We start from the raw sequence: 72,089 nt of genomic DNA, 5'->3' as shown, positions 1-72,089 counted from the left end.
TTTAATTTTGTGCCATGTGTCCTATCTAATCTAAATTTTTAAATTTTTGTGCCAAATTTATTAATTTAGTGTAGAAAACGATGAATCCAATATAATAAACCATAAAAAATATAATCATATAACTAAAAAAAAATTCAAATTTATAAGTCATATATATATATATATATATCTATATATATAATAATAGGTGAAGTTGAGAGAAACTCAAATTAGAATTCCAAATTAGAGTTCCAATTTTGTGCCATGTATCATAAATTATTTATTCTTAAAGAGTTTTATTTCTTAATTTTAGAATCAAATGTAGGACTACATCATAAATATTCATCCAAGTGAGTTATTAAGTACAAAAACCAAAAAGTCTAGAATAAATGAATCTAAAAAAAAAAGGGTGCTTCACAATAATTTAAAAATATATATATATATATATATATGGACAATTTACATTTTATATCTAATAATATCCTTACAAATTTTTTTAAAGAGTTAACAAAATATAAAAATGACTATTAATAGTGTAGGGACACGATTTTTAACGACCCAAGGATGACGTTGGGCTCGTATGTAAAGGGCCCGAACAATACGATTTGTAGAGAGTGGGTTTGAAAAGCCTGGACATTGGTCGTTGGGCAACGGTTTAGTCAGGATTTTCATGAAAGCCCATACGAAGGTGGATTTGGCCTGTATAGCTAAGCCTTACACGGATGTGGTTTGAAAGGTCTGACTCCTCGGAATTAATCCGAGGAGCAGTATCTTCTCACCATTCTTCCTCCTTTTTCTCCTTCCTTTTCCGAGGGCCTCCCTTCTTTTTAGCTCTCTTTTCCCTTTTATACTAGTATTCAATTCCCCTTCTTCATCTACGTGTCAGTTTCTCCTTGTTTGGGGCAATTACTCGTCCTATCAATCTTCACGTCAGAGTGGTTGGGAAAAACTGGATAGCATGGTATAGGGTTTGGGCTTGTTAGGTGCTGGGCTCCACGTTATGGTGTTGGCAGCTTTATCGCTTGTACTGCTCTTGTACTGAGTTTGTCATTTTCTTTAGGCGTTTTGTGAGGCGTTGAGCGTGAGGTTGTCCTCGGCTACATTCTTGGGCCATTAAGGGGTTCTCATCATACCTCCTCGGCAGTAGGGCTCCTCGGCTTGGGCTTTGGGCCCTTAATGTGAAGTGGGCCGGGATTTCAAATTTCAGGCCTCACAAATAGTATTTAAATTATATATATAGGAATTATATTATGTATCTTATTGTATATATATTTTTAAGTGTTTTCATGCATATGCATGAGATTACAAGATACTATCCAATAATTAGACCCTGATCCATGTGGATCTAGCCTCATGGTTCCAGATCTATGATTGCGTGTCGATTTGACAGAATGCAAAGTTTGGATAAGGAAATCCAAATTCCAAAATAAAGTAGACATGGATAATTCAAGAAGAAGAAAAACTACACCTTACTGAGAAAAAGAAAGTTTCAAAAAAAAAAATAATGAGAAAAAGAAAGAAATTAAAATAAAAGTTACACCCTGCTGTAGGTTGAGAAAAAAAAAAAAAATTAAAGTAAATGGTACACCCCTTGTTGAAGGTTGAGCAACTGGATGTACTTCTCTAAATCTAACCCCAAATGTGAGTAAACTCAAACTAAAGCGATCTGACACAAACCCTAACCTCTATATATATATATATATATATATATGAAGTTTTCTGCGTGTGAACAAAATAACGCATTTACCATAAAGAGTGTACCACCAATAAAAAATTCACACCTAGGTGTGTATTTAGATATTGCTTATTTTGCTAAAAACTGAAAATACGGTAGCAAAATAATTTTTAAATGTATGAATGGTGTCGTGGGACCCATTTTTAATGAATGTTTGTGTGAACAAAGAGGTTTGTGGGTCCCGTGAAGAATGCACGGGACCCACTTTCTTCACGGGACCCACTGAAAAGCACTATCCACCACTTATTTTGCTGGTCAAGAGGTAGTAGGACCCACTGACAGACGTGATGGAGCGCTTGTCAATAATAATGAAAAAGACCAGAAAACGCAGAAGCAAAAACACAGCCGCTATCCAAATGCTGTTGTAGTAGCTTTGTTTTTTTTTTTTTTTTTTCCTTCTCAACTAACGGGAGAGGTCCTTCTCAAAAAAATAAAATAAAGGCTAAAAGGTAAAACTGTCCCTCTAAATTTCACCAAAATTCAATCTTCTAACTTTCCATCCGGTCAATTTAGTCTTATAAGTTTAAAAAATGTAAAACTGAAATTATTCTGTTAGTTTCATATTTTTTTTATATTTTTTTGTTAATTTCTCCGTTTAAAAAATCCATAAGAAATTATATCAACTTAGTTCTCTTTTTCTCCTCTTTGTCTCTAGGTTGTACCCAAGGAGCTCCTTTCCAAGCTTCATTCATGGCCAACCACCAAGGTTAGCTGCTTTTTGCTCGTCACCGGTCACTGTTTGATTGTCGTTCCTTGGTGGTGGTTGTCTTTCTCTTAACTCGGTTTGACTTCAAACCTTCATTGGAGTTCCAATCCATAGCTGGGATATTATGTTTTGGTTAATTTAAAAGTTTTTTGGATTTGGTGAACAACCTAGTTAAGCTCTCTCTATGATCTGGTATAGGTTGTTGGATTATTTCTCTCCAATCTAATATGGGTCTCCTTGGATTCTTTCTCTATTTGATCTGATTTGAGTTTTTAAGTTCAGTTTTTAGTTAAATCTTTTCTTATTTCTAATTTTGTTTGTAAAAACCAAATGAATCACAAAAAAGAAAAACCCAGAAACATTGTTTCATTATTGAATAAATAATCATTATTATGGGTAGCGAATTCGTAAATTGTATGAGATATTGATGGTTGACGTTAGATCCTACTGTTCGAGTTTGTTGTGCTTTGATTTGAATTTGTGTATTTTTGGATGCCATTTTTGGTTGTGATGAATGTAAAGAAATTTTTTGTTGTTTGTGTGCTGGGTTTGTTGTGTGTTATGGGATTTCTTAATTTTTTTTTAATTCAAATTAGTTTTCTGCATTTTTTAATATAAAAAATTGAAGAAAAAAATGCACTTAATGGTAGAGCATTCACAGAAGTTAGTGGAAGGCTTGAAATGAACATTTTTGAAACTTAGAGGAATAAATTGACCAAAACCAAAGTTAGAGGACTGAAATGAATTTTGGTGAAACTTAAAGTGTCACTTTTGTATTTTAGTCTAAAATAAAATAAATTAACTAGAGGCAAATGTTACCAATGATAATGCCTCATGGTTAGAGCATTCACATCCGAATTTTACATCCTATTTTATTTTACCATTCCAAAAATCTACTTTATCAATTATACAATATCATTTTACAATACACCTAGCATACCAATTTTTATTTTACAATACAACGCATTAAAATAATATAAATTATACGATAAAATATATTTCATTCTCTCTCTAATTTTTGTCTCCCTTCCTCGCTCTCAACCAATGGTCAAGTACCACAGAGAAAACCCAATACACCCATCTACAGACCAACCACCCTTTCAACCACACCATTTCCACACAGCAACCTAGTCACCACCACACAATAACCACCATGACACCAATCCCACCACAAACCCAGCAAATATCCAGCCACAAACCAACCAAAAACCAGCCACAAACCCACTAAAAAATAACCAAACAAACCTGGCACCACCTAGCCACCACCATGCCCACTACCTTTTGCCCGCCACCGCCATTGCCACCACCACGAACCCATATCAGAAAACCACTTCCACAGCAACCCCTACCTCCACCATCATCAATCACCCACTACCCACCCCTTCACCACCTAAGCAACCCCTACCAAACCAACCCAAACCAACCAATCCGAATCCAAAATCCAAAGTCCAACCATGTGGAATCCACTGCTTGATCAAACCCCATGACCCACCCGATCTCCAATGTTCGATCAAAACCCACGAACCACGCCGATCTCCACCGTGATATCGATCAAAACCCACAAACCACACCGATCTTCACTGCTCGACGATCTTGACCCACTCGATCAACCACCACGTCGAACCATGCCCCACTCTGCCAGGACCACGTTGCTAAACCACCATCTTGACCCACACTACCATGAGAGATGAGAGAGAGGCCGTGTGAAACTTCAGTGATGGAGAGAGAGATGAGAGACCATGCGTGTCGTGTGAATGAGAGAGCAAACCTGAGATATTTAGAATAAAATATTATATTTTGTTTTAGAATTGAGATATAGTGCGATTCTACATTTAGAATCGCATTGTAGTACAATTCCAAATATTCTGGCAATAGTAGCTTTTTGCAAGTTTGAATGCAGAGGTTATTTTGGGCTTCTATGCTAAATTAAACCAACATATGGCATATAGCATTCCCAATGTGAATGCTCTTACAGTTTTAAAAATAAGGCACCCCTATCCCTCTCTACCAACAATGAACTCTTCTCCTCTCTCTCTCTCTTTATTAGTACCAAAAAAGCACAAACTATTTTATTAATGCATCAAACCATATAATAAGTAAATAATAAAACCACACACACAAATATATATACACACACACACACACACATTAGCCTCTGAGTATGCGCTCACGTGCTTGGAGGCTCTTCTATTTTTTTGGATAAAATTTAATAATTTGCATCTATTATAATTTGAGATTACAACATTTTTAATTCAAAAAAAATCTAGAGGTGTGATAAGTATTATGAGTTTGTGGTGTGATAAGTACTATGCATTTCATCACACCTCTAGATTTTTTTTGTGATTAAAAAATATAGTAATCCCAAATTATAATGGATGCAAATTATTAACTTTCACTCAAAAAAATAGAAGAGCCTCTGAGCACGCGCTTAATAACAATTATCAATTTTTGTTTAATCCTAAAAGTTAGCCACTTACTACACACCCATAACAAAAGATAAAAAGAGCTTAAATTTAAAATTTAGCAGCTACCTTCATAACATTTTTGATGAAGTAAATTAATAGTTATAAAAAAATGTAAATTGAATTTCACATAGAATTATACAAATGATAAATATAGTTTCTGTTACAAAAGAAATTTTTTTACAACAATTTCTTAGATAACTATCACTTCATGTGAGGTTTGAATCATAACAACAATTTCATTCATTATTATTCAAAGTTGTTACATTTTTCAATCACAAAAAAACCTAAGATGTGATGAAATTTATGCATTTATTAGTGAAATAATTTTTTGGTATAAATATCATCAAACTCCTAAATATTTTTGTAATTGAAAAATATAATAACTTCCAATCATGATGAATGAAAACTATACAAATGATAAATATAGTTTCTGTTACAAAAGAAATTTATTTTTATAATAATTTCTTAGACAACAACCGTTTCATGTGAGGTTTGAATCATAGCAACAATTTCATTTATTATTATTCAAAGTTGCTACATTTTTCAATCACAAAATAAACCTAAGGTGTGATAAAATTTATGCATCTATGAGTGAAATAATTTTTTGGTATAAATATCATCATACTCTTAAATATTTTTATAATTGAAAATTTTATTAACTTTCAATAATTATGAATGAAAACTATTAACTTTTATAAAACAAAAATAGAATAGCCTCTAAGCTGGGCTCACAGGCTAGTATGATAAAAGTGAAAATTTTTCATTGGAATTGGTGTGTTAGTAAACGTCAGATCAAAAAGAGAAACATAATTCAACAAAAAAAAATTTTGAAAAGTAAATAAATAAATAAAAATTTTGACCTTTGATATGAAGGGCCACCATGATCTTGTCTATAAATGAGATTCACCTACACCTAAAGGCACAAACACAAAAGAGAAAATGTTATTGTTAAAGTGCCATCCACCATATGTGGTTACCGGGTGTGTTAGTAAATGTCAGATCAAAAAGAGAAACATAATTCAACAAAAAAAAATTTGAAAAGTAAATAAATAAATAAAATTTCTGACCTTTGATATGAAGGGCCACCATGATCTTGTCTATAAATGAGATTCACCTACACCTAAAGGCACAAACACAAAAGAGAAAATGTTATTGTTAAAGTGCCATCCACTATATATGGTTACCGGGTAGTCATCATATTTGATGTTAAACAGTGGCAAGACCTTCACCCCTTAGGTTACAAATTAAAATGGCAACATGGATTTTTCTAACTGCTTCTATCTTTTTAGAAGTTGTTATTCGAATGAACATGGTCTTTTTTTCTTTTGCTTTTTTGATAGGATCTGAACGTGGATTTGTGGCAAGTTTTTATTTTATTTATTTATTTTTATTTCAATGGTGGGAATGTTACAATACGTGGAGGAGAGGGAGGAAATGGAAGAAACTGTTTGTTTCTTTGTTTTTTGTTTTTGTTTTTGTTTTTTTATTTTTATTTTTAAAGTTATCTAAAATTTAGGATTTTTTAAAATGATTTATGATGAACTCTAGGAAATCAGTAAGCTGAAAATCTCGGGTGTTAATGATCTCTAAGGCTGTTCATATGTCCTGAAAAAGCAAACACAAAATCAGAGGAGATCGGTGGAGACCGGTCAAGAATCCTCTGATGACAAAGTCAGTATTTTTTAGAATTCCAAGTATAATGGAAGTGTCTAAATGCCCTACCCTCCTGTAGAAGGGCCCTTATATAGTGCTTGTCTGAGGCAGTTATTTGTATAGTAACTTCTCCTACCGTTGTGGAGTTCAGAAGACTCGGAGGTAACTTCCATAACTGCTATGGAAGTCACATTATTTGGGGTCCATTTTCCACAACTGTTTATTGGGGGAACAGTTTGTAGCCTGATAGGAATACAGGGGTCGCTTCAAGTTTGTATCCAAGGAACATGTTCAGGACGCAAGATGCTCGTCCAACCAACTTCACGGATGGACAAGCTTATCCTTGGACGAACATGCCCTATGCAACTTAACTCTTCCTTTGGACGAGCCATATGGACGAATTAGAAGTCGGTCTATTTTATAACACCATCAGTTGCCCCCTCATCCACATGGATCGTCCAAGGGAATGTGTAACTTCGCATCATTTCCCTGGACGTATGTATTTAATGTCTACAGTTAGATGTGCCACGTGTTATAATTTTATCGGTGACTAGTCTTGTTGATTTATTTTTTCGAGGGGTAAGCCACATGTCATCTCCTGGTTGGTTGTGTCGTTTCAAGTGCCCAGGTCAATTGTCTATAAATAGTGGAATTTCCCCTCTACCCTTCACATTTCTAAAATTTTCATTCCGGACTCTCCTCGTCTAGAGCCTCGACTAGAAGTCCCTTCGCGTCCGTAGCTTTCTTCTGTCTTAGAGCCAGGTATTCTTTCCTTTCTCGACTTTAGGTTTTCCTTCATTTTTGTCAGAAAAAATGTCTATTTCTTCATCTAGTAATAGCATAGAGAAAGCTATAAACGAGTACCGTGACTCAACTGGCTATAGTAGTTCTACCAATAGCACTAGCCATAGCAGCAGTGGGGGGAGTTCCACGGACGAGGGGTATACTTCTGATGTCCCCGGGTTTCCTTTAGAAGTCATACAGGAACAACTTAGGAAGGCCTCGAGGTCCCAGGCTAGTACCTCATCCAATGTCCCTCCGTCTAGTCCTTTGGACGAGGAGAAAATCACCATCTATAGCTGTGTGATAGATATCCCTTCTAAAACGGATGAATAAAGGCTCAACATCAATAGGACGTGGTACCAAATCCCGGACGAGCTTAACCCTAGGTTGCCTGTTCGAGGAGAATGGTGCTACAACCCCCACTTAGGAATAGGCGTCTATGAGGCTTATTTTTTGGGGGGCTTAAGGTTGCCTTTGAACGCCTTCGCTAGAGAATTGTTAGTTAGATTAAGTTTAGGAGTATGTCAATTCAACCCCAATGCATGGAGACTAATTGTCTCCATGCAAATTTTGTGGAGGGAAGTATTTGGAAGGGACCGTCCTCTTACTGTGGACAAGTTTCTCTACTATTACAAACCCTCGGAAATACATTAGTCCCTTGGCTTCCACCAATTCACAGCTAGGGGCACAAATTGTAGATTGATTAAGTCTCTGGCCTCGTCTGATAGAAACTGGAAGAAGGAATTTTTCTTCGTCTCCGGTTTCTGGGTCGGGACACCTTCGGTCGTTACACCGGGGATCTAGGGAACCTTCGTCCTGAGGGTAAGTCCCTCCCCTTTTTCTTTTCTTTGTTCTCTTTTATTCACGTCTAACCTCTTCTTACTTGTTTATTTATAGTTGTTGAACGACCATCTTTGAGTAAGTTTTATCGAGACCGTGTCCACAGGGCTCGTCTACACGTGGATAGGAGCTTCCACTCCTTGGTCACACTTAGACAACTTGCCAAGTGGGGATTAGGCCCTAATCCGTCCGACAAAGCACTCGCTCACGAAATCACAGTAAGAAGAAGTAAGTTTTTAACTTTAGACAAACATTACATTTTTTATGTTTTGCTTTAGTTCTAAAAAATTTCTTTTCTTTTTATTTATTTATTTATATATTATTTTTAGGAATGGCAACAATGAAAGGAAACAAAGGAAAAGAGGTTATTGGTGAGGAGGGTCGTCTTGAGGCCCAACCCCAGGCTCATCCGTCGACTAAGGATAAAAGAAAATCCCTGTCAAAGAATATTGATTTGGGAAGCCTTCCTAGCCGACAAGATAAAAGAGTTAAGCGTGGGTTGTCCCAAGTAGTCAAGCCTAAGCTTCCTCAGTCCCAGCCTCCCGTCCATATAGTTGATGTTGACTCGTCTACTCCAGTTGAGACTACCCCGTCCAAGACTTCTCCGCCTAGGATGACTGTGCTTGTTTCGTCCCAGTCTCCTCCCAGGGTCCCACAAACATTATTGAAAATGAGGACCTAGCTTGGGAACGCTTTGGGGAAGCTGTAAAGGACGAGGACATAAATGTTTGTTATGACATGTCCCTAAAGGGTTTTGAGCACTTAGGTGTTCATGATCTTTTTAAGGTATGTAACTGTACTTTTGTCTCGTCTTTATTACTTCATAATTTTTTCCTCGTCTAACCAGCATTTTTTGGGTCCATCTTTTTATAGGCCATATCAAAATTCATCGCAGCGTCCAGGCAAGCCACTGAATTGGACAAGATGAGGATCTTGTTGGAGACGAGAATTCAAGACATGAAGGACGGATGCAAGAAATGGGCTGAGGTGGCTGCCAAAGCTAAGGAGGAAGCAACGGAGCAACAAAACTTGATTGGGGAGTTGAGAACTGATATAGTGGAGAAAGATACTCGTCTTGATCATTTATAGAAAAAGAATGACGAGTTGAGTACCTTTCTCTCCAAGGCGAAATAAGATGCAGTTGTTGAGTTCAAGGCGTCCAAACAATATATTGATCTTCTGGACGCCAATTACGCAGCAGGTTTTGAAGATTTTAGGATGGACGCTATGGAAAACTTCCCTGAAGTGGACTTTAGCTCCATTAAGCTTAACCTTGCTGTTGCTACCAGTTCTCTTCTTCAGGCCAGCTCCGAGGATGTTAATGTGGAGGACGATGCTACTACCCAGCTGTCCCAAGACGACCCAACATTAATGCCCCCCCTGCTTAAATCTCTTGACTATCCTTGTATTTTTCCTTTTCTTTTGATTTTTATTTAGTCCTTGGTTTTGGGACCTTTTAATGTAGCTTGAGTACACTGAGCTCGTCCATAGTTTTAGGATGAGTTATTAACAATTTGTTTTACTTTCGTAAGGGTGTTTGGACGTTGGTTGTCTGCCCTTGAACAATTGAATGAATGTTATTTTCTTTTTTCATGGTATGGACGAGAATTTTATTTCCATATACAACAGATTTCAAGCTTAGCTTGCCCATTCTTCATATATATATATATATATATATATATATTTTACCATTCTTTGAATTTCACCAAGTGTAATTCGTCTATGTGAAATGGTAATCATCAGCATTACTTGTCCTTAGACTTAGCTGGTTTTCACGCTTTATGAAGGCCCAACTTTTCTCTCGTCCATAGATTGGATTATTTTAGTAGGCATCTTGATCAACAGGTTAAGCGTTTGCTTATGTATTTCCTCGTCCATGGATTGGACTAAAGCATTATGGGCTTTACTTCGTCCATTGTTAGGACGTTTTCATGCTTCACCTAAGAGTTTAAGGCTTCTGCTCGTTCATAATTTGGACAAATATGCCTTTGTTACCCTTAGGAGAGTTTACAGACGTTACATCTCTGCGTCCAGAGAATTTACTCGTCTTGGGCTCTTAGCCTTCTTGTGAATTAATTTGAATGAAAATAGCATGGAAACTAGGAATTCACACAACATTATGTACATGGCATAAATATTGTTCACAGACGAGGCATATGCTTAGAAGCAAATGCCTTCCAGGGAGTTTAATAAATACAAACAAATCCATAATTTCGTTCATAACCACAGCATAATAATAAAGTAGTATTAAAAATATGTAGATAAACAGGCTCTAAGCTCGTCCATAGTAACACTTGTTCAGGCTAGCATTTTACTGATAATACCTCCTCAGGTGCTCAACATTCCAAGGATGCTCCAATTTCCTCCAGTCTAGGGCCTCCAAGTAGTAGGATCCTTACCTTTTACAGTTGATAACTTTGTAGGGTCCTTCCCAATTAGGTCCCAGTTTCCCATGAGTTGGGTTCTTGGTTGCCAAAGAAACCCTTTTTAGGATGAGGTCTCCTATGTTGAACCACCTTGGCTTCACCATTGCATCATACTGCCTAGCCATGAGGTTTTTGTACCTCGCTATTCTATGTTCTACGTCCGTCCTTACCTCGTCTATTAGATCGAGGTTTAAACGGAGTTGCTTCTCGTTATCCTTATCTTGATATGTCGTCACCTTGTGGTTGGCCATGTGCACTTCTGCAGGTATGATTGCCTCGCTTTCATAGGCTAGCTTGAAAGGAGTTTCCCCTGTAGGGGTTCTCACCATCGTCCTGTACGCCTATAGAACACTTGGTAGCTTATCTGGCGATACTCCTTTCACCCATTCAAGCCGAGTATTAATGATTTTCAACAAGGATCGATTTGCAACTTCGACCTGACCGTTTGCTTGGGGTTGGGCGGGTGAGGAATAATGATTTTGAATTCCAAAGTGTTCACAGAAGTCCTTGAAAAGTGCATTGTCAAATTGTCATCCATTGTCAGACACTAATACTCTGGGCACCCCAAACCTGCACATAATATTCTTCCAGATGAAACTCTTGACATTCTATTGCGTGATACTTGCTAAGGGTTCTGCTTCCACCCACTTGGTGAAGTAATTAATGCCCACTACCAAAAACTTCATTTGCCTCGTCCTAAGTGAAAAGGGGCCCAAAATGTCTAGTCCCCATTATGCGAAGGGCCATGGGGCCATAATCGGTGTGAGATACTCTGACGGTTGTCTTGGGACCTTGCTAAATCGTTGACATTGGTTATATACCTTGACATAAGCTTTTGCATCTGCTTGGATAGTTGGCCAGTAGTACCTTGCACAAACGACCTTATGGATGAGTGATCTAGCCCCCGAATGGTTTCCACAAGCTCTTTCATGAACCTCTCTCAACACATAGTTTGCCTCGTCTAGAGCCAAACACCTGAGATAAGGTTGAAAGAAGCCTCTCTTATATAGTACTTCATCCAAAAAGACATAACTGGCTGCCTTAACCCTAAGCTTTCTGGTCTCGTCCTTCTCTTTTGGAAGCTTTTCGTCCTTCAGATATGATATTATTGGAGTTATCCAATTTTCTTCATTCTCTATTTGTTGCACTTCTAGAAGATCTATACTTAGGACATACTGAACTTCATCAAACTCATCCATGGCTTCATTCGCCGAGGCTTCCTTCACTAAGGTATCCGCTTCCATGTTCTCCTCCCTCGGGATTTGAACAAAGTTAGCTTTTTTGAATTTCTTCACAAGCCACAATACCTTTTCAAGGTATTTTTTCATTCGTCTTCCTTAGTCTCACACGTTCGTTTATCTGGCCCATGACCAACTGAGAATCCCCTAGGACGAGTATTGATTTTGCTTCTACTGATCTAGCCAGTTCCAACCCTTTATGAAGGGCTTCATACTCAACTTCATTATTGGTTGCTTGATATTGCAAACGGATCTTATGCTTTAATTTATCTCCTTTTGAGGATTGTAGAACCACTCCTATTCCCCCCTGCATGTTGCGTGGACGAGCCGTCCATGTGGACAACCCACTTCTTACTATCTTCCATTCCTTCTAAGTCATCATAGCTTGGTGTGAACTCCGCAATGAAATCTGCAAGGGCTTGAGCCTTTATCGCATTCTTTGGTTGGTACCTGATGTCAAACTCATTGAATTCAACAGCCCATTGGATCAGTCGTCCTATGGTTTCCAACTTGTTCATGGCTTTCTTGAGTGGATGGTCCGTCATGACATTGATTACATGAGTTTGGAAGTAGTGCCTTAGCTTTCTGGAAGTCGTTATTAGCGCGATGGCTAGCTTTTCTATTAGCAGATATTGTCCTTCCGCTCCCCTCAGTGCTCTGCTTGTATAGTACATGGGTTTTTGCACTCTTCCTTCCTCCCTTATCAATGTTGAACTAACGGCATGTGGGGTCACTGCTAAGTACAAATACAACTCCTCTCCCATCACGGACGAACTTAGTAACGGAGCCGCAATGAGGTACGTCTTCAAGTCTTGGAAGGCTTTTTGGCATTCGTCCGTCCACTCAAACGCTTTCTTAAGAACCTTAAAAAATGGTAAGCATTTGTCAGTAGCTTTAGAGACAAACTTGTTGAGGGCAACAACTCGTCTGGTAAGGGATTGGACTTCTTTGATGTTTTGTGGAGGCTTCATATCTAGAATTGCTTTAATCTTTTTAGGATTTGCCTCAATTCCCCTATGGGAAACCACGAATCTGCGGAATTTTCCTGACGATATTCTAAAAGCGCATTTGCTAAGGTTCAACTTCATACTGTATCGTCTGAGTGTGTCGAAAGTCTCTTGTAGGTCATCCAAATGCTTTCCCTCGTCCAGGATTTTTACCAACATGTCATCCATATAAACTTCTACATTTCATCCAATCTGAGGACGGAACATGTGGTTGAGCAGTCGTTGGTATGTTGCCTTAACATTCTTCAAGCTAAAGGGCATCACTTCATAACAGAACAAGCCTTGACTAGTAACAAAGGATGTCTTCTCCTGGTCTGCCTTGTCCATCCTTATTTGGTTGTATCCTGAGAAAGCATCCATAAAACTAAGTAATTTATGATCTGCAGTGGAATCCACCAGTTGATCAATACGCGACAATGGATAGTTATTCTTGGGGCAAGCCTTGTTTAGATCAGTGAAGTCTACACACATTCTCCACTTGCCATTTGCCTTCTTGACCATTACCACATTGGCTAGCCAATTTGGATAATACACCTCTTGAATGAACTTCGTTGTGATCAGCTTTTGGACCTTGTCCTTAATAGCATTGTCTCTCTTAGGGGCGAATACTCTTTTCTTCTGTCGCACAAGCTTAGAGGAGGGACATACATTCAAACGGTGGGTAATGACACTAGGATCTATACCTAGCATATCCTCATGACTCCAAGTAAACACATCAATGCTCTTTTTCAAAAAACGGACGAGGTCCTTCTTAGTCTTCTTTTCTAGATTTGCTCTAACCCTGGTGCACTTCTCAGGGTTATTTTCATCTAAGGAAATATCTTCCAACACTTCGGTGGGTTCTGCCACAACTCTCTTGTCTTCAATATTCATCGTCTAAACCTGTTTGTCCATGGCCAACATGGCTAGGTAACATTCTTTTGCTGCTAGCTGGTCTCCTTGTACTTGCTCTATTCCATACTCTGTTGGAAACTTGACTGTCAAGTGATAGGTAGATGTAACCACCTTCCAACTATTTAAAGTTGGTCTTCCAATTATGGCATTATAGGAGGACGAACAAACTACCACAAGGAAATTCACATGTTTGGTTACCTGTTGCAGATATGTCCCTACCACCACAGGTAATGTAACTGTGCTTACAGACTGCACCTTCTTTCCACTAAAACCTACCAAGGGCGAGTTCACTGGACGAAGTAGGTCTCGTCCTAGCCTCAGCTGCTGAAAAGCTGGATAATACAAAATATCTACTGAACTTCCGTTGTCCACTAACACCCTTCTTGTTGCATAGTTGGTAATAAGCAAAGTGATGACAATGGCATCATCATGGGGGTGGTGAACTCTTTCAGCATCTTCATCTGTAAATGTGATGGCTTGTTCGTTCGTGTTCCTCGTCCTTGGTGATCGTCCAGATAGTTGAACGTTCTGCACTACCTTGAGATATGTTTTCCTTGACTTGGACGACTGGCCTATTGAATTTCCTCTTATGATAACTCTTATTTCTCCAAGCGGTGGTTGTGATGACTCTTCCACCTTCCCTTTCAACTTCTCGTCCTTGTGGTCTCGTCCAAGGAAATTTCTTAACTTTCCTTGCCTTATGAGATTCTCCATCTGCTGCTTTAGATCAAAACACTCGTCTGTATCATGCCCATGGTCTCTATGGAAGCAACAATACTTATTCCTATTGCGTTTATCGGGGTCTCCCTTTATTTTCACTGGCCATTTCAAGGAAGGATCATCCTTGATTTGTAGAAGGACTTGCTCGAGCGGCATTCAGTGGCGTGTATTGTTGACTCCGTGCTGAAGGGCCAGCCTTCTTGTCTCGGTGTTTCTTATCTTCCGTTCGTCCCTTCTTAGGACGAGAACCTTGTTCAGAATGGCGCGAGAGGTTTGCTTCCATTTTCTTAGCTCTCTTCCTCTTCTTGGCTATGATTGCATCTTCCACGTTCATAAAATTTTGGGCTGAATGGACGAGTTCCACCATGGTCTGGGGCTCTTGCTCATAAAGTTTGTGGGTGAATTAGTCAGAATTAATCCCATTATGGAAGGCCGCTAGTAGTAACTTGTCATCCATTTCATCCACTGTCAGGGCTTCCCTGTTGAAACGCGTAATGAAGGACCGCGAACTTTCATTTTCTCCTTGTTTTATGGTTAGCAAGCTAGACGAGGAACGCTTGTGCCTTTGTCCTCCAATAAAATTATTAACGAATAACTTGCTTAACTCTTCGAAGGAACTCACTGTATTCGGAGGTATCTTGCTAAACCATACTCGTGCGGGCCCTTTAAGGGTGGTGAGGAAGGCTTTACACATTATCTCATCTGGAAACCCCCTGAAGGTGCATAGTGGTCTTGAAGGTGGCAATGTGATTAAATGGGTCACGCGTCCCATCATATGAATCTAAAAAAGGATCTTGAACTTTGGTGGCAAGGGATCACTGTTGATGGAGGCCGTGAAAGGGGAGTCAGTTCTGTGGACTAGATTTTCTACGGGGTTCACCCTTCTCATATTCTCCCTCATCTCATCCATAGCCTTTCTCATTTGGTCCATCTCTCTTTCCAGCTGTGGTACCCTACATGAAGTGGTACCCTTTGATTGGCTTTCAGGTTCAACATTCCTTCTATCTTCTTGACTTTGGGCTTCTCCTTCAGTATTCCCTTCGTGACGCTGCCTCCTTAAATTAAGTTCCCTGGTCAACTCCTGGTTTTGACGGGTTAACTCCGCCATGGCGGCGGCCATGGACTGCACGTGTTGAACAGAAGATGGTTGCATGGTAGGCGCCGATTGTCGGTCGCGATGGGGGTTACTGGAGGTGTCCCTACTCTCTTGAGGGCCTGGACTAGTAGCCCTTGATCTTGTCCGAACCATTTCAACCCTTTGTCGGAGAAAGAAATTACAGAACTCAAAGATGAAGTTCTAGTGCAAAAAATTACTTTCCCACAGACGGTGCCAACTGATGAACTTTAGGAAATTAGTAGGCTGAAAATCTCGGGCGTTAACGATCTCTAAGGTTGTTCGTATGTCCTGAAAAAGCAAACACAAAATCAAAGGAGACCGGTGGAGAATCGTCCGATGGCAAAGTCAGTATTTTTTAGAATTTCAAGTATAATGGAAGTGTTTGAATGCTCTACCCTCTTATAGAAGAGCCCTTATATAGTGCTTGTTTGAGGTAGTTATTTGTATAATAACTTCTCCTATCGTTGTGGAGTTCAGAAGACTTGGAGGTAACTTCTATAACCGACATGGATGTTACATTATTTGGGGTCCGTTTTCCACAACCGTTTATTGGGGGAACGGTTTGTAGCTTGACAGGAATACAGTGGTCACTTCAAGTTTGTATCCAAGGAACATGTTCAGGATGCAAGATGCTCGTCCAACCAACTTCACGGATGGACGAGCTTATCCTTGGATGAACATGCCCTATGCAACATAACTCTTCCTTTGGACGAGCCATATGGATGAATTAGAAGTCGGTCTATTTTATAACACCATCAATTTATTTTACACTTCTAGCCCTCTTATTTGAACTTTCTAAATAGTTAGATTTGAGGATTCTTTTAGCATTTAAAAGTAGGAATCCAAATCGGAGAAACTCCTTAATTTTAATTTTTTATATAAATGAATAAAGTAATTTGAAAACCATCAGGAGAATGATCCTATTTTATAGACAACGTTTTAATGGGAGTTAAAGATGTATCTATTTATCAAAAAAAAAAAAAACATGTATATATATCTATTTAATTAGTTTAGTTTTTTTTTTTTTTTGGATATTTAGTTTTTTTTTGGAAAAAAATTAATACTAATGTTTTTGGATAAACGTAGGGCTTTTTTTTTTCATTTTTTTTTTAAGGAAAAAAACAACAGAAACGTAGGTAGCTAATTTTTCTATTAAAAAAAAAAAACAATAAACGTATAGTTGCTTAGAAGAAGTGGATTAGTGGAAGAGTGTTCCTATTTTGTAGGCAATGTTTTAGTGCAAGTTAGCTATGTATTTTTATAGGACTATCCTTTAGTTTTGTCTCAACTTAAACTAAGGGGTGTAGGGATATTTTGGAATAAAAAAAATTCAATCCAAATAGGGTAAGCCCCTTAAATATTTGTATAGATATATATAAATACACACACTAGCCTCTGAGCATGCGCGTACTTCTATTTTTTTGGGAAAAAGTTAATAATTTGCATTCATTATAATTTGAAATTACTACATTTTCTAATCACAAAATACCTAAAGATGCGATGAGTATTATGAGTTTGTGGGTGAAATAATTTTTTCATCACACTTCTAGTGAGATTGATGTATTTTCCAATCACAAAAATCCCTAGAAGTGTAATGACTTGTATATAAACACATTTGGAAATACATAAATCTAATCACATCTCTAGATATTTTCATGATTGAAAAATGCATTAGTCATAAATTATGATAAATGAAAAATAGTCCTTTAGAGGAAAGTAAAATTAAAAAGAAAAGTCTAGGCACGTGCAAAAAGGCTAGTTTGTTCTAACTTGATTGTCAATTGTTTATATCATTAGAAAATTAGTTTTAAAAACATAACCCGATTTGAATGCTCCTCAAACTAATGCTTTTGTCCAATAAAATAAATGAGCTACAATGTACATAATAGCCCTTTTGCACATATTTAGAGGCTTTTCTATTTTTTAAATGTCAATACTTTCTTTATCTTAATTTTTTTTTCATTAATATAAAAATTTTAATTATAATGATAAGATACAAAAAGAACAAACTTTTGTCAATGGATTCATGTCTTCCTACCTTTACTTGATTTATAAAGAAAAATTTACCACAAATTAGTGTATAATTAATCCCAACATCTTAAAAAAAAATCATGTAAACATCTAGAATTGACCATTAAAATATTCATAATTTTTTGATCACTTTAAAGCCTACAAAGCATTTACTATTCAAGTAACAATACTTCATATTATTGTCATGATTAATACGATACCAAATTGAGACTCAACTTCAACTAAAATATTTATCAAAGAAAAAAAAAACTTCAACTAAAATATTCTTAAAATTTTATTTTAATTTTTTTTTTACATTCTTGGAGGAGAGAATAAAAATCATTATGGAGAAATTTGCAATTTTTATATAATCTAAATTCAAATGAGAAAAGAATGGAGGAAAAAGAAAATGCCATGAAAGGTAAATGATTTGTATATCTTGCAAAGTTATGATATTTTTAAAAGTTTTGAATGCATGTGTGTGGAGACTTTTTTATTTTTGTAAAATTTGTCATTAATGATTTCAACATCAATAAGTTTTTTTTTTTTTTAGGAGATGAGAGCATGCCTTTTAAAATACCACTCGTACTATACATGAATTTGAAATCCACTTTGACTTGTAAGATCTTAGACAAATTCCCATTCATGGTTTTTTGGAGCCATAATATGTTAATGAAATTGTATAAGAAATTCTAAAATCTAAAAAGTAAAGGAAAAAAGAAAATAAAAGAATTTCAAAGAATGAGTTAGACATGGTCATGAACATCGATTCTCAACATGTCGATCCTCACTTAACAGAGTGGAAGATATTGCTCCAATACCATGTGAAAATCTTCTAAAAAATAGAGAAAACCAACTGACAAAATTAACATGCTATAATTTGCTAATAGAATTATATAAGAAATTCTAAAATCTAAAAAGAAAATGAAAAAATTAAATTAAAAGATTTGGGCATAATAAAGTTCTAGGCATGCAAAAGAAATGCTATCATGGTCCTGGAATATTTTGGCAAACAGAACCCAGTAAACAAAAAACTAAAAATTTAAAAAGAACGTGAAAGAGAAATAGGGATGCCTAGCATATAATTAAGATACTGCATCAAATCTTTGCCAATAAATTCCCACCTACACAGCACCAAATTTAAATAAATAAATAAATTACAACCCATAAAAACCAAAATTGGGGATCACAACACATAAAATCTCAAATGTCAATAATAAAATATAGAGAGAAAGATTAGAGTACCTACCTTTAGAATTTTATTTTGAGCGGTGGCATTCTTTTTTTTTTTCCTCTGAATTAGCATTAAAGATGGGGGATGTGAGGATAAGGATGGACAGATATAAGATAAAATTGTAACTCTAAGATTGCTAAGTGCTAACTGGTTGGTGATAATGAGAAGTTTAAACTTTAAATTTGTACTTGGGTGGGTTTGTACCTGAGAGTGGTTTTTTTATTTTTATTTTTTTTTAAATACAATGTAACCAAATGTGGGGATGATTTTTTTTTTTAAAGGATAAAAAAATAACAACAACTTGGGGTTGCTTATTTTTTATTTTTTTTTTTATTTTTAAAGTAAATGTATAGTTATTTTGAAGAAGTGGGTTAGTAGAAGAGTGTTCCTATTTTGTAGGCAGTGTTTTAGTGCAATTTTTTTTTTTTTTTGAGTAAAACTTTTTTAGTGCAAGTTAGACATGTATTTTTACCAAACTATCGTTTAGTTTTGTCTTTACTTAAACCTAAGGGTGTACCTTTCAAAAAAAAAAAAAAAAACCTAGGGGTGTAGGGGTATTTTGGAACAAAAAAAAAATCCGGTCAAAATCGAAGAAGCTCCTTAAATAATAGTATAGATATAACGGATTTGTGAATATGTTAGCTCGCACCGAACCCAAACCGCAATATCAAAAAATTTAACAACTCGACCTAACCTATCAACCTTTAAAAACCAACCCAATTCATTAGGGTTGGGTTGAATTTGATTAGTTTTAGCGAATGTGATGAAGTCTCTGAAAGTTAAATAAGAGCTTTGAGGTTCAATATCTACCTACACCAAAAATTGACTGATGTTTTGATTTGATAAAAAAAAAAAATATTATTAATAGTAGCCGTCATACGTTGAAACTTTCAAATAATAAATTATGGATATTACTTGACCTAATACGTATTTTAAAAAAGATATGAAAATAATTCTCTCTTTTTCTTTTTCTTTTTTGGCAAAAACCGAAAACACCGGTGAGGAATACAAGCTTTTACAATTATATTAAAGACAATGACAGTAAAATAGTGGTTTTTTTAATAATGATAGAAATAATAATGATTTTTAAACAGATGGAAATGAGAAAAAAGAAGTATGATGGTTTGTCTGATGTGTTTAACATGGAGTACATAGTGTGATAAATACAACTTTCTACCATTTTTTATAGGACATTTTGGTAGTTGTAGAGAATGACTATTACTCCCACAAAAAAACAATATTCAATATGACTACATATTTTAAAAATATAACCATTGAATTTTACATTCTTTATGTTTTTAACACGCATGTTAAATTTTGTGTCAATTGGACGTTATTTACCATTCGATCTATAAACTTATTTTTATGCATAATTGAAAACTACAAAAAAAATTAAAATTTAAACATTTGATTTATGACATAGCTATTGATCTTTCATCTTTAGTAAACCTGAAGGATATAAGAATAAAATGTAATCTAATGGTTGACTTGTCAAAATTTATATATATTAAAAAGATATTAAGTGAAGTTATAGTCATTTGCTAGAATTAAATTAGTAGCCAAACGTTTTCATTTTTTATGTACAAGGCAAACTCATAGTGTTATGAGATAACATAAGTCAATTAAGAATTTAAGCCGAAATGTGTGTATATATTTATATATATATTATTTTGGGGTAATTCACTACCCTTCCTTGAGAATTGAAGGAATAATACTTCATCCCAAACCTAAAGGGAAAAAAACACTTCACTTCATTGAGGTTTGAAGAAAATAACACTCCCCCCTTATGTTTATATTAATAACAAAATATTCTAAATTTTTACAAGATTCTTTTTACCAAGTTTAACTACGTTTAGTAAGAAAAAAAAACCATAAAAATTAGAATTAAAGTGCAAAGTTTATCAAGTGCCAACATACCTGCAATGAAAAGTTTATCCAAAAACTGTTGAAAAAAATAAATAAAAGAATAAGCTAAATTTATTCTGAATATTTTGAAATACTCTTTAATTAAAAAGTTAAAATCAATTGATTTTAATTTTGAAATGGATGTTAATTTTGGAAACCTGCCCTAATAAGCAAAGAGCTAGTTAGTACACAACATTTTTAACATTAATTCAACAACGAGTTTGGTCAAATAGATGTAAGGGAAAAATGATTTTTATTTATTTATTTTATCTACAAGTTTAAGTTTTGGGCAGTGTTATTTGCTCAAATCTCAAAGATAATGATTGCAATTACCCCTTTTATTTTATGGTCTTTTAAGTGAATAAAGATAAATTTAGATTTAGAAGAAAATGCATTTTTCATCCCTACAATTTGGTCCCTATTTTTTAATTTTACCGCCTTTAGTCCCCAAAATCAAAAAGCTTTCTCATTTTGGTCCCTACCGTCATTATTTTAAATGAAGTGGGATGTCGAATGTATGGTAAAGTGAGATGGTAAAATAGATAAAATAGCTTATTGAGGTGCTAAAAACTAAAAATTTTTAGCACCATCACTATGAATGATCTTATCAAGCCTATATTTGATTTAGACACATAATCTCAACCCAATTAATTAAAGGCTTAGTGAGATAGGAGTTTATTTTTCAAGCCCTTATCAAACTTATTACCAAGTCCATAAACTAGCTTAAACTCAGCTTGTATTTTATCAAGCCTTATTGTTCACGAGCCTGTTCATGAACAAATTTTTATTTTTATTTTTCCTGGGCTTAACTCGTTTATTAAACACACCTAAAATTAATGCTTAAGCTTTGGTTATTCATAAACAAACAAACATGAATGAGTTTTTTATCGAGCCATACCAAAGTACGGCTTGGTTCATTGAGGGTAAAACCTCCTCAATTCCTACAAGATTAACTTTTCTCTTTCTTTTTCTTTTTTGAGTACACAATTGTATGGTCCAAGTTTATTAGCCCATACCGAGCTAGTAGCACCTCCTGAACGACCACATGTCATTTAGTTTACTAATTGAGCACCCAATCCAGTACCAAGGTGGGCCAGGGCCATGCTCATGGCCCACCCGAACATCTAGTCCAGTTTCAATGGTGGGCTTGGGCCAAGCTTATGACCTAACCAAGCATTTGTTACCATACTGAGGTCAAGGGATAGTACCTTGAGAAAATCCGCTTGTTGAGCAATAATTGCCACTTGACACATGTTCTAAAAGAGTCATATCAATCACAAATAATGGGTCCCACCCGGTTAAGAAAACTGCTTAATGGGACCCATCGACGTGGGAAACCACCCCCTCATCATGACTACCCCATTAAAGGAAGTCTATAAATAGAGGCTGATGGGTAGAGGGCAAGGGGTGGGCCCGGGGAGAGAGAAGTCTAGTCCGGATTTCATTGGCAAAAAGGGGACCATTCATATAGCAACGATAAATGAGAGTGTAGCTCTCATTTGTTGACTATAAGAGCTGCACTACCAACTTTTGGGCCTCCCATTGTTGGATATTCTTGACCCATGATACAAATAAATTGGGGGAAAAGCCTAAAAGCCTCACTTGTTTAGGCTTGACTTCACAATTGGCGCCACCTGTTGGAATCTCCTACTTAGCTGAAGGTCTAGGGTTGGTATGACAGCACTTCGCATGGAGGGCCCACATGCGAACCAGGAGTCAGTAGGATCAAGGGGAAACCAATCTCAAATCTCAAATCGGGCATTAAAGAGAATGGAGGAGCAAAAAAGAGAACAAGATCTCCGACAGGACGGACATGAAACTCGTTTGGATTTGGACGAGGCTTCTTCTTAAGGGGAGCAAACACTTTCCTACATTCTTAAGCCTTCCTATCACAATGATCATGATCGGGAGATCAAGCGCCTACAAAGTCAAATTAAAGAGTTGGAGTTGGAAATGAAAGGTCGACACTAAAGAAGGGATCACGATCATGGATCCCCGAGTCGCCATATAGGGGGCTCCTCCTGGCAAAGTCATTCTCGTCTATCGAGATTTAGGTCATTTAAGAGGTTTCAGTGTATTTTTGGTTGTTTTGAAGTTTTTTTTGGGGGGGGGGGTATTTTGTTCATTTTAATGGTTTTTGAGTATATTTTGGCAATTTTAGTGATTTTGGTTATTATAGTGGTTTCAAGATTATTTTTTTCATTTTAGAAGTTTAAGAGGTATTTTTGTCATTTTGGAGATTTTGGGATATTTTGGTCATTCTAGTGGTTTCAAAAATATTTTGGTCATTTTAGAGATTTCGAGGTATTTTTTGTCATTTTTGAGGTTTTGATATATTTTTTGTCATTTTAGTGGTTTCAATGTATTTTTGCTCATTTTAAAAATTCGAAGGTATTTTCGTCGTTTAAGAGGTTTCAGGTTATTTTAGTAATTTTTAGGTTTTGGGGTATTTTTGTCACTTTAGAGGTGTTGGGGGGTATTTGGTCATTTTAGAAGTTTCAAGGCTATTTTGGTAATTTTAAGGTTTGGGGGTATTTTGGTCTTTTATAGAGGTTTCGATGGTATTTTGGTCATTTTAAAGGTTTCAAGGGTTTTTGGTCGTTTTAAAAATTTTGGAGGTATTGTGGCCATTTTGAGGGTTTTGGGTGCATTTTGGAGCTTTTTGAGATATTTTGGACATTCGCAGTGCATTTTAGTAATTTTGGTGGTTTCAAGGGTATTTTGGTATTTTAAAGGGTTTTTTTTTTTAATAAATAATTCTCAAGAGCAAAATAATTTTTTTTAGTATGGCTACTTTTGTCAATTCAATAAATTATTACATTTCCACCAATAAGTAATGTAAGATCCCCTCCATTTAAGAAGATGACAACGTGACATGATATATTTTGTAATCTTAGATTATCGTAATGTTAAAAAAAAAAAAAAATCAAATGAACCAAACACTTTAATATCACATTAAGGTAATGTGCATCACACTAATTAATAACATTAATAGTAGTTAATAAAAAGACTAACAATGCTCATTATTGAAACTTGAGAGACCACCACCGCACATCCTCGATGCAATGGTTACTCCACAAGTATAAGTGTTTGTAGGGTGTGGGAGGTAAGGACTGTGGTTCAAGTTTCCAAAATGAAGTTTTATACACATATACATTTAGATTAGGTTAGAGTAGAATTTCTATCTTGTTAAAAAAAAAAAAAAACATATTGAGAAACCAATAGCACTAAATTAAAACTTAAGGAATCAATTGTACTTTAAAAAAAATAATAATAAAAACCAAAAGTTTAGTTTCATCACACACACACACACGCACATATATATATATATACACACTCTTTTAAAATCATTTTACAAAGTTTCACAGCTGCTTATTTTTTAAAGTCACATTATAACATTGCACTTCTATTTTTTTTTTTTTTTAATTGCTAATCAAAATAATCTCTAAAAAGTCTGTAATATGAGAATAAAAAATGTATTATTTTAGAAAATTGTTACAAGGACAATGTTATTTTGATTGTAAAATCCGCAGTGAGTGTTACAAACTTTGTTGTTGATGATTCTAAAAAAAATAAAAAAATAAAAACTTTTTTGTTGATTTGATTGTGAAATCCACAGATGGTGTTACAAACTTGGGAGTAGGGATGACCATGGGTAAGGTATGGATCGGGTATACCTATACCCTACTCGAAATATTTGCCCATGGATACCCGGATACCAATACTCATTATCCATACCCAATTCTTACCCGGATTTATTATCCATGGATATCCATACCCTACTCGAAACCCATTTAATTTTTTCTTTTTAAAATCCAAAAACATTTTAACTTAAAGACTAACCACAAGTGACTTCGACAACAACGACTCCAGCACGTGCACGTCTTGGTAGAGCGTGATCGACCCACCTTTCCGAACTGGGAAGTAAGAGTTTCGGACTCCGAAATGGTCCGGATCGGTTTTGATGCCGCACCGATATACCGGATTGTCCTTGCATTTTGTGAACCTCATTTTGAGTAGGAGCGATGCGTTCGATTTCGGAGGCTTGCTGAGTAAGTTGAGTATCGGTGATCCGACGAGCAGAGACAGTGGCAACGCCGATTAAATCAACGTCGAACACATTGGAGATCGGGTGTGCAAGGGGGATCTTGAAGCACTTGTTCCACACGGGGCTTTAGGAGTTGGAGATGACATGCGTGTGGGCCACGGTGGCTTCGGCGAGGCACACCAGAGATAGAGAGAAAGTTCAAATCCTCTCAGCAAGGATTAAAGAGAGATTTCGAGCTTCAGAGAGTTGGTTTGAAGATGGAGAAGACCACCGTAGTTGTGGTGCTGGTGATCGAAGTGATGAGTTCAAGGTACTGGGCCATGAAGGCTCGAGTGAGAAAAACAGAGAGAGTTACGGTGAGGATGGAAGCTCAGGTGAGAGAGAGTGTGTGTGTGAAAGTGAGAGAGTAAGGGTTTTTTTATTTTTTATTTATATATGGGTCGGGTATGGATAATATCCATATCCTACCCGAACTATTCGAGTAATATCCATACCCTACCCGATTAGGTTCTACCCATGAAGAACCGAGTATTACCAAAAACATTTGGATAAAGTAGGGTAAGATATACATTACCCAATGGGTATGGCCATCCCTACTTGGGAGGACCCAAGGGCCACGAATCAAGGAATTAGGATAATGACCCTCATTCCAATAACAAAACATGCAGATACAATGTGCAATATGACATTTTTTGTCAGCATTTTGACAATTCAACTTATTAATGACTTTGTAACTTAATAATTTAAAAAAAAAAAAAAAAAACTTATTTATTACTTTGTACTTTTTCATTAAAAAAAAAAAAAAATTAACAAATGCTCTTACTCAACCCTTTTTTTTTTTTTTGAGAAACCAAACCCGAGAGCCAAATTTATTGAATGCTCTAACTAAGTCTAAGATAAAAACAACATTTTAGCTTAAATGCAACACATGATTGCATTAACCAATGAAGCATAAAATAATGTTATCTTCTTAGAAGACAATAATATTCAATCCAATAAAGCATTTGTTATGAATCTTGTAACTCAATTAACACTTCCTAATTTTTTATAAAGATCAATAATTCAAATTCCCCAACCTCCAACTATTAAATTATAATAATAAGAAAAAGCAATTATTTCATACTATTGATTATCCTCTCTAATAGCATAAAATATAATTAAAGTTGAATCCCCAAAATACTACACATAATAAGTACTATACATGAAACATAACACAATTTTAACAAAATATTTCAATATAAGCTAGTAGTTAATAATCCAGTGAGAAGTGAGGAATATAACTCTGCAGATTTCACATCAATCTTTCTTCTTCTGATTCGCACCTTGGTTCTCTTTAGATTTGGCCAATTCCTCCCATATTCCTCCAAAATCCCTAGGCCATAATAAAATTGGGAAATCATTAAGACTTTTTTACAAGAAAAAAAAATTTGAAAGAGTTTTCACTTTCTAGTCCAAAATTTTGCATTTTCAAAATCCATAAAGTAAACCAACACGCCTAATCAAAAGGGTATTCCACTCTATCTTTAAGGAAAAATTCTACAGCCCAACAAGTAAATTATGTTTAGTTTAAAAGGATTAGGTTAGGGGATTCTTGTGAGCAGATCCTAAAGTTACTATGGTGTCTTTCTACACGTGTAATAAATTTGTTTAAATTGTAAGACTTACCTAATCTCCTCAGCTAACTCCCCCACAGTCATAGATTTTGCTGCCTTCCCTTTCTTGCGAATTATGTCATTGATTTTATCGAACCTGTTAAAAAAAATATTTTCATTAGAATGAAAATATTAATTGAAACAATAATATTTATTCAAATTGATTCTGAATAAATACTATGAATGTAATCCAGAGGAACTTCTAGTGGAATTCAAACAGAGTAATGGTGTACATGGGTTGGGTTAATGGTTTTTTTCCAATCCAATCCAACAAGGTTGGGTAGGGAAAAAATCATCCCAACTCATCACAATGGTGCAACACAACCCACTTGTACTGGGTTGGACCCAAGGATTGGTCAGTTGTTTTTTTAAGAAAAAATCAATAACTCTAAAAGTACTTCCACCGTCACAGTGTTTGTTGTACCTGTATTACAATTACACAGCAGCAGTATTCCAAAAATCCTGAGAATTACATTTACACAGCAGTAATATTCTAAACATTCTGAGTATTACATGCTGCACCAATGCAGCAGTGTTTTAAAAATTCTGAGCATTACATCAACAGCACTACCAACAGTATTCTAAAATTTTTAAGTATTACATTTACAGAGCAACAAATTTACAGTGTTTGCTCCATCATATAAAAATTCAAAGCAACCAAATCACTTGATACATTCACAAGAGAGGGACACAGGAAAGAGAAGCAGAGCAATAGAGAGAGACAGACAGTGCAAGAAAGAGAGACAAACCCAAGTTTCGGTGGTAACGACTAACGAAAGCCACTGCCAAAGTGGAGACACCAGCAAGGCTTTAGGGTTTCAGATCCCTTGCAGGAGAAAATATAAAGGACTGAAAGGAAAGGAGTGTGGTGAACCTAAAAGTCACCAATTTAATAGTTGTGAAACTGTACTAAACTCCTAAATTACCACAATTGAATTCATGTCTTGCATATTATAAACTGACATAACATACAATCCAAGATAAGCACATGTTCAACCCCAATGTATATGGATTCCTCATACAAAAAGCTCATAGTAAGTGGGAACACATAAGAAATAAGAAAGTACAAAATTTCATTCAATCATGACCAGTGAGTCCTAGAATCGACATGAAAGAGCCATGATTTTCAGTGCTTTCAACGTATCATCCCCATCATATCTACAACATTATCATAAATAACTTCCACTCTTTCTCCATTATTTCTATGGTAAGCCAATAAATCCAACTGAAAGGGTATGATAAACATTATTATTAAGTCCTTAAAAAACAATTACTATTAAAGCAGCCACTATATAAATGCCCAATACCAGAGGGCACCAAACCTGTTTTGAAAACATATATAGTACCAAGAACTCTAAGACCTGCTAAAGGAAAGGCCAACTAAGCTCAATTGATGCATATGAATTTTAACTTAGCAGAGTAAGTGAAATTGTCAACGATAATATTATGCAAAAGCAGGACATACTCCCAATCTGCCATTGATAAATAAATTCGTTCTTCTCGTTTAATAAACGGTTCAAGATAAGGGATTGGCCCCTCTGGGAAGCGATACGCAAGAAAAGTACCAATTCCGACACAAACCACTGCAAAACAGGATGAGAAGAGGAATTAGGGTTTGGGAAGAAAAAGAAAGACAAAATCCAATTACATGCTAAATAAACTAATCAATGAACAAAAAATTCATACAGAATCTCAGAGGCCGCTTCACAATGTAAGCGAACGCCATTATGCAATTTGGAGAGATGGGTCGTGAATCTGAAACAAACGCGAGCGGGACCGAGTATGTGTTTATGTTTGGGATGGACGGCGCGGAGAAAATAGGTAACTAGCACTAAAAAACTAACTATTTAGTTAGTAGTTAAGGTTTCAAAACTAATTTTTTTTCTAGCATCTCGAGTCTTTTAAACTCGATTTTGGCCAATAAATCGACCATCAAACGCTCGATTTCTATGCTCTGATTACTGCCGACGTGGCACACTTTGCCACGTGGGAACACAGAAATCGAGTCTCTAAGACTCGATTTCTAAGTGTTATATATACGACCAACTCAGTGAGGAACCACAACGTCAGGGAAGAAAGCAGAGAAAAAAAAAAAAAAAAAAAAAAAAAACCAGAAATAGAAAGAGAGATCGGCGAGACCTAGGCGCCGCGCACGGCCTGGGTCTTGCGAGCCCAGGCGAGACCCAGGCAGCGAGCGGCCTGGGTCTCGCGAAAGAGAGATCGGCGAGACCAGGCGCCGCGCGCGGCCTGGGTCTCGCGAGCCCAGGCGAGACCCAGGCAGCGCGGCGCCTGGGTCTCGTGAGCCCAGGCAACGCGAGCCCAGGCGGCGCACGGCCTGGGCTCGCGAGACCCAGCTTTTTCTCTCCCTCTGATCTGCCTTTAAGCTCTGATCTGAGCCTTTGGGATGGCGCTGCCTGGGCTCGCGCGACCCAGCTCTTTCTCTCCCTCTGATCTGCCTCTAAGCTCTGATCTGAGCTTTGGGATTGATTCTTAAATTTGTTTTTTTGGTATTTTGGGTTATCTATGAGAGTTCAAGTTTTTAAAAATATTTTTGAGTTAGAAATCGAGTCTCTAAGACTCGATTTCCAGCTAGGCTCTACGTGGAAAAAAATCCACATCGGACGTGATCAATCGACGAAAATCGAGTCTCAAAAACTCGATTTATAGGCCTTAAATCGAGTCTTTTAGACTCGAGATGTTAGAAAACCAATTACTTTCAAAACTGAACCTATTAACTAGATAGTTAGGAAATTAATGTTAGTTACCTATTTTCTTCGGACGGCGCTGACCGTATCACGTGCTTTATACTTGCATCTGTTTTTTTCTTTTTCTTTTTGACTTTTTTTTTTTTTCACTTTTAGGGTCCGTTTGGATTGAGCTTATTGTTGCTGAAACTGAAAACACTATAGCAAAATAATTTTTAAATGTGTAAATAGTACCGTAAGACCCATTTTTAATATTTTTTAATGCGTGAACAGTGTCAGCACAATGTGTGAACAGTGTATTTACTGTTCATAATAGTAAAATTTGTCCCCCCAAAGTCAACAAATGCGAGCCAAAAAAAAAAAAAAAGCAAAACACAACTCTGGAAACGTGGACACAAGATTCATCTGAATCCAAACGCCCTCTTAGTATTTAGTAGTTTTAGTTAATGAATAATACAATTAGAGGTAAAGCTTAGTAGTTAGTACCGCTTGCTTAGTAGTGTAGCCTGTGTAGACACTAGGAGGGCGTTTGGATTCCAAGGAATCCTGCGTCCACGTTTTAGTGTTGCGTTTTCCTTTGTTTGTTTGTTTTTTTTTTTTTTTTTTTTTTTTTTTTTTTTTTTCTTTTGCCCGCATTTTTTGACTTTGGGGGACAAAATATACTGTTATGAACAGTATATGTACTGTTCATGCACTATGCATACACTGTTCATATATTAAAAAATATTAAAAATGGGTCCCACGGTACTATTTACATATTTAAAAATTATTTTGTTACAGTATTTTCAGTTTTCAGTTTTCAGTTTCAGCAACAATAGTAGAGGCTTTTAGGCTTTAGCTTTCTTTTTGAATTTTTTTTTTCCTTTCATTTAACTCTTTATTTATCTTTAATAAATAAAAGGCACAACACACAAGTTCACTGTGTCTTTTACGATAATGTTATGCACTTAGGAGCAGTCAAGCATACCTTGTCATGTAGTTTTAAAATAATTTTTAGGGAAAAAAAAGTTAAAAAATGGTCGGGTCGAGTTGGCCCGCAAAAAAACAGGTGGGATGCAGGTTGGCCCATATTTAATTCAAGCCAAAAAAATGGGTTCGGGTTGGGCCAAGACGGGCAAGTTTGGGTCAGGTCAGCAAATTTCAGCCTGTTTTGTCATATCTAGTTTTACTTTTATACCATATTCTTATAGAATTTAATTTCAACACTTTACCACCTTAAACTATACTTCTGATTATACTTTGCACTTTAAACTTTTTGAATGCATGTTTTGCACCAAAAACTATGATTGTTGTCACACTTTGCACCCTAACATCGTTTGTTGTTAACTTGGGTGGAAAAAGACGACAACATGTGAAAAGATCTAATTGCTCCTCTTCTCAATATTTCAAAAATAAAAGATAAATTACATTTTACCACCTTAAACTATACTCCTAATCACACTTTACACTTTACACCTTAAACTTTGATTTTTCATCCAAGTTAACAGTAAACTTAATGTTGGGATGTAAAATGTAATAAAGGTCATAGTTTTATGGTGCAAAATGTGCATTTGAAAAGTTTAAGATACAAAGTGTAGTATGGGTTATAGTTTAAGGAAGTAAAGTATAATTTTCCTCTTTTTTTTTTTTTTTTTTTTTTTTTTTGGCAAGCAGTTGCTATATACAAAGTTGCAGCACTTGCTACATATGGGTATATATGTCAAAAAAATAGTGGCACGTGTCCAAGGGTCATATGCCTTGCACAGTGGCAGAGCCGCGGGGGGGTGGGGAGGGGGCAATTGCCCCCTGACTCCTTTAAAAAATGCATTGATACCTACTATGTGATGTGCATTTAACTAGTTTGCCCCCTGTAAGTGGAATAAATAGAAAAAGCACTCCCACTATTATGAAACAAACCTGACACTAGAAAGAAAAAATGGATAAAAAAAAAAGCTTCTTAATTCTTTCACATAATCACACTTTCACCTATTTTACTATTCTTAAATGGTATTTATTTCAAGTAGTTTTGATCTTGTCTCATCCATTATACTGCTTACAGTACTTTTCTTCCCTATTCTAATTTTTCTTTTCCTTTCTTATTATAATTCTATTACTATAAACATAACATTTTTCACGATAAATTTCACAATTGTGAAAATGGTTAACAGTGAAGGGTAAACAACTTACATTGATGGAGCCACCACTTTATTTCCTTCACAACTCACAGTCCATTATTTTAACAATTGTAAAATTTATTGTGAAAAAATTGTATTTGTATGACAATTCAATTAGTAGGTTCTATAGTTAACTTTTGTAGATTGATTGATTTATTTTATTTATTTTAAGCAATCAAATTATGTCTAAATTTTATGTATTTAAATTAATTTCTCACTTTGATTGTTAGTAACTATGATTGATTATTTTTGTTTCTTTGTTTTAATAATATGAGATATACTTGTAGTTACAATTGTCTATTTATTTTGTTATTATTATTGATCAATTAATATTTTTAGATTAATTTCGTTTTTAGTATTATTTTTCAATTTTGCCCCCCTTAAACCAAAATTTTGGCTCCGCCACTGCTTGCACATGATCAAATTTGAGAGAAACTTCTGTTAACGTTAGCGTTTCTCACTCACCACACAACAAAATCATTTAAAATACAAACAACTCTCTCTCTCTCTCTCTCTCTCTCTTGTTCTTTTCTGAAACTCAGCCCCTTAACCCACCATTAAACCCATAAAAAAAGCCACCACCACCACATGCTCAAGCTGTCGATTACACCTGACTATGTCTCCGTCGACCCCACCTTTTCACCCCTTTCCTTCTCCACTAGTTCCACCCCTTCCCTATCTCACTCCGTTGATGCCACCCACAAACCCCCTTCTCTCTCGCTGCCATTCTCATCCCCCAACCACCTCTTTGTTTCCAAGGACCATTGCTCCTACTACCCATTCTTTTCACGACATTCTCCCTAACAATGACAAAGACAACAACTCCCAATTTTTCCAGGTTTGTTTTTCAATAAATTTATTTTAATTGAAAAAAAAAAAAACATTTTTTAAAGCTATTTATTTCCTTAAATTTGTTTTTCAAATTTCCGTTTGGGATTATTTTTGAAGTTTGAATATTTGCCTTGATGATTATTTCCTTAGTTGAGTTCTATAGCTTAGAGTGTTTGTTAAATTGTGTTTAAAAGCCGATGTTTAAACAGAATTGGTAGTGATTACTGGTGGAAAGATTTTATTTACTACTAATTTTTAGGAGTTGAATTCTATATAGTTTTTTTTTTAAATAAAAATTTTAGGTATTTTAGTTCTATATATTGTTGTTGTTGATGATGTTTATAACTGGTTCTTAGAACTATAAGCAATTGTGGGTTTTTTTATTTTTATGGGTTTATTAAAATTATTGAACATTGTTTTTCATAATGAATATTCTTAAAACTTTTTCTTTTTATTGGTTTTGAGATTCAAGAAGAGGCTTAAGTAGAACCTACTCATGGAAGTCCAAACACTTCGAGTAGACAAAATAAGGAAATTGAAGCTCCAACAATTGACATGAAATGTGATTGTAATGATAGTGCATATGAATTTTACAAACAATATGCTGGCCGAATTGGCTTAGTGTAAGGAAATGATTTATAAACCGAGGAAATGTGGGACATGTCACAAGGTGAACGACTGTGTTAAATATTGCAAGCTAGTAACCCATTCTCCCTGCCCTCTTGGATAGAAAAAAAAATTGAATATTGTCTTTTGAAAATATTTTGATTAAGAAAGCTGAAAGTTCTGAATACTTGGATTTCTTGTTTGTTGCAATAAAACTGAAGTCAAGACTTAAATTTATTATTTATAGTTGTATTAGGAGCAGTGGTCATCCCTAGCAATCGTGCTCCAGCTGGATTTTAGATTGACTTATAGAAGTATTATAATTTTTCTATTATAACACCTGTCCTATTCTGTTTTAGTGCCTAGTGACTTCCGCAATAAAATTGTGAAATTTGATGATGCTAATATATAACCTTTTGTATATTCATTTATCTATACATATTTGTATTTTTAGTCTTAGCATCGGTGACCATTGAAGAGTTATGAGAGAGAGAGAGAGATATATATATATATATATTTATATATATTAAATTGATGTAATTAATTAATCATGATATTTTTTTTTTATTGGTAGTCAATATGTTTTGTAACATGTGCAAGAACATTAGTGTAGTCTATGCTAATGAATTAGAATGTGGTCTAGATTTAGGAGACAAAAACTATCAATCAATTTCGTTGTGAGGGACAATATTTGTGTATGACGAATCTTGCCGCAATATGGAGGGAAGAATCAGCTGTGAAAATTATTGGGATCATATTCCAAGATTACCGAGGTCAGGCGCAATTGGAGCATGAAAGGAAGACCAAATACAAAGAGGAGTTAAGGATGTTGAAGTGATTCAAGGCTTATTGTTTGTAAAGGACTTATTGGTAATGGAAATCATTTTAAAAGGAGAAAAAAGTCATATTCTCAATTCTATGAAGGAAGATCTTCCAACGTATGGGCATCCTACCCATGAAGTGAAAACTAAAAAGGAAATGCTCATAATTAAATAGTTGGCCTATTTCACATGTTAAGAAATCAAATAATTGAGTAGCAATATGTTTAGCAGAATATGTAGGTGATTGTAAATTGCAATGATGATCACATTTAAATTGAGGAGACCAAATTTCCTTAAGAATATTGTCCAAGTATTATACTGTTTTTTTGGTTTATAGCTTAATATAACAAGCATTATACTGTTTTGTTGGTTTATATATATTTTATTCTTTAGCTGAGAAAAGATATTTCATTAATCAAATTATTTAGTACAAAGAGATATGTCTTTCATTGAATTAGCTCTCGAAAAATTAGGAGCTGATCAAACCTTTGATTCATTAGAGTCATCAACATCCCTTCATGGTTCCTTATAATGACTTCTATTCTAGACGAATTCTATGCTGCATGAGAGATGATTTGGTGTGTTAAATGTTTATGTGCTATTATTATATTTTGGGTATAGAAAAATAGAAATTTTTACTAATAAAAATGAATTCATTTGTAGTTTTGTACAATGGGAAAATGTAAAGGAGGACATCCCTTTAACAATACTTGAGGACCCTGCTTTTCTTGTCCAACCCGATGCAAGGGCCATAGCAACTTTGTTATATTATTTGTCAATCAACCTAATAAAAATCTAGTTGAAGCACAATGACAACCTAGCCTCCGATTGAAGCTGACAATCTTCACATGGTCCTTTATACAAGCTTCCACCAACAAAATCCACAATAAGGCCGGCACAAGATAGTTTGAGGCCTAAATCGAAAATTTTAAAAGTACATTTTTTACATTTAAATATCACTTAAATAATATTTAGTTTATTTTTTATTTTTTTTCAAATCTATTATTAATTCATAATTATTATTATAACTAATTCACCCAAAGTGAGCTAATAATATTTACTATATAGGTTTTACAAACTAGCATATCATCAATAAATAATAAAAAAGTTATTCAAACATTCATTTATTATATTGTTTAAGTGACACTGATCATATTCCTATCACATCAGTTTGAAAGTTTTTTGTCGTAAAATTTATATTAAATTTAGCATTTTTCATTCATTTAATGGACATTGGATGTATTTCTATTAATTCATATTATTTTTTTTTATAGAGAAAGTGCTAAACTTACTACAAATTTATTTACAAAAGGCTTACAAACTGATGTGGCAATAAGGTGACACTTCAACAAAAAAATAAATGAGTATTAAATTATTTTTTGTGATTTGTAATATGTCAATTTATAGGACCTATAAGTGGGTTCCAGTTAGCTCAACTGGTAAAATCTCTGATAGTTGGATAAGAAATCTGGGATTCAATCCCCGCCCACACCAAAAACTAATTGATATCTTGGTCTGATAATGAAGAGTTATTATTAGGAGCAGACACCATAGGTTTCAATTTTAGAAGTTTCTCAACAAAAAAAAAAAAAAAAATTATAGGACCTATATAATAAAACTTGTAATATAATAGCATATTTCTAATATTTTAGGCCTTCTTAAGAGTGAGAAAATAATGTACACTTAACTCACATTTTTTCTTCAATAAATAAAAATAAAATAAAATAAAAACCTTACTACATTTGGGGGCCTTAGGCCTAGGGCCGACCCTGTCCACAATCAACTGGAAAGAAAAAAAAGAACTCGTCTCTATTGCAAAAAATGAAAGTTTTACACATGCTAGCAACATTGAGTAACTCCCATGATAGATGGGAGACAAGCGTCACAAAATAGGCTGCTAGAATCTACCCCTCCATATCTAGAAAAAATTGCTCCAAGACACCCACCATCACCTGATATAAAAGGTACACTTGAGAGGTTTGATTACAGTAATTGATATATGCCCAAACTTAGAACTGCCATAGGAGGCACTGAAGGGATAAGTCTCCTTAATTGTTAATTAAGATCCATGCCCACCATTGACGAACACCATGTGATTATCCTCAGAAGGTGCTTGATTTCTTTGCGTACATGATTTAATAGAGGAAAGAGACGAACTAAAAGAGCAAGTGTTTTGAGACGAAGGAAGGAGATGAACTTTTTCTCATTGTAGAGAGGGAAGGGGGTGAAAAGGTGAAGTTGATGAATACATAGTGAAGTGGGATCAGCGGCTTAAGCATGTGGTGGTGGTGGTTTTTTTTATGGGTTTAATAGTGGGTTAAGGGGCTGATTTTATAAGAAGAACGCGGGGGGGGGGGGAGAGGGTTTTGAAGATAGAGAGAGTTATTTGTATTTTATTTGATTTTGTCGTGCGGTGAGTGAGAAACATTAACGTTAACAGAACTTTCTCTCAAATTTGGTCATGTGCATTAATTGCACATGACTCTTGCACATGACCTATTGACAAGCGTCACTTTTTTTTTTGACACCTATACCAACATGCAACAATTGCTGCAACTTTGTATGCAGCAAATCCTTGATTTTTTTTTTTAGAAGAAAACAACAAATAGGTGCACGAGTAGTTTGGGATAGACTGCTGAATATTGGTTATTGTGTGAAAATTCATTGGGGAAAACTGAAAGAGAAGTGTATTTTGCTAAATTTTTCAATACCCTTGCTATGTATATAGGATGTATGTATACAAACTCAACTTGATAAAGCTTTAAATGTCAATTATTCCATTGGCTACATGATCCATTTGGCCATATCTATCTATCTATCTATAATCTAAAATCTGAAATTTATAATATATATCTCCATATATTTAAAAGCAGAAACGTAACATTTATTACTATTGAACTCCTATTGCACCACCTCATCGCCACGTCATTGACCACATAATTATTTTTTTTTTGTTTTTTTTAATTCCTATTTTTTTTAAAAAAAAAAAAAAAAAAAAATTGATTATTGACTTTACAAATTCATCTTGAGCGGTTTTAACATTACATATAATTTTGCTTTTATAATTCATCTACTTTAATTTAGAATTTCTTTTTTATTCCTATTTTTTTAACAAAAAAATATAAATATATTATTGACTTTATACATTCATCTTAGGTGGTTTTAACATTACATATAATTTTGCCTTTATATATTCATCTACTTTAATTTAGATGTTTATAACTAAATAATAAAAGTTTTGTAACTAAAAAAAAACAATGTTTTTACATATCTATTTTTTATTCCTATGTTTTATAAAGCTCTTTATCCACTACATCTTTAGCATCTTTTCTTTCTTTTTTCTTTTTTGCAATTCTTATTTTGTTCAACTTTTCATATTCTTCAATCATTGTCTTATTAGTTCAATCTTTCACCCCCTCCAATAAATTTTATTTTTTAATTTTCATTTGATTCCCTTTAGATTTTTAAATTTGTTCCTTTATATCTTCTTAAATTCTACAGTTTCACTTTGTTTAACCTTTCATATACCTTCACCCTTCCTATTCCATCTTAATTTTCATTTAAATTTCTTCTTACTTCATTTCCTCCACTCTCCCCTATTCCTTCCAAGTTGTCAATGACGAAAAGATCAATATTGTTTCTCTTTCTCCAATTTTGTTTCTTTTTTGGTGGACTTTTTTTTTTTGTTTTTATTGTTTCAACCACTTTTTTTTTTTTTTCTAGTGATTTTTTTTGTTATTGTTGATTTCTTCTTCATTTCTATCTCTCTCTCCTATTTCTTCCAAGTTTTTCACGATGAAAAGGTCAATACCATTTCTCTTTCTCCAATTTTGTTCTCTTTTGGTGGAATTTTTATAATGTTTCAACTTTTTTTTTTCTACTGTTAGTGTATAGCTTAGTCTAGTTTAGTCCATTGGGCTTAGCCCAATATACTGTACTTGTAATTTACTTATTTTACTTGTACTGCACACATACCTAGCCTATATAAAGGCTCTCTATTGTACATTATTTTACACATCAAATATACAGACTATTCAGTCTTTCTTTCTCACTTTACATTGTTAACATGGTATCAGAGCCATTCCTCTGATTTTCTGGTTCCTGTGGACATCTCCGGCGTTTTTCCGCTGCCCTCGTCTTCGTCCAGTGGTCACTGCAGAAGCGAGTCACCGCCGTCACGCCCACAGTACCTGCAACTCTCGGATATCATCGTTCTGCTCATCCAACTGCCAAAGCAAAGGCATAAAGTGACAGAACAGCCAATTCCGAGCAAAACCCAACAAAGAAAGGTCAGAAACTACATCACACGCGCCCCCACGCGCCGCCAGAAGTTTTCGGCCTCACGAGCACGCGCTCCACGCGCCTCCACGCGCCGTCAGTGATTCTCACGCGCCACACGCGCCAGTTACACGCGCCTCACGCGCTTCTCACGCGCCACACGCGCCTGATCCGCTTCACGTGCTGCCACGTCAGCCCTAGAGTGACGTCACACTGCCACGTCAGCACACGTCAGCCGTTGACTTTGACCGTTGACCGTTGACCGTTGACCGTTGACCGAAGTCAAAATTTTTCGACAGCACCTGTCTTGCTCAGTTTTTCGCGTAGATTCCGATTTTGAGCTCCGTTTCTGCATTTGAGGTCTCTAAATCCTATTTTTTGGTCATTTTCTTCATTATGGCTCAACAAAATGATCGAGATATCATACGTCCTATCACTGTTATGTTGGATGGTCCTACTAGTTATCATGCGTGGGCTCAGAATATGACTATCTTTCTCAAGGGTCGTAAACTGTGGAGGTATGTGACTGGTTCAATTCCTAAGCCAGTACCAAACCCTAAGTCCAAAGCCACAGCTGCTGAAGAGTCTTCCAAGACTGCTGTTCTAACAGATGATTATGAGGAACGTCTAGAGGAATGGGAGAGTATTCAGAGTAAGATCTTGTCTTGGTTTATCAATACCTCTGTTCCCTCCATTCATAATCTTCTTCCTCGTCTTGAAACTGCTGAGGCTGCTTGGAAATTTTTGGCGGATCGCTATAATTGCACTAATGATTCAAGCTTGGAGTTCCACATTGAATCAAAACTCTATCAAATGCGCCAAGAGACAGGTCAGTCCATTTCTGATTTTTATTCTCAGACTTCTACTATGTGGGAACAACTCTCTGCTGCAGATCCTCCACTGGTGTGCTCTAAGGACATTGAGCTGTTTGTCAAATATCGGGATCGTCGTAGATTTATGCACTTCATGATGGGTTTACGTGAGGATTTTGAGCCTACTAGGGCTTCTCTGCTTAGCCGGTCTCCTACTCCTTCTCTTGATGCTGCAGTCAAGGAGCTCATTTCTGAGGAGAACCGTCGACCTACTTATCACATGTCATCATCTGATCATGTATTGGCTACACCCTCTCCACAGCCTCCCATTGCTGCATTCACTGCTCCTCCACGAATAAACTCTGGGCATCCCAATTCTCAGTCTTCCAAAGGCACTCGCTGCAAGTTTTGCCGTGCCAAAGGCCATGACATCTCTGTTTGTCACAAGCTGCAGAAATTTGTGCAAGAGCATAATAAAGCTTCTCTTCCTCGGGCAGCTGCTGTATGTCCTTCAGATCCATCGGTTCCTACAGGTCCATCTTTGACTTCCTCACTTACTACGGCTGATATTGAGGCAGTTGTTCAACAGGTTTTATCCCGTACTTCCACTGCCCTTTCTGTCACCTCAGGTAAACAACCTTGGTTTTTTGATACTGCATGTTGTAACCATATGACTCCTGATGAATCCCAATTTTCTGATAAGACACCTTTAGAACATCCAATCAACATTTACACTGCTGATGGAACTCCTATGTCTGTTAGTCATAAAGGAACAATATCTTCTCCTAATTTATCCCTTAGTGACACCTTTCATATTCCAAAGTTATCCCTCAATTTGCTTTCTGTTGGTCAACTTTGTGAATTAGGATTAGATCTTCTGTTTACTAATCATGGTGTGGATGTGCAGGATCCCCGGACGGGTCAAGTGCTTGGGACAGGCCTTAAAGTTGGTCGCATGTTTGAGGTTCATGACTTGAAGATTCCTTCACAAGTCGTTTCTACAGCTGCAACCATTGCCATCTCCTCCCCTGATCTATGGCATGCTCGTCTTGGTCATCCATCCTTATCTCGTCTTTAGTTGTTAGCTTCTCAAGGTCATTTAGGTTCTGTTCAGTTTCAAAAATTTGATTGTACTTCCTGTCATTTTAGCAAACAAACAAAATTGCCCTTTAATAAAAGTGACTCCTTTTCTTCTGCCCCTTTTGATCTTGTACATTCTGATATTTGGGGCCCTGCACCTGTTCCCACTGAGGGGGGATCTAAATATTTTGTCATATTTGTGGATGATTTTTCTCGATATACTTGGATTTATCTGCTTCACCATAGGTCTGAACTTGTGTCTATTTATCAAACATTTCATAAAATGATTGAAACACAGTTCAATCGCACTGTCAAAGTCTTTCGATCAGATAATGCCCAAGAATATAATGATAAATCTTTCTTATCCTTTTTAGACAGTCATGGTACTCTTCCTCAGCGGTCTTGTCCCTACACCTCTCAACAAAATGGTCGTGCAGAACGAAAACATCGTCACATCCTTGATGTTGTCCGCACCCTTCTCATTTCTGCCTCTCTTCCTGAGCGCTTCTGGGGTGAGGCTGCACTCACTGCTGTGTATAGCTTAGTCTAGTTTAGTCCATTGGGCTTAGCCCAATATACTGTACTTGTAATTTACTTATTTTACTTGTACTGCACACATACCTAGCCTATATAAAGGCTCTCTATTGTACATTATTTTACACATCAAATATACAGACTATTCAGTCTTTCTTTCTCACTTTACATTGTTAACATCTACTAATGGTTCGTTTTGTTATTATTATTTAATCGTCACATCTCAAACGAAAACGTGTTAAAATTCGAGCTGAGGATCTTCCAGCAATTGTTGGTTCTAATAAAGATGCAGGCAAGCATGAGGAGACTCTTTTCAAAAAAAAAAAGCATGAGGAGACTTACCAGACTTCCAATGATATGCACGAGGAATAGAGGAATCTGACACAAGTTCAGATGAACTCGATATTGAAGCTAATGATCCTAGCAAGGACGTAATTAGGCATACTGACCGGACTCCAAATGAATTTTATGAGGAATCTGAAACAAATTCTAATGAACTCGAAATTGAAGCCAACATTTCTTCTTGACCAGCCAGAGGTGTGACATTCGTATTTGTCCATATGCTCATATCTTACAAGTTGTTAGGGACTTAAGGTTGCTAAATTCCGATCACAATTTCTTTTTCCTTATTGATTTGATTTGGGTTAGATTAATAATTAGTTGTTTTGCAAGTTAGAATTTGATTTTTTTTATTTTTTTTAATGGTAATCAATTTAGATGTTAAACTGAGACTTTACTAATTTTTGTTTATTTTTTAATCCTTTGAGGTGGACAAAATACTCTTAATAGTTGTATTAGAAGTAATCTATAATGTCATTTATTCAAAAAAAGAAGCAAAAGTTTGTCAAACGAAAATAATCGGATGTATGACATATTTTAGCTTTTGCAATTGTATTTCAATTATTATTATTATTATTTTATAACAATGCTATATAGAAATTTAATTTTTAGATTTTGCTAATAATTTTTATTTGATAATATGTATTAGGTGGATGAAATTTCAATTTCTGCAAAGAAAATAATATTAATAGATTATCAACAAAAAATTGTTCTCCTAATTGGTCCAATTAATTATTGTTAAATTTTATTAATTTTTTCGTTATGTTTTTCGGTGTTTTGGATGGTAGGGTGCTGATATTGTATTTTGTCCGCCTTCAATTTGCGTGCCAGACCCCAAAAAGTTCAAAAATATTTTTTTCTCTTTATGGGGCCGCGAAAACATTTAGAATGACATGGGGTAACCTGTTCGGGCATCGAAGCACCCAAAATGCCTCTTTCAGCTAAAATGACTAAAATGCTTGAAGGTCAAACGAGGTCAAAATCCTCACAAAACAACATTTTTTCATAGTTTTACATCAAACCCGAGCTTCTCGGAGCTTTGACTAGGTTTGACCTAAAGTCGATCTCGGATGGGTCTAAAAACCCTAATTTTGATCTGGCTGTTAGAACGGGTTGAAATTAACGCCATTGCGAAAATTATCAAATTTTCATTTCAACGACTATTCATGGATCGAAATCGAAGTTAGAACAGCCAAGATATCATGAAAACCGGATTGACACACTGATCGATGCACCACTAACTTCCGGGAGCTATAACTTTTGATCTGACCGTTGGATTTTCAAGATTCATACCTTTTTAGAAACAGGAAGTCAAGATCTTTCTAGGGGTGTCAAGATCAAACCAATTGGAGGCCTTTTCAAGGTGGCGGCCCTTGAAATTTGTGCGAGGCTATAAAAAGCTCCAAACACCCTTCAGACTGGTGGGGACCATTCTTTGCTAAGTTTTGCTCTCTGCCTGGTTTTCTACATGTTTTTTCCCTCTTCCAAACACAAAAAACACATCAAAGTTTCTTGATCCTTCTCTCTTCACCAAAAGAACACAAGATATTGTTCTCATACCCAATCTTCTTTTCCTTGATTCTACACTTTGGATTTGGGGTTTAGGGGTGTGGATGTAGCTTTTTAGCTACCATCCACACCCCTAACCTTCTAAATTTTTTTCTAGCATTTATCTTGCTATTTTTTGCTTGAATAACATGATTTATTACTTTCTTTAGCATGTTTCTTGTTTTATTTGTGTTTCTAGCTTAAATCTCTTTGTTTTTATGTTTTATACCATGTTTCATGCTTAGATCTATATCCTTACATGCTTATATGTTTAGATCTACATGTTTTAGGTTTTATGTCATGTTTTCCAATGTTTTGTGCCTCTTTTGTTCTAGGTGGATGTTAGGGTTACATGCTCACATGCTTGTATGATGCTGTCGGCTATGCCTTATTTGGATCTATGTGTTACGTGTTTATTTCCATGCCATATGATTAGATCCTTGTTTTCACATGCTTATATGCTTGGACCCATGTTCTTCCATGCCTATGTGTTAGGCTCCTACATGTTTACATGCATGTTTCTATGTCTACATGTTTAGATCTATATTTTCATATGTCTACATGTTTAGATCTATATTTTCATATGCCTATGTGCTTGGATCTATGTTCCCTACATGTCTTATACTATTTTTCATGTGTTCGTGCACTCCATGCCATGTTCATGCGCTCACATAGTACATATTCTGCTTGCCTTAAATGACTCAATATATGTATGTATTATACGTCATCATTTTTTTTTATTCATGTCGCTTATTAATAATTAAAATAGTTAATTTATTTGAGGTAAAGTTCGCCGCCCACTAATTATTTAAACATTAGTATGATATAAGTAAAATATTTTCTATGTAATTTATATATAACTAATTTTTTTTATTTACGTATATTTTTAATAGGAGCAATATATTTGAAGGCCTAATAAATTTCAAACACATATTTGCATTGACCGATCAAGCGGTGAGATCAAGAGTTTTCTCTCTAATAACATGAAATAAAGTTGATTCCCCAAATAGTACCTACCCACAGTAAGTATTTTACATGGAACATAATATAATTTTTTCAGCATAATCTTATATATAAAAGCGGCTATGCCACTACAGTATTTTTACACTGCACAAACAATGTTTTGCACTGTTTATCTACGATGCAAATTTGGTACAGTATTTTTACACTGTGCAAACAACATTTTGCACTGTTTATCTACGGTGCAGATTTGGTGAGGCACTTTGCCTTTTTTTTTTTTTTTTTTTTTTTTTTTAAGTTTTGAACAGTAGTTACAGTACCAAGTGGCACTGTAGCAACAGCAGCTACGATTTATATATTGTTATACTGATACAACAAATTTCATAATATTTTCACAATTATTGAGGTGTCAATTTCTTATAAATCAAAATAAAATAATAAAATATGAAACTATGACCAATCACAACTAAAAATAAATGTTTTATGAAAATGTTGTGACACTTTAGGTAAATGTGTAAAAGTTACTGTACTTTAGGTTTGTTTATTATGTACTTTTTTTTCCCCAAGTTTGCTACTATGCCACTACAATGTTTTTACACTGTGCAAACAACGTTTTGCACTGTTTATTTACAGTGCAAATTTGGTGAGGCACTTTGCCTTTTTTTTTTATTAAAGTTTTGAACAGTAGCTACAATACCAAGTGGCACTGTAGCTACAGCGACTACGATTTATATATTGTTCTACTGATACAACAAATTTCGCAATATTTTTCCAATTATTGAGGTGTCAATTTCTTATAAGTCAAAATAAAATAATAAAATATGAAACTGTGACCAATCACAACTAAAAATAAATGTTTTGTGAAAATGTTGTGACACTTTAGGTGAATGTGTAAAAGTTACTGTACTTTTAGTTTGTTCATTATGTTTTTTTTTTTTTCCCCCAAGTTTTGAACAGTAATTATAGTGCCAAGTGGCACTGTAGCTACAGTAGTTACAATTTTTTTTTCCTTTTAAATATTTATGTAAACTGATATATATATTGTTATACTGACACAACAAACTTCACAATATTTTCACAATTATTGACGTGTCAATTTCTTACCAGTCGAAATAAAATAATAAAATATGAGATTGTGACCAATCATAACTAAAAATAAATGTTTTGAGAAAATGTTACAACACTTATTGTGTAATGCTTTTAGTTTATTCAACTAGTATGGTAGCTACAGTGTCTAAAGTTTTTTTTTTTTTTTTTCTTTCTTCGGTAATCGGTTTGTGTTTTTTTTTTTTTTTTTTTTTCTTTTAAATATTTATGTAAGCTGGTATATATATTGTTATACTGACACAACAAATTTCACAATATTTTCACAATTATTGACGTGTCAATTTCTTACAAGTTGAAATAAAATAATAAAATATGAGATTGTGACCAACCACAACTAAAAATAAATGTTTTAAGAAAATGTTACGACACTTATTGTGTAGTACTTTTGGTTTATTCAACTAGCACAGTAGTGCCTAATTTTTTTTAAAAATATTTATATAAGCTGGTATATATATATTGTTATATTAACATAATAAATTTCACAATATTGACGTGTCAATTTCTTACAAGTCAAAATAAAATAATAAAATATGAAACTATGACCAACCACAACTAAAAATAAATATTTTGAGAAAATGTTACAATACTTATTGTTATCATAATATTTTCACAATTGTTGAGATCTCAGTTTCTTATAGATCAAATAAAAAATACTAAATCCACAACATTTTAACATTAATTTCTACAGTGCCTAAAGTTTTTTTTTTTTTTAGTTATCGGTTTGTATTTTTTTTTCTTTTAAATATTTATATAAACTGGCATATCTATTAACTACATAAAAAGAGCCAAAAACTTATGAATGGTGTTTTTTGATTTATTCAATCAGTGAGATGCACTTTTTTTTTTCTTTTTTTCCTTCAAGTATGCTAGTTGGTTTAAACTTTGTTTTTGTTTTTTTTGTTTTTTTTTAGATTTTTATATGTTTGCTTTGTACTTACAATGTAAGTTTACATTGTAAATACACAAAAGTGGTTAATATTATACACATTTGCACAAAAAATGGTAAATTTTATACAAATTTTGTAAATGTGTACAAAATTTGCCAATTTTTTTGTGTCTACGATATAAATTTACATTGTAATTAAGTACAATGTATACATAGAGATATTATGAAAATGTTGTGACGCATGTGACCTTATGGGTCAAAATAAAATAAAATAAAATAATATTATACCGAGATCTAACACAACTAAAAAAGACATTACATTTTGTTGTTATTACAATATATTCACAATTATTGAGATGTAAGTTATAGATCAAAATAAAATAATAAAATATCAGACTATGATTTGTCACGGTTTTATACGAATGAGATTAATTTTTTATGATATAATTATCAAAATTCTTAAAATTAATCTCTTTTTTTATTAATGTAAATCTCTACATATTTTAAAAATCAAATTATTTATATCTTTATTTTGTGATACAAATAAAATCTAAAATTGATCCTAATAACTACTTTTTTTTCCCATGGTTAGCATGTGCAAGGCACGTGCTGCCCTAACTAGTATATCAAAAAGCAATGCGCATCAATCATGAATATCCTAGTCTCACATCAACCTGTCTTCAAACTTCTTCCTTTAGATTCGGTTTATTCACAACTCCAGATTCAAACCACTCGTCCTTAAGATTCAGCCATGTTGTTTCCTTTAGATTCAGCCAAGTTGCTCCACATACCTCCAAAGTCCCTAGGCCACAAGCAAATTTGAAAATCATTAAGAATTGTTTTTAAGGAGACACAAATTTCACTTTCTAGTCCAAAAGTTTGACAATTCTATCGCCAAAGCGAGAAATCCATAAAGAACTAGATACGAGTTACAATTATGTTTTTAAACCTTTTCTGTGCAACAAAATGAAAACCAAAAAAGCAATAAAAGCTTCAACTGTAGCACATCTTCAAAAAAAAAAAAAAAAAAATCATGAACCACCGTACCAAATTCAGAAGTATTAGATTTACCTTCTGTTTTTAAGGAAAAAAATTTGCCCAACAAGTATATTACATTTGGTTTAAATGGATCAAGTTTGTAGATTCTTGTGTGCAGATTGTAAAGTTCCGATAGTGTCTTTCAATATACATGTGTAACCAAATTGTTTAAATTGTAAGACTTACTTAAGATCCTCAGCCAACTCCCCCAAAGTCATAGAATTTGCTGCCCCTCCTTTCTTGCGAATTATGTGATAGATTCTATCCATCCTGTTGGGAGATTTTTTTAATTAGAATGAGAAGAATAATAGAAACAACCATATTTGTTCAACCAAGGTGCCAAAAAGGAACACCATGTCAATGCAAAATCTCTATAATAAAAGTCATACAATATCAACAAACCCAAAAGGCATAAAAATATGCAAATTCCATAGACATGTATCCTTCCTGAGGCATCAACAAGCATAAATCTAAACGTAGAACATGAGAGTTTCAACACACTCTGCCCAAACATTTAATGAAATAATACTCCCCCCGAGGTTTGTGTATATACAACAATTAAGTCCTTCTCAAACTGTTATTTTATTAACTGAACATTCCTCTTTTTTATTAAAAAAAATATTGTGACCTAAACTATGGACAAAAAGACACTAGCCTCCTTTGATGTTTGTTGATAAATGGTCCCTCCATACTCATCATTTATTTACTTTCGCTTATAATTATCCCGTGGATAATAAAGAAGATAAATGAGAGAGAGAGAGAGTATAGGTGATGCGGACAAGGAAGAGCTCAAGGAAAAAGAAGAATAAATATACAAAGATTAAAGAATTGTGGTCTAGTTTTGATGTTAAACCTTCTTAGCACCTTGTTTTAGTTATTATTGTCTTAGTATTGAGTCTTTTAGGTTGGGAAGCAGTTAGATCAGTTATAATTAAGTTAAAAAAGATTAAGGGAAATTTGGTAATTTCCAGCTGGAAAGGGCTGTCCTAGAGGTCTAGGAGTCTTATTTTATGTTCTGAGTCCTATTTGGTTTAAGAGTTATTAAGTCCTTTTGTTTGTATTATTATTCCTATTCATTCTAGGAATATGTAATTTAGAGTCCAAGTCAGATTAACAAGGGCCTCTATAAAAACACTCTATTGTAGTCAATGTTATTTAATTAGTGATTGATTAATAAAATTCCAGCAGCTTATTTAAAGCCTTGAGGGTGTGATTGCCCAGTGTTCTATCTTCCTAATTTACTGTTTACAGCCCCACAACAGCGATCAATATTCATTCTTTTCTAACCTAAAACTCTTAGACATCAATCCTTAAAACTCATTAGGAAACCTAGTATAGTGCTGAATTCTAAAAGATCCTACATCAGTGGGTGTAGAACACGTCCTTATTATGGTAGGTGACAAAAGGAACATAGTTTCCTCCGACAATTTGAAGGAATCTTCTTCAGCTTATTACGTGGTGATTTATAAAATTTCCTGCATGTATTATTTAAACAAACCATATGATTCATCAAAAAGGTCATGTGGCTAAAAACATGTGGATAATCATTTTAATTGGCCGTATTGGGCTGGAAAAAAATTCATCCAAACTGTTTGGAGGCAAACATTTTCCGTGTGGGAAATTCATACCAAGTCAGTGCCTATGTGTTGGGCACAATAAACTGCCCTTATGTCAAGAAATATGCTAGTTCTAAACATTAAAGAGGTTCAAATGTTGTTCATTGCAGGTGCTATGCTCTAAAAAATTATCAAAGGAATTAAACAAAGACAATGTATTCAGGTTCTTATCATTCTTAACAATGAATTTTTTTTTTTTTTTTTTAATAAGTAGTAAGATTTATTGATATAAAAAAGGGACATGCAGTACACAGGGAGTGTACAGGGATCAAATACAAAAATTACAAGAATCAAGAAAATCAATGATAGAAGAGAATGATTGGTTTCGCAAGACAGATGATCAACCCAAAAAAGTTTTAAAGAAAAATAACTGGAGGTTTAGTATGGATCTTTCAGCATCTTCAAAACACCTACGGTTTCTTTCCCTCCAAAAGACACCACATTAAACAATGGGGAACAGCTATCCATATATGACCATTTCGATGATGACCAAACTGCCTTGCCAGCAAGCAAGGAGCCCCACAACTGACTTTGGCATAACCCAACTTACTGCATATAAACCCAAAATCATAGACCACAAATCCATAGCAACCGGACATTGAAATTTTATTTAACAGGTCAAGTTTTTCTCATTCCTTAAATTTAGGTAACAGGTCAAGTTTTTAAGTCCTATATATATATATATATATATATATAGGCAGGCAAGAAAATTACAGTTTTTTCAAATCATTGCTTAGTTCAAGCATTGCTGGATCTCCAAGCATTTTCTGCATTTGGGGTGGTGGTTTGCACCAATTTAGTTTTGTCCAATACAATTAAATGTTGAAAACATGTTAGAATTTTGCAATGAGTTGAGATCAAATTTCATTCTAATACCAAGTCAGAATCTCAAAAGAAAAAGAATAGATAACACAGTGCAGTCAAAGGCAAAAGATGGCCTTATGACATAAGGAAGCCATCTGGTCCAGGGGAATTATCTCCATTAAAGCCCCTTATTACCTCAAGAATTTATGCTTCCTCGAAAGGCCTTTCCAACCATACAGCCTTCTCCCTAGAAAGCCTAGGGAACACTAATACATCTGGGAAGGATCTAGAGACTTGCTGGTCAGAATACAAACTCCTATAAAAACGAGTGAACAAACTCCTATAAAAATGAGTGATACATTCAATAATGCTATCCTGATTAGATGTCAAGGTCCCATCAACCGTAATACTTGTAATACTCTTATTTCTGCAATTAGAATTTGCCATGTGGCGGAAGAACTTTGTATTAGAATCCCCTTCCCTCAAATTCAGCAACCTTGACTTCTTTCTCCAACTGATTTCTACTGACAGTGTAGTCTTTTCAATTTCAGATTTTTCCTCACCCGATAAAAGGTATCTTTCTGCTCTAACATCCAAGGCATTCAACTCATTCCACAATATTTGTTTCTTGGCTGACATTACCAAACTCCACTTCATTCCATTGTTTTAAATCCAATTTTCAGTGCTTTTAACTTCATGGCCAAAATATAACTAGGAGTCCCCTGAAAAAAATAAGTTTCCCACCAAGATTTCACCATTTCCATGAACCCCTTTCCTTTCAACCACATGTTTTCAAAACGAAAAGGTCAACGCATATTTGTTGATTCCCTCCATCTAAAAGAACAGAGAAGATCAGATATAACTCTAGGTAACCTGCTTTGAGATATGTAAGGGAACTAAACATCCCAGTGTTGAGAAAAAGGAACCGATCTAATCTAGAGACTGAAGAAGAAGTAGACCAAGTGTAAAGGCCACCCTCCAAAGGAGCGTCTAATGGACCATGAGAAGAAATGAAATCAGAGAAATTATGCATAGCTTGGGTGAAATTTTCAGCTCCTAATCTCTCTGAAGGAAAACAGACTACGTTAAAATCTCCACCCACCAACTAAAAATGCATGCTAATTCCTCCCACATTAAATACCACATACTGTTTAAGTTTGGACCATAAAAACTGGTAAGAGCCCATTCAAGTTGATCACCTACATTTTTAAATCTACAAGACACCGAATACTGACCCACAACTTCCTCCACTTTTTCTACCACCCTACAATCCCACATAATCAAAACACCACCCAAGGCACCATCAGAGCCCTAATATAACCAATCTACATAAGGACAACCCCAAATACTTCTAACCAAACCTCTTGTAATCAACTCCAACTTCGTCTCCTGCAAACAAACAATATCAACTTTCCATGAGCACAACAAATTTCTAATTTGGAGCCTTTTGTCTCCCTCATTCAAGCCTTTCACATTCCACAATAAAATCTTCAAATTCATTGAGAAACAATAAGATTCTTATACCCTAGTAGTTCCCTGTCGCTTTGTCTATGATTCACCATAATTAATGGAACTGAATAAACCCCTCAGCTCTTGAATCTCTTTCCCCACAACTTCAGACCCCTGTTTCTATTTCTTAGCTTCATCTACCCTCTCCGGCATCACATGTTCAACAGCCAACAAAAATTTTGAAACTTGAACCTCTAGACCCTTAAGAGATGTCCCAAAAAGTTGTGTTAATTTACAAAAGCTGCCATTTATGCCGCTTTTCTCTTTAGCTTCACTCAGGCATCGCTTTTAGTGCCTCAAACATATTTCCAAGCGTTCAACTAAGCGCCAAGGGCATGCACCTCAGTAAAGGCGCCTTGCCTCAGGGCCTTTGTGGTGCCTTAGCAGCGCCTTGCCTCCCGCAGTCACTTGGGCGAGTGCACAGATTGCCTATAACTACATTGAGAGAACATTGAAAAGAGAAGAGAAAGCAAGATATAGAGAATACAGGTTGAGATGGCTCGACCAAATGGCCTATATCTACAGAAGAAAGCCTAATCGGCTACTTTTTGACTATTTAGGATGGTGCATACAAGAAACCCTAATATAGCAATAAGGTTAACCCGAGTTGGGTCTACAACATACTTGGTCTGCTTGAGACATTGCATCTTTAAACACATAAACCATAGTGTCTTTAACACTTCCCCCCTCAAACTCAAGGTAAAAGCTTGGTGATGCCTTCAGGTTGGACTAAAAGCTAAAGGTGACTATGAACAACTAGATTGGATGGAAAATGGATCAAACACAATGTAGGACAAACTGTGCAAATTGTTGACTCCGGCAATGGATGACAACACATAGACAACAAATGAACGTCAGAATATTGCAACAAGGAGGGGCTAAGGATTACTGGACCAATGCCCAAATAGTGGCTACTATGATCCAAGGACAACTACACTGGTAGCCAAAGGGCATAGGACGAGGTCATAATGAAGCACAAGATCAAGTTGGAGAATTTTGCATAGGTTGAACCCAAAAAAAAAATAAAAAACCTAGGGGGAAGGAGCCTTAAATGGTAAAAAGGATCGCCAAAATCAAAATCTACGGAAAAAGAAAGAAGTGACACGTCCTCTGCACCATCTTGGACATAATGTATTCATGTTGAAGTTTTATATAGTCATGTGAGTCATCATGCTATTAAAACACCATCATGATCTCAACATTATCATATTAGGCATAATGCAATCCTACTCATACCCTTTAATGGGTAATTATAAGAGAAATTTGATAGTAAAAGTGACAAAGTGTAATTTGGGACTTTTATTGTGAATGTAAGTCTTTTATTGGTCTTTCACATTTTGCCTTTTGATTTCTTACCATTTTTTTTTCCATTTATTTTAACTATAGCCTAGCGTCATGTTTATGGGGCCATGGTAAATATGATGATTGTGAAGACCAACTTGACAACAAATTATAAACTTAAGGTTTAGCATTGCTACAATAAGAACCACAAGACGACTTTAATGATGAAAACAAAAAAGGACTACAAGGACCTTATTGATGGTAAGGCTACATTTTGGGGGACCCAAATATAGTTTAACCAACACAAAATATACTGATCTAATCCTCGACTTCCAATTCACAAGAAACTGTCCACATGTAAAACCACCAAGTAAATGAATAATTAACCTGTCCAATCATGATTACGCTAAGCAGAACTAAGGAGATGCATGCCAACAACCTGGATTCATTCCTTATACTAAAAAGGCATTACATATTATCTAAGAAGCATGCGCACCCAAAGATTCCTGTGAATTAGATTTTTTTTTATCAAAAATATATATATATATATATATATAATGTACCAAAAGAAATATGTAAATTTATAAGGTTCAAGTGAAAGAAAAATTAGTAATTTAAGGTGTTGGGTGAGATGGAAGAGTTATCATTAAGAAAGAAGGATTTAAGGAAGGTGTTACAAAAATTGTCAAGGTCTTCGGTTGCATGATTCTAAATTTTCTTGTAGAATGAAGTGATAGTAGAAGGAAAATAACTTTGAATAATTTTTTTTAAAAAAAAAAAAAAAAAAAAAAAAAAAAAAAAAAAAAAAAAAAAAAAAAAACAAAAAAAAACAAACAAACAAACAAACAAACTATTAGAAACTCAATTACCCCTCCATGAACAAAATAAAAATTCCATTCTCAAAAGTAAAAATAGAATAATTTTATCTCCTTACAAAAATCCTTAAATTCACCGATTTAATAGTTTTGAAACTGTACTAAATAAGACAAACTATTAAACTCCTAAATTACCACAATTGAACTCATGTCTTGCATGTTATAAACTGACATAATATAAAATCCAAGATAAGCACATGTTCAACCCCAAATTATATGGATTCCTCATACAAAAAGCTCTAGTAAGTGGGAACACATAAGAAAGTACAAAAATTCATTCAATCATGACAAGTGAGTCCAAGAATCAACATGAATGAGTCATGATTGTTGGTGCTTTACACGTATCATTCCCATCATATCTACAACATTATCATAAATAACTTCCACCCTATCTCATTTCTATGGTAAGCCCTAGGTAGTCAAAGGCGAAAGGCTACCTTATGGCACCAAGGCCTTATATCACCTGAGGCATGAGTCGACAACAAGGTGCTAGCCCGAGTATAGCGAGGCATCAAATTCTTAATATATTTATTATACAAATAGAACTTAAATCATATGTACCTAGTGTATTAAAACATTATAATGAAATGTATTTCAATGTGTTGCATGAAGAAATTAGGTCTATCAAATTATTTCAAATAGGATTAATATGGTTTAGGCTCTTTAGTTATTCTAACAATAGATTTTACAACAAGCTTCTATATAACAATAAGTTTTACAACAAATTTGAGCAAATTAAGTTAACATGCCTTTTTAAATTAATAATCTAATTGTAGGTTTCACAACAAACTTCTGTAAAAAATAAATAAATAAATTACAATTAAAAAAAAAAAAAAAAAACTGAGGCTCACGCCTTAGCACCTTTTACTTTTTTGATAGCGCCTTGCTCGCCTAGGCTCTAAAGGCAAGCGCCTCACTAAGGCACCTAGGTGAGCGCCCGACTCGCCTTTGACTACAATGGGTAAGCCTATAAATCCAACTGAAAGGTCTGATAAACATTATTAATTTATTATTAAGTCCTTAAAAACAATTACCATTAAAGCAGCCGCTATATAAATGCCAAATTCCAGAAGGAACCAAACCTATTTTGAAAAAATATACAGTACCAAGAACTCTTAAGACCTGCTAAAGGAAAGGCCAACTATAATATTAAGCACCAACTTGAGTTTAAATCACATATTGAGTAGATAAGTTAGTACGTGCATATTTAAATCGTAAAAGCAGACATACTTGATTTTTGCCTCTCTTTTTCTTGCTAGTAACTCTTTTTCTGCCATTGAAGATTCATCTGCTGTAAACCGTTCAATAAGCGAGTCAATATAAGGGAATGGCCCGTGTGGGAAGCGACAATAAAGAAAAGTACCAATTCCGATACAAACCACTGCAAAACAGGATGAGAAGAGGAATTAGGGTTTGGGAAGGAAAAAAAAAAAAAAAACAAAAGACAAAATCCAATTCCATGCTAAATAAAAACTAATCAATAAACAAAAAATTCATACAGGATCTCAGAGGCCTGTACATAAAGTAAGCGACCGCCATTATATGGGCGTGACTCGTGAATCTGAAACGAGACCGAGTGTGTGTTGTGTTATGTTGGGGATGGACTGCGATACGTGCTTTATACTTCCTCTTTTTTTCTCTGTCTTTTTGGTTGGGCTGGGCCTTATTAAATAGGTAATGTTTGGGATGGACTGCGATACGTGCTTTATAAAATTCATCTAATAAGAAATTCCGCATAATTATTTAAAATTCAATACATCTTTAAAAAATAAAAACTTAATACATCTTATCACGCTTAATAATATCTCAATAAATTTCTAGTTGGGTTGAATTTTTAGATAAGTATTAAAATTGATCGAATGTGATTGTGCCTATTTTTTAATATGTGATATGATGATTCGGCATGTTAAGATTGGAGGGTGTAAAAGTTGGGTTTTGCACCATATTCTTATAGGATTTTATGTCAACGCTTTATCACCTAAAATTATATTTCTTATTATACTTTATATCTTAAACTTTTCGAATGCATATTTTGTACCCTAAACTATAATTATTGTCACACTTTCACCCCAACATCATTTGTTGTTAACTTGGGTTGAAAAATATGGTACCATGTGAAAATATGGCATGAATGGGAGGTGATACGCAAGACAAAAACCACTATAAAATATGATGAGAAGAAGAATTAGGGTTTGGGAAAGGAAAAAAAAAAAAAGAAAAAGGGAAAATCCAATTACATGATAAATAAAAACTAATCAATAAACAAAAATTCATTCCAGCTCTCACAAAGTTAGATGATATTGTGCATTTTGGAGAGATAGATCGCGAATCTAAACCAAATGTGATATATAAATGTGAGAGACTGAGTGTTTTTTTTTTTTTTTTTTAAGGTTGGGTGAGCCTTATTAGATTGTAGGGTGTGCCCAGTTCAGTTGGCTCGATCTTTTTTCAAATTTGTTACCAAACTGATAGGGATCGGTTTTGTAATAATTAAAACTGATGCATATCGATTAGGGTCGGTATTCCGACCTATAGCGGTGCGGTTTGATCGGCTCAATTTAATCGATTTGATCAATTTTTTTTCAAATTTGTTATCGAACCGATAGGGATCGATTTTGTAATAATTAAAACCGGTGCATATTGATTAGGGTCGGTATTTCGACCTATAGCGGTGCAGTTTGATCGGCTCAGTTTAATCGGTTTGATTTGAAACATTAACAAAAAATCTGTTCACATAAAAAAAAATATGTTCAACAAATCTGTTCACATTAAAAAATTTGTTCATATAAAAAAAATATGTTCAAGAAATTTGTTCACATAAAAAAAAATCTATTCACATAAAAAAAAAATGTTCAACAAATCTATTCACATAAAAAATCTATTCAACAAATTTGTTCACATATGACAAACTATCCAATTTTTTTCATTTCAATCACCATGCAAAAATAATTTGAAATTGCCTTAATAAGAGTTCAACTCCCAAAATACTATCATGTAGCATATAATATCATTAGTGTCACTATGTGTGTCAATGTTAATAACTGTAACACCCGTCTCACTTAAATTTATTTTAATTGCTTTTAGAGTGGAGTTGATGAATTATTTAATTTATTTTGGAAGTTATATTATTTTATATTATGATAAAAAAAAAGATAAAAAAAAAAAGGGGTAACGTGTATAGTTATTTTTGTGTGGATTATTCATATTTAACTTTTAGTCTCCTTATTGTTTAAGGACAAGGATAAGAGAGTAAAACCTATTTGGATTAGGAGTTTAAGCGTTATTGGAATTCTTTAGAGTCCTAGCCAATCTAAATAACCTTAATTTGAGTTTAATTGTGAATTAAAGTCTTGGAAGCTTATTTGAGGTTTAGTGGGTCTTAAACTCTAGCCCAAGTAGGAGTGTTATTCGAGAATTCTAATTGGAGTGGGACTGATATTCCTAGACTGAATTGGAGTTTTATTTTAGAGGTACACATACTGGATATTTTTAAGTCAGCCACGTGAAAGGGATTTTTCTTTTATTTATTTTGAGAGCAGCGGCTTGCTATTTCCCTAATCGCTAAGCTTCACGCGGACGAAACTGTAGAGGTAATTCTTTATACGTTGAACTTGATCTTTCAGTCTATTATAGCATGTTAAAATAGATAGATAATGTACTCAATCGGCTAAGGTGGATGATTGTTAGGGAATATCATAATGGGTCCATGTCCCATTGATTTAATTCAATTGAATGGTACATTGAACTTTTCTTGGGTTTCTATAAACATGTTTAGCATGTACTGAGGGCTGTATCATATTGATTACCTGTTGGCTTTGCAGGCCTTTGGTCTAACAAAGGTTGATATAAGTATTATATTAAATTTCTAATAGTCAGTACATGCAATAGATTGATACGGGTAGAGATTTTTATGGATGCTATACATATATTTGGATCTTATAGAGTATTTCATGGTGGTGTTGAAGTGTTATATGAAATCTTAAAGAAAACATCAATCTGACACTTAACTAGACAATGGTGGTATTGGTATTAACCTGTTAGGACTTGATGAAAATCTTGGTGAACCACCAGCATGCATATTCTCATTAGATGGTATCCTTACGGGTTGTAATACCTCTATTAGCCTCAAAGACATAATAGTAGTACGGAGAAGTAATATGTTATAGAGGATTGTAGAGATGTTTAAAGACTAGTAAATTATTAGGAAGTGTCCCTTACATCCTTATGGTATACGTCAAGGTGGATTAATTATATAATTATGTTACTCCTTTACTTTTAGGTGTGGAGGAAGAGCTCATTTGATTTTAGATCTAGACTTCGAGTATTAGCAACTAGAGGTAAGTGGACTTCAGAACATGACGTCTCTAAAGACGTATATATTTATATATATTTTTGGTAAATATATATATATATATATAATTGCAAAAGTGAAGTTTCCAAAAACTATATTTTTGAGAAAGTATTTGTTATATGATATATGATTAATATTGGCAATATTGTAATATAGTAAAAATGTTTTCAAACGGTTAGTTAGACAGTCTGCAACCTTTGTCAACATAGGGTTAAGTGTTGGTCTTTGGCCGATGTAGTGTTATTGTGGTGTGGTGTAGTGTTATTGTTTGCTCTATGGAGCCAATGTTGCCTCTTTGAGGTTAGTGTTATTGTTCCTCATGGGAATCAGCCACCGAGTGTTTAGCAGCTTATGTTTTTGTCTGACTAATGTTTTCCATATCGAACTACTGTTTTATTGTTATTGACCTTTATAAGTGGAAAAATTGTTTATTACTATACTATATTGTTTCTACCTATTTAGTGTATTTTGGCTAACTAAAGTGGTTATTATTTTATTTATTGATTATAGTGTTATAGTAAAATGTTTTACTCCGGACAATTTACAGAATTTATTATATTACTGTTAAATCTATGTGTAAGTGTTTTGTAAATATTATATTTTGTCAAAGATACTATTATTTTGTTTTGAGAGACATCCTCATATTATGTAGTCTCTTATTGGGCTTCTAGCTCACCCCCCACCCCCTTTTTCCACCCTTTTAGATTAGAGCAGTGCTATGTTTTTTGATGGTAGATTAGTGGAGCCTTAGATTGAAGACTTCTTTTGGAGCTTTGTTAGTTGGGGAACTGTTTTAGTATTTTTATTTATTTTTTATTTTTTTGGATAGTGAGTTTGACAGTTGTGGAACTCTTTGAGATTGTATTTGGAGACTATTGTTAAAGTTTTTGTTTCTATGGATTTCATAGGAAAGATATTGATGGATTTGAAGTTTATTTGTGGATATTTAATTACGCTCTGTTCCATTATATTATTGTTGATTATTTCTAAGACAGGTTGTGCATCTAAATCCTTGTTATGGGTTTGGGGTGTTACAATAACAATAAGCGTTAATGTATCCACTTAATAACGTATTACAGAACCATTTGTCGCTATCCACAAATGCCAAAAGAAAGATATACAAATTAAATTAGCATTTGGGCAAAAGAATGCTAATTACTTGTATCCCTAATGATAATCCCACCCATGAATACCTAAATAACTACCATTAGTGAAAAGTCCACTACCAATAACATGTACAAATATAATTAGCATATAGGCAAAAGAATGCTAATTCTTGTAAGTCCTTTGTCCAGTAAGTTTGTGCACTATGCATCATTCTAGAACTCCTACAAAATACTAAATAAAACAAAATAAACACGTGTTAATAATAATAAAACGTTTATGAACAATAAAATATTTATAATTAACACAAAGGAATGATAATAGCAAGTATACTTACATAATATTAACTACTAACTAACTCTAAGCAAAGAGTAGCACATCACTCATCATCATCCAACACAATGGTGCTTGGATCCTCCTCCATAGGCATTGGACAAACTGATGCAATTTCTACAATCCCATTCAAAACAAAATGATTTTTAAGCATTGAGCAAATAAATAAACAATTGAATAATTGATACATACAACAAACAAAATGAACACACACACACACACATATATATATATATATATATTATTAGCAGTGTCAATCTCAAAACCATCCATATCCTCCATATTATCCATGCACTCCTAAAGCTTTATCCGATTCGGGAATCAGACATACCGTTGCGACTGTTAGAATCTCTAGATCATTTTTATGATATGCAATAAATGATTTAATGCATGTAATGCAACTAATATTTTTGGGTATTTGAAATGGTCATTTTAATCATCTTCCAAAATTAAAGCATGGGTGCAAAATCGAGTGTCTACAATAATATACCCAACATCACATATTTTATTTTAGCATTCAACCCATTTTTTTTATAAACAACACAATAAAATAATATATCCAACACAATAAACAACAATCACAACTATCAACACATTTAAATAGTACTTTTAATAACTTTGGAGCTAGAGTATAGTGTCAAAGACACTTTACTGTAGCTTACTTGCTAAATTTTTTAGATTTAGCACCATTGATGTAACTTATTTTTTGTGTTTTGGTTGCTAAAATAACTTTTAAGTCATTTAATATCTTCAATGTGAGTGCTCCATGGAGCTATGTAGCTCCGTTACCATGATAGAGAAGGAGACATAATCAAGTCGTCATTTGGTTTTACAGAATACAATTTCAAAAATTAAAGAAAAAAAATCAAGTTTTCAAGTAAATTTTTTTCACTTCATGAGATTCTTCTTCTTATTTGATAGTTAGATAATAGGAGAGAAGGAAGATGGGGATGAGACAATATAAATGATGTTATTACCACTAGGTTATCACATGAACACCCATGCTATAAAATTCTTAAACCATAATTTGTTTGTTTAGCTAAATAATCTTAGGCTGTGTTTGGTTGAGTATAAAATATTTTCAGGTGAAAATATTTTCAAGTGTTTGGTTGCATTCCAAAAAATACTTTGGAAAATATTTTCTAGTGTTTGGTTGTGTTGTTGAAAATGCTCTAAAAAACCCATTTTTACCATATTTCTCACATTTTCTTATAATCCAAACAAATATTATTACAGAGAATCAAAATATATAAACAACACAAGAAACAAAAATCAAAACAAAAAAATCAAAATCACAAGACCAATCGTGAGAGAGGGACAGAGAGAGATCGGGTCGTGGGTGCGACTTGCCGGTGGATGATCAGTGATGAGGGAGGGGTGGATCAATGATGAGGGAGAGGCTCAGCCCAGACGGCGGTGCCGTCGATCTCAAATGTGGGCTAGTGGTCAATGACAGCTAGATCAGTGACGTTGAGCGGTGACGGCTAGATCAGGAGAAGAAGCGTTGAGGAAGAAGAGAGAGAGAAAAAAAAAAAAAAAGCTTGGTCGGCGCATGATCTGGGCAGTGGGGGCAGCGATGGGGGCGGCACGATCTGGGCTGGCCAGAGCTCGACTGGCCGGAGGGGTGTGCTCTCTCTTCTTGCACTCTCCCCCTCTCTCTCTCTCTTTGTCTGTAAGGGTTGGAAACCATTTAAAGGTAAAATAGAAACTGAAATTGATTTCCGGCTTGAGAGGGGTATTTTACAGTCAAAGCTGAAATTAATTTCCATTGACCCTATTTTCCTGTGCTTACCAAACATATATAAGAGTGTAAAATGATTTCTTGAAATCTTTTTCAGTCAAAACAAACAGACCCTTAATTGAAAAGAGAGAATACATTCTAAGAAAAAGAGTGATAATACATGACATATATATATATTTTTTGATAATCACATGACATATTAATATGATAGTCACACTCATTTATATAAATATATCTTTTTTTAAAAAGCACTTAAACCAATCCTTAATGTTATTATACTTTTAGATTGGACCAAAAAAAGGTAATTTAAACTTTAGTATTGCGTGTGAATCCAACCATGATTCCAGAAACCATAATAATAAAATAGAAATTAGAAACACTGATTTCAAAAAAAAGAAAAGAAGGAAATTAGAAACACTGCTTGCGTTGTGACGCGCTTTTTCATTTTCAAAAAGTGGCCCACAAACAATGTCCACTAAAAAGTAAAAACCATCAAATATCAATACAGAGGCAGTACATTCCCTATGTGCATAGGAACGAGAAACCACTAAACCACGTCCAAAAACCACCAAATAGGCAAATACCATCAACCAAAAAAAAAAAAAAAAAAAAGAGTGACAAAACAAACAACACCACGACCTGTCAGCCTTATCCACATTTCTTCTCAACTATGCATCTCTTGGTCTTGTCCTTTAAATAGGGTCCCAGGTCATATTCTTGTCAATTAAGTTTGAGATACTAATAAATAACCAAACTCAAAAGGTTCTCAAAATCAAAAATCAAAGAGAGAGAGAGATGTCTGATATTGCTATGTTGGTTGCTGAGGAGTATGAGAGGAGGGTCAAGGATGCAAGAAAAGCTGGTGGTGCTAAAGGTGAGTATGAGATTGACTTTGTTTCTTATGCTTCATCCTTGGCTTTGAGGGTAAAGGCCAAGATTGGAAACCAGAAAATGGAGCTTTTCAAGTGGGTTTTGGAGCCTAAAACCCAGATTGGTCTTGCTGCTTCCTATGGTTTCTTCTCTGCTTAAATTTTCCTTTCCTCTCTAATCTAAGAGTTGTACATGATTTCCTATTTCTTTTTCCTTTGATTTGTACATAGTCGTATTATTATTATTATTATTATTTAAGTCGAAGACTGTTTTGTTGTGCTTAATTATAATGTTGTGGTTCGAGAACGAAAATTAATGTAAAATCCTTTTTAAGATAGCTGAATTTGAATTTGGATCCTATTTTGTCACATTGGCAGTAATATGATGCTTGTTTCCCTGATTTGAATCAGTCTAATTTTGAACCAATTCATTGATTTCCTTCATTCTCAAAAATTAAAAAAAAAAAAAAAATTCACTGATTTCCTTAGAACCACATTAATTTCTTATCTTAGAAAGTTTTCTGAAGAAAAAAAAAGTTCAAAAGCTATGGTAGTGTTCATAAGTGACTCAATTATGTGCTAAATATCTTTCTAAGCCTACCACATATGACAAAAATGGAAAAAAAAAAAAAAAAGGGTTTTGCTGTTGGTTATAAGTTATAACCTTTTTTTTGGAAAATTTATAAGTTATAACCTAAGATCATATTTTTTGGTACATATAAAATGGTTTAATGCTCTCTATAACATTTTTTTAGTATTCTCCTCAATGTCCTAATTTCTGAATTCTGACCAATATGTAAAGTGGTTTTCAAAACTGTATACGCGGTTTTATCCACCGACAATATGTCACACAGCATTTTTCCTATTTTTATTTGTGCTTACGTGTTGAAAAAAAACAAAAATCATGTGCAGAATTGGTCTTGATATTTTGGATGAGGTTGGCCCCACGATGGGGAATGAAATAGTTGTTGGCCTAATTTTGTTTAGGAGGGGTCCACAATGAAATTGATAGAAAGAGATATAATGTATTTCAAGCTCACTGTAACGTGTGCCAATAATGTAACATTGCTTGTAGGCTCATTGGGCCTGTATAGAGAATGTGCCCTCGGAATGAAAGCTTGGGCTTGACTCTTTTCATGTCCAAGCCTATAGAAAGAACTTTTAGAATTAGTCATTAGAAAATGGAATTTAGGCTTCATATCAGGCCCTTTGAGGCTTGTAGTTCAATGGTCAAGACTGTCAATCCTCTTTGCAAAACGCTAGCCCAATTGCTTCTTAAAAGAAAAAGAAAAAGGCATACTTTGTTTGAAGATTAAACAAATACAATGAGAAGACTTCTAATTCAATTTTTTCTTTTGGAATTTTTAACATCACAAGTCATGATTAGATGCCATCATTTCATATAAGACTACGTCAAGGCTAAAGAAAATCTTTTATACAGTGTTGAGTAATTCAGAGATTTATAAAATCATGTGAAAGTATTGAATGCGAATGAAGCATGCATTTGTGTTGTCTTTAAAATATACTTGTAGCTCTATATATTACAAGATAATTTTTACTTTGTTCGAAACCCTCAAATTTTATGAAGATATTTAAGAGATGCTTTCTTTTCTTGTTATTTTCTTCTTCCTTTGATGAGGGGGGAGGGAGCTCATAAATTTTGGGAAAGGTAAGTTACAAAATTTTAATTTTAATTATATATACATAGAACGCAAATCATCAGTTCCACTTATTTGAATACAAATCTTATGTCTCATTTTTTTTTTTTTTGGTTCTATTTTATACCCCTCCAATAATGGTACACCAAGTGTCTAATTTTATTGTTATTGTTTTTTCATTTTTAAACTTTAGTTAGTTTATAAGGAGAGTAAAAAGAACATATGGCAAGTTATAATTGGTAGAGAATAAAATATAACAAAAAAAAAAAAAAAAAAAAAGATGTGGCAAAAAATTTGAAGGAATGTGAGTCATTGCCCCTTGTGTCTTGTGTCTTAAATGGTAGAAGTTGGACTAAAGCATTTCAAGGCTATCATGAAGTTCAACTGATTTTTCCCTTTATTTGATATATAAATGAAATATTAACGTAGCCTCTCAACTTGTGGTCGATTAAACTGTCTAGATGTGGACTGCGAACATGTTCACATTCAATGATGCTTAGCTTTATAGTCACGCACTCACACTAATGATAAGAGGTAACCTTTTTTCCCTTGTTTAGTAAATTCTTCGTGTTGAGTTTATTTTGGCAAAAAGTTTAATTAGGAATATAAAATTTTCATTATAAATTACAAATTGTCTCAAAAAATTTAAGATATTAAAAAATAATAATTTTAACCACTTAATTATTATTCTAACAATGTAAAAGAAATATATAATTGTTGATGGCCCTTTTGGAAGTCTAAATGGAAAGGAGAAACCTAGCAACACGGACAGAAAAGAGTTAGTAAATGGATAGAAAATCCATTAAGCTCAAGTGGCAGGAATAATGGATCACAGGCCCATGAGATAAACAAATGGGCCTTGAGGAGGCAAATGGGCTTAAAGGAGCTCGGAAAGAGAAAAAAAGCAAACCATGAGCAGTATATGATATGAAAAAGTGAGAATGGGTCACGACAGGCTCAAAGTAATGAAAGCAAAGAAAGTAAGGGGTTGATGGCAAGCCCATAAGCCCCAAGGATGAGGGATAATGTAATTGAGCCGAAGAAGCCTAAAGAACTCAGTAAAAGCCCATGAAAATGCAAAGTTAAGAAAAAGGCCAAGGAAACCCAAGGAAAGCAAATGGGCCAGGAACACCCAAGAGAAAACAAATGGGACGTAGGAGCCTACCAGTGATGTATTAAAAGAACCAATGGCCGTACTGGGCCATTGGGAGAAGAATAGACGGCAAGCCCAAAGAGGCCTAGCAGGATTGAGGCAAACAACTTCGTAGTAGGAATGATAGAGTGATATGGCAAGAGATGGTAGCAAAAAAAGGGGTGGGCTGAAGAAAGGCAAAGCCCATCGTTAAGCAAGGCCCAGCCCCTAAGTGGAGCAAGCCATAAAATAAAGGGAAACCAGAAAATAGTAAAAAAAACGGATGGTAGACTGTGTAGGCTAACCACGACAAATACATGAGCAGTAGGCAAATTTTGGACATATATGGAAGAGAGGCACACGCAAGGCCCAAACATCACCAGCCTGTACCCAACCAATACAGGACACAGTGAGGTCATGGGGCAAAGGTAAGAAGGCATGGTTTAGCGGTAAGGAGAGGGGAAAAACCAATTCTAAGGTTCCTGCTCGGGCTCTTTTGGGGGAAGTGTCCTGTTGGGATGACATACCACCTAAAAGAAGCAAAACTGAGTTTGAACCACTAGTTGCATGCCATAAGGGATAGGGAGAGAGAAGGCACCCACACCATAGCAGGGAAGGGTGCCACGGTAGACAAACAAACAAAATAGTTTTCTTTTGTTTGATGATGGTTTTGTCTAATGATGGGGAGTGACACACAGATGGACCAGTGGTGGTCGGCAAGTATACCTAGACCAGACAAATGTGGTTAAGGGATAAAATAGTAAAACCTGGTCACAACAGGCACTATAAAAAGAGGCCATTGTTGTGTATAGGGGACGACACCAGGACCAGGAGATAAGAACTTGAAAAACTGGGGAATAAAAAACAAATATTGAGAAAAAGAGAAGAAAGAAAAAAAGATAAGAAAGGGGAATATTAGAAGAGAATGAAAGAAAAAGATAGAGAGTTAGAGCGGCAGGCATGCACCGATAGGTTGATTCCTTCTCTCCCTCGCAAAGTCCTGCTCTTTGCTAGAAATAAAGAATTCTCTTGTGCACCAACCAATCTGGTCCATTTCCCTCAAAGTGATTAATTTTCATGGCAGGATTTCCCTAGGAGATTATTCACGTTGAGAAGAGACGTTCTTCCATCTCTGGTTTTGGTCCTATGGATCAGATTTGATTTGATTTCTTTCTTCTTTTGATTAACCCATATATTACCCACTTATTCCCCTTACTTTCTTTATAAAAGTAATTGTTGTTAAACTGTGATTATCTTTTTTTGATTAGAGATTATCTATTCACTTTAATTAAGAAGTCAAAGTGCTTTCTTTTATCTTATTATTATCATATTTGCCTGTCACGACTCATCTAAAATAGCTTCGCTTGCCGTAAGCGCACTCTTGACGAATGTGGCATAGTTTGCGCACAAGCTGGACCGAATTGAGTTGCAACTGGACTAATCTCAACTCCCTTACTTAGAATATTTAGTCACAGTACCGTAGGAGAAGCCTAGCCCGATATAACCAAAAAGGCCCCCTACAATAATTTCAATCACAACTCATCATTCTAGCAAGTTGTGAGATTTTATTTTATTTTTATTTTTTTATTATACACTATAGTTCGGGATAGAATAAATTGCAAAGTACACTCTTGAATTTTGAGGTTACTTAGATTTTACACCCTAAAGTTTGAGAATTTTGATTTTACATTTTGAAGTTTAGTTCTGTTAGCAAAAACACATTCTCAGTTAGTTTTGACTACTAAGTGACATATTGGCAAGCTGACATGTTTATTTTTTTGCCAAATCAACTATACAAAATGACGTAATTTCACTTAAGAGAAAGAGGATTGTTGGCAGTATCAAAACGGCACCATTTTGCCTAAGAAGAAACAAAAACAAACATGACCAAACCTAAACACTGTTTCACATATCTCAATTTTCAATCGGGTTGAACCCATCAGCTTAACCAGATTAGATCCAAGGTGGCGCGACGATGCCGTCAATGAGTTCTCTTTCTCTCTCCTTTCACATTTTCTTGTCATTACTGGATTTGGGGTTTGTGTGTGTGTGTGTGTGTGTTAGTTATGGTTAAAAGAGTTGAACTGTGTAGAATTGAGAGTTGGATTTGTTGTGTTTGAGAATTGGGGTTTTTAACTTCAACTGTGCATTCATGTTGTTTATAACGTCTTTTCACAGTTTTGACCTTCCTCTCTTTTTTATTTATGTATTTATTTTTCTTTTTTGCCTTGGGCCCTTGGCAGCCCATGTGATTCACTTTCACTTTTCTATATATCTGTGACTTAAATTGCAAAATATATTTGTCCAATATTCAATACCGCCGCCGTAGCAGCTGTTTTAGAAAGATTTAGTCCGTTTGGATAAGGGGGAAAGAAGGAGAGTAGAGTAGAGTTAGCTGAAAATGATTCACTTTTCTACATATCTGTGACTTAAATTGCTATGGACAAAATATATTTGTCCAAAATTCAATACCTGTGCCATAAATTATGGCATTCAATACTTGCACCATAGCAGTTGTTTTAGAAAGACTTGTATGGTCCGTTTGGATTAAGGGGGAAAGAAGGGGAGTAGAGTAGAGTTAACTGAAAATAGGCTAACTTTAGGCCAAATATATTCTACTCTACTTTACTCTCCCTTCCTTTCCCTCAATCCAAACGAACCATTAGTGAATCTTTTCCTATGCAAAACCCTAAAAAAATGAAGAAAAACTTTTGAGACACGAGATTTCTTAATGAGAATTAACGATAAGTATAAGGGAAACAATCTAAATCTGGGGCTCTGGGTTGGTTTGCAATGATTGAGTTTGGGAATTAGGATTGTGAAATGGTGTCACAAGTTTGATTGTGTTTTGTGTTTTCTCTTGGGCAAAACGGCATTGTTATGATATAGCTAATTTGGAAAAAATAAATAAATAAATAAACATGTCAGCTTGCTAATGTGTCACTTAACAGCCAAAACTAACCGAGGGTGTGTTTTACGAACGAACCAAACTTTGGGATGTAAAATCAAAATTCTCAAATTTTAGAGTGTAAAATCCAACCAATCTTAAACTTGATGGGGGTGTTGTTGACGACTAAATTTCTAGTTTGAAATAAATCAAACAAGTAAAATAGTTACACAAATGTGAATTTGTATTGATGAATATGTGGTACAATTTTTTGAAATTACAATAGAGTGATCCTTTGATTCAATCTCCTTGCAAGACTTATTGATTGGAATTGTGGTAATGTAGTTTTGACTCGAACACAAAATATTCTTCAATTTGGCTGAAGGATAGATCGAAGACCCTTGAAACAGAATTACAATGAATCTCTAGTTATGAGCTTGTTAGGAATTCTTTGTTCTTCGTGTTCTTGGTGCGTTCTTCATCTTCGAAGGTTTGTGGTGGAAGTTGTTCCGTGCTTTAGAGGCTTGAATTTGCAGAGTTTCGTTGATTTATGGTTTGTTGAGGTTCCTAGAGGCTTTTAAGCTTAATTTTAGCAAACTTCAAGATCTAGGTTAATAGTTTGGATGGTTTTGCTTCTAATGTTCTTCAGTTTTGAGGTTGAAGTTCTTGAAGGCTTTGAGGCTTGATTCCCGCAGAGCTTCTGTACTTCTGAGTGCTTCTGAATCTTCTTTGATACTGCCTGTGCTCTAGATGGCTTGGTCTCCCTTCAAATACCTTAGGAAGGCTTCTATTTATAGGAGTTTGGGGGTGGGTGAGCGACATGTGGTGAAGTTTGATTGGTGACACATGTCATAGCCTGATCGGTCCACTTATGTAATCGCTTACACGTGTTGGATTGCATATGTCATTGTTTACACGTGCTGGACTGCCTATGTCATCGCTTACGAGCGCTGATGTGTGATTGATTACTGAGTAGTAATAGCAAAACCTAGCAGCAGTACGTGTCGCTTTGTAATTAGCTGTATTTTGTGGATTTGGTAGTATAATATGTTAGCTTGTGATAGGTTGGGAATTTTCCCTCTCTACATGTGTATTTTGCAATTTACCATTCAGAATATTTAAAGTGTTAAGGAGATGACAACTAATAACTCGATCAATAATTCTTACCAAAACTCTTGTTGGCCTCCATGTTTGGTGGAATTTATGGAGTACGGAATATTGAAAACCACCTCTTTTATTGAACTTCAAGATTTATTTATAGCGCAAAAGGATTAACACATGCATCCCCGTTGTATGTGCGGTTTCTTTAAAATCGATATGCAAAATTACTGTACAGTAAATTCTCTCTTTCTCTTTCTCTCTCACTTCTACAGTTCTACTAGCCAATATTTGCATGGCCTTTACAGCTTTACTACTAACCAAAAGCCATGAAAAGTGAGAATAATAGACAGACATTATTTCCCTCTCAATCAAAAAAGTTGCAAAATAAAATCCAGAATACACTCAAATGTATGTTTTTTTTTCCCGGGAGTAGTAAAAAATTAAATATTACTAAAACTTTTTTTCAGACTTAAAGAACCCCACAATCTTCAATAACCAATGAACCGACATCACCCAAACATTCTACAAATTTACTGTTGATTGATGAATTCACATTCAATGAACAATAAAACTATGTTGAAAATGCTTTATTGATGAATGGCATTAGCTTTTGGGTGGGGGTGTGAAATCCCAGACTTTGGAGAGTTGTTATTTGAGTGGTTTTTTCTTTGGCTTATTAAATTATTAGCAACTCAGCTCACGTTGTAAATTTGTTCATCGTAGAGGTCCAGAGGAGGTAGTATTTTCACTATTTTGTATATGGGTTGTATGAAATTAATGTCTCATACCACTACTATATTGATTTTCCGGTAAGGTATGTGTTCTCACTACTAGAAAAGACAAAATATATCTTTGTTACCATATTAGAAAATGTAAGATATATGCTGAGAGAGAGAGAGAGAGAGAGAGAGAGAGGCCTAAATCCACGGGGGAGGGCTTTTGATGGATGCATTTTTTTCCTATTAAGGTTTTTTTTTTTTTAATTTTTTTTTATGGGAAAGTTTTTTATGTTACAATGAATCAATTGATGAGTATTTGTAGTATGCTAAATCCTAGTCTAACAATAGTTAAATTAATAGTAGGCTTAGAATTACTTTGCTTGAACTTCAAGTAAGATTAAAAATACTATATATATATATATATATAATAGGATTTGAACTTATAACATCTACTCTATAATTATTATTTTAAACCATCATGCGAAGACAACAATTGGTTCTATATGTATATGAGATTCAAATACATGCTTCTTTTTAATTACAAAAAACTTTACTGCTAGTTGAGTTAACTAAAACCTATAAGATTAAAATCACTTTACTTTGCATGATTATTTTCTTGAATTCTAAGCATTGATATCTTTTACACCCACCACCGAATAATAATTCTCTCATTGCCAGAAAGTAGAGCCCCATTCCTTCTTTTAAGTGTACTTCAATTTAAACATCTTTAAATAGTTTTTAACTACTGGCTGTATTAATTGGAATCCCACTTTAAACGTTCTTTAAATAAATTTTAACTACTTGCTGTATTAATTGGAACCACATGCATAATTAAAAGTATGGTATAACTACTTTACTTATACTTAAAGTCTTGATATCTTCAGCACCCATCAAGTCATAATTCTCCCATTGCAAGAGTGCTCGCTGTTTCCACATCGTCGCATGCTTCTTTTGTGTACTTTAAACATCCTTTAAAAATAAATTGTAAACATATCACTCAAACATATTGTTGCTTGAAGTTAAAATTAGAAGTTATTAAAATATTTTGATAATTTCCATTATGGAATGGCTTCTCCTTTAAGCTTTTTCTTTCTTTGCTTGTTTTTTTCCCCAATAAATAAAAGCAACTTTCACTTGAGGAATGTTAACAAAATAATTAATCTTTGTGAAGTTAGATTAGAGCTTCTATAATTAGTAATTATACCTCTTGATGATACGATTTAAAAAATTATTGAACAAAACGGCAGAGGATACTATGCTAATTTGCTAGCAATTCATGAAATATCCTTTGAGCTTTATTTATTTTTTATGTGTGTGTGTGTGACTGTGTGGAGAGAAGTTTCAGAGCTTTTGATGGTTGTTGTTATTATAAAATTTTTGGGATAAAATGTGAAGCATTGCATCAACAAGAACAACAATTTTAGAAATTAGTTAATTACAACTAAGAAATATTGGTTATTAGTTTTTAGTATATATGACATCAAATTCAAAGCATTAATGATGGTTATTCCATCAAATAAAAATAAAGAAAAAGAAAAAGCAATGATGGTTGTTGCCTTGTTGGTGACAATATGTATATTTCAAACTTTGAATACCAGGGATGACTAAACTAATCTTTCAAGGAAAAACATAGTCCTAATGTCATATCCTCCTTAAAATACCTGTCCAAAACCAATGTTAACAGTGGCCCCTGAATTAAATTTATAAGCAGGTACCACGAGATAATACGGCTAAATAATTTAATGAGACAAATGTAACGTGAAAGGTTGGAGGGGAGCCAACTTTGAAAAAGATATATAAAATTTATTCATACAATATATATTCACTAATTAGATTGTTGGGTAATATTACATCTACAATATATATTTTTATAACAATTTTTAGATAATATGTTGTTATTGATTTTAATCTGAATTCATATTAACATTAGTACCTTTTAAACTATTAATAACAATTTATCATTTAAAATTTGTTGTGAATATATTATCTACCCATCATTAGTTCATTCCTATGTATAGTTACATAATTATATACGAGTAATATTTGTGGTGTACACTGTACCTAGTACCTACCTATGCTAAACTAATCGGTTTTTCCACAAGAAATGAATTTTAAAAACCGTTAAATTAAGTAATATTCATCCTCGGCCTAGTCCTCACCTACCAAAATATTGGAGTATATGATATATTAATGTAAACTTGGCACATTGGCAGGCTTACTTACTTCTGGTAGGTTAACCACTATGGTACGTATCTGTCTCTGAGAGGATTCATAAATTAGATCACCAACCCTATATCAAAGTTGGGATATCTCTATATCAAAAAATGGAAAAGAAAGAAGATTTTTCAGTTGTGGCCCTGCTATTGGCAGCTTATTAGTAGTAAATTGCTCCCCTTTTTTTTTTTTTTTTTTTTTTTTTGGGGGGGGGGGGATTGACTCATATTTTGTACTTGTTAATAAAACATTTTACATATTTACCTTCTTTTAAAGCCATTTCAAAAATTTAACCAATATATAAATTCAGTGAGTTTAATCAGTAAAGTCTATTATAATCAAATAAAATATTTGGATTCAATTTTTGTTTACAAAAAAAAAAAAAAATTGATGTCTTAAGACTCTTAACTTGACAATAAAAGGTAAGTATCATAGAGTAGAAGTTATAAATTTGAAATACTATAGTAGCGTATACATGGATAAAAAAAGCTTTCCTCAACAAAATTCTACCACTCAGCTAAACTATAATTCTGTCTGCAGAATTTTCATTTGGAATTCCATCAAAGCCAATAGTCCATTATTAGCATTGAAAGTTCAATTATACTGTTGTCAACAAGAACAAAGATGAGGAATTCATCTCATTACATTTTGAATATAGTCTTGATCAAGACATACATTAATCTGAAGCAATATATGAAAATTCCTACATTTTTTGTTCTTAAAAAGTTGATAACACAAAACAAGAATCTGCTATATATGTGCTTCTATGTACGTACAAAAGTTGGGTGCTGAGAACTTAGAACCATCTACGGAAATTATTGCCATGTAATGCAGACAAGAAGAAAACAATCTCCTCATCATTCCCATCATACTCTACCTGATTTCGCATCCGACGATAACTATCCACAATCTCATCCGGCACAACCTTAGTCCGGCAAAGTGGGCATGTAGCACGACAATATTGTTGTAGCCAGCTATCTAGGCAATCCTTATGGAATGTGTGCTTACATTGCAAATTTCTAACCTTGTCTCCTTCTTCAAATTCAGATAAACACACAGTGCATTCAATTGGCTCGGCCATAATCCTCGTTCTTTTACTGAAACTAATTGTGGGGTTCTTTTTTTCAATGAGTTTAAGGTATTGGCTTGTTGTGATTACAAGTTTATCGGAGTTGGGGCTTAATCCGGTGAGTGAACGGATCAGAATTATGATTTCAATAAGTAGGAGAGTGAAGAAGACTATGGTCATGGTTCTGAGGTTGGAGAAGAATTCAGAGAGGCCTTTCATTGCTGCTAGCTGCAGAAGGAAGTGCAGAGGATATTTTGCTCAAAGAATAATGAATTAATGGTGCTTTACATATATAAGGCTTAAACCTTAAATGTGGCTAGGTGCAGTGGTTTTGTTTGGTGCAGCCTACTCTTTTAATAATCATCCGTATAGCAGGTTACTTTTTTTGCTAGACGTAGTAGGTTACTTATGAATGTTGATATCTTGACTCATAACCCGTTCTTAGAAGCTTTATAAAATAATTTGAAATAGACCCCAAATAAGAAAAAATATTTCTCATACAGTTGTTACAATAAAATCATAAATCAATGTAGATCTTACCCAAACTTTATCTGTAGTTGTTAAGGGGTCTTGTAGTTGAATGACACATTTCCATGTATAAAGTGATTGGAGAGTTTTTAGCGAAAAAATTAATTTAAACTGCGAAATTAGTAGTATATTATAATTATATATATATATATATATAACATTATTTATAGTTCAATTGCATTATTTAT

The 72,089-nt window shown here is 34.5% G+C and overlaps 5 protein-coding genes across 5 annotated transcripts; 1 reads left to right on the top strand and 4 right to left on the bottom strand.

Annotated features, from left to right (window-relative positions):
- Positions 1-13,708: 13,708 nt before the first annotated feature.
- On the bottom strand, positions 13,709-14,602 carry LOC115950146. Its single transcript, XM_031067397.1, has one exon. It carries the CDS (start codon positions 14,600-14,602, stop codon positions 13,709-13,711), a length of 894 nt encoding a protein of 297 aa, XP_030923257.1.
- An 11,273-nt stretch (positions 14,603-25,875) lies between these two features.
- Positions 25,876-28,207, bottom strand: LOC115994029. Its single transcript, XM_031118037.1, has 4 exons — positions 28,099-28,207; positions 27,878-27,995; positions 26,426-26,509; positions 25,876-26,132 (listed from the first exon to the last, which is right to left on the bottom strand). Exons 1-4 carry the CDS (start codon positions 28,136-28,138, stop codon positions 26,057-26,059), a joined length of 318 nt encoding a protein of 105 aa, XP_030973897.1. The 5' UTR covers positions 28,139-28,207; the 3' UTR covers positions 25,876-26,056.
- A 10,289-nt stretch (positions 28,208-38,496) lies between these two features.
- On the top strand, positions 38,497-39,615 carry LOC115993612. Its single transcript, XM_031117551.1, has 2 exons — positions 38,497-39,247; positions 39,526-39,615. The coding sequence occupies exons 1-2, from the start codon at positions 38,620-38,622 to the stop codon at positions 39,561-39,563; spliced, it is 666 nt and encodes a 221-aa protein (XP_030973411.1). The 5' UTR covers positions 38,497-38,619; the 3' UTR covers positions 39,564-39,615.
- Positions 39,616-45,599: 5,984 nt separating this feature from the next.
- On the bottom strand, positions 45,600-53,803 carry LOC115994044. Its single transcript, XM_031118056.1, has 4 exons — positions 53,695-53,803; positions 53,426-53,576; positions 46,297-46,380; positions 45,600-45,874 (listed from the first exon to the last, which is right to left on the bottom strand). The coding sequence occupies exons 1-4, from the start codon at positions 53,732-53,734 to the stop codon at positions 45,811-45,813; spliced, it is 339 nt and encodes a 112-aa protein (XP_030973916.1). The 5' UTR covers positions 53,735-53,803; the 3' UTR covers positions 45,600-45,810.
- Positions 53,804-70,866: 17,063 nt separating this feature from the next.
- On the bottom strand, positions 70,867-71,691 carry LOC115950598 (E3 ubiquitin-protein ligase RHA2B-like). The gene has a single exon (XM_031067801.1). The coding sequence runs from the start codon at positions 71,590-71,592 to the stop codon at positions 71,101-71,103; it is 492 nt and encodes a 163-aa protein (XP_030923661.1). The 5' UTR covers positions 71,593-71,691; the 3' UTR covers positions 70,867-71,100.
- Between the last annotated feature and the right edge of the window lie 398 nt (positions 71,692-72,089).

This window comes from Quercus lobata, chromosome 6, assembly GCF_001633185.2.
Source record: "Quercus lobata isolate SW786 chromosome 6, ValleyOak3.0 Primary Assembly, whole genome shotgun sequence".
In the NCBI taxonomy this organism is placed as follows: domain Eukaryota; kingdom Viridiplantae; phylum Streptophyta; class Magnoliopsida; order Fagales; family Fagaceae; genus Quercus; species Quercus lobata.
This window is presented reverse-complemented; position numbering and strand designations above follow the sequence as displayed.

Excerpts from the sequence above, each read along its gene's own strand:
- LOC115950146 (XM_031067397.1), bottom strand. The coding sequence starts at position 14,602 with ATGCCGCTCGAGCAAGTCCTTCTACAAATCAAGGATGATCCTTCCTTG.
- LOC115993612 (XM_031117551.1), top strand. The coding sequence starts at position 38,620 with ATGCGCCAAGAGACAGGTCAGTCCATTTCTGATTTTTATTCTCAGACT. Across the intron at positions 39,248-39,525 it reads TGCCCTTTCTGTCACCTCAG|GATCCCCGGACGGGTCAAGT; the intron begins GTAAACAACCTT and ends GTGGATGTGCAG.
- LOC115950598 (XM_031067801.1), bottom strand. The coding sequence starts at position 71,592 with ATGAAAGGCCTCTCTGAATTCTTCTCCAACCTCAGAACCATGACCATA.
- LOC115994029 (XM_031118037.1), bottom strand. The coding sequence starts at position 28,138 with ATGGCGTTCGCTTACATTGTGAAGCGGCCTCTGAGATTCT. Across the intron at positions 27,996-28,098 it reads GAAGCGGCCTCTGAGATTCT|TGGTTTGTGTCGGAATTGGT; the intron begins GTATGAATTTTT and ends CCTGTTTTGCAG. Across the intron at positions 26,133-26,425 it reads GAGTTAGCTGAGGAGATTAG|GGATTTTGGAGGAATATGGG; the intron begins GTAAGTCTTACA and ends ATTATGGCCTAG.
- LOC115994044 (XM_031118056.1), bottom strand. The coding sequence starts at position 53,734 with ATGGCGGTCGCTTACTTTATGTACAGGCCTCTGAGATCCT. Across the intron at positions 46,381-53,425 it reads AAAAGAGAGGCAAAAATCAA|GATGGATAGAATCTATCACA; the intron begins GTATGTCTGCTT and ends ATCTCCCAACAG. Across the intron at positions 45,875-46,296 it reads GAGTTGGCTGAGGATCTTAA|GGACTTTGGAGGTATGTGGA; the intron begins GTAAGTCTTACA and ends CTTGTGGCCTAG.